This window comes from Ctenopharyngodon idella, chromosome 18 (genome assembly GCF_019924925.1).
Source record: "Ctenopharyngodon idella isolate HZGC_01 chromosome 18, HZGC01, whole genome shotgun sequence".
In the NCBI taxonomy this organism is placed as follows: domain Eukaryota; kingdom Metazoa; phylum Chordata; class Actinopteri; order Cypriniformes; family Xenocyprididae; genus Ctenopharyngodon; species Ctenopharyngodon idella.
This window is the reverse complement of record NC_067237.1, coordinates 12,992,951-13,065,039: the sequence shown is the minus strand read 5'-3', so window position 1 is coordinate 13,065,039 and position 72,089 is coordinate 12,992,951.

Here is a 72,089-nt window from a genome sequence, read left to right as displayed (position 1 = left end):
GCCAGATAAAGGGTGGACCAAACATCAGGCCAGAATTCTGCACGAGTCAGGTAAGTTAAACTACACTGTAAATAAACATTATTAAAACATTATTAAAACATCACTTAAAACGAAATCACTAATACATGACATCCCATGGCCTAATGCTTTCTTGAATTGAGTTAAGATACTTTGTTTCTTTCAGCATCTTTTGACAATATTTCCAAAAAAAGGAAAAAGGCATGCTACACTTCTGACATTTCTGAATCTGAAATTCCTGGAAAAAGAATTCACAAGTAAGTTGTCAATGTTTTCTTTCAGTTGACAAACAGGGCAGTGTTACCTATCTAATCCTGCTTTGTAAAATAATGTAATACCCTGATTTTGCTCTCAGAAGGAAAATATACTCATCAGATGATGAGCCTCATGATACCCCCCACAAAAAGAAAATTAATAGAGAAAAAGTTCCACCTGCACCAAAAGCTCCAGCACCCCCAAAACACTTAAAGACAAAAGGTAAAAATACATTAAATCTAGTTCAATAAATAAATCTAGTAAATAAGTGAATCTAGTTAAATGATTGCTAGACGCAAGTGTATAACTGCTGAGTTCTTTTTTTTCTTCCAGGTCCTGTTGTACGACCTTTGCTTACACCAAGTAGAGCAGGGAAATCTTTCAGCAATTGTGAGTTTAAATTTATAAAACTGATATTTCTGTTAGTTTTAAGCATTTTGTGTCATGTCCAAGAATGCTCCTTACCCAGAGTAAAATGAATGTAACGCACAGGCTCTAGTGCCTTGTTGCTTTACAAAAATGTTTTGCTTTTTCAAATTCACCCAATTGTTATTTTAACAGTTTGGACAGAACTAACATCATTACATTTATAACTCAAGGTTTTACATGCTAAACAAAGCATATCAAACATTTGATTGCTAATTAGAGGCAACGGCACTCTCAAGCTTTAGTAAGCCTTTGTGTAGTACAAAGAAATGGTCTCAGGTTACGCAAATAACCATGGTTCCATGAGAAGGGGAACTCGCACTGCGTCTGAAGACACTTTGGGGAATGCCAAAGTGTATTTGGATGCAGTGCGAGTTCCCATTCGAAAGGAAATTTGTTTTGATGGAGGCAGACATCACACATTCACATACCAATTCTTTCAACAGCATTTGTTAATCACCACCAAAGGGCCATGGAAGAGCCACAGCAGGGCTGCTTTGAGACTCTCCCCAGCTGTCAAGGTAACTGGCTCTACATGAATACTGTAACCACATGTAAAAGTTGTAACCACACAGCATTTATGCCAACTCAAAAGTGAGGCTGACTCCATGACAGGGTGGGTCAAGTTTATGATCACAAAATAAACATAGTTAACATACAGTGCGTGCACAATCATTATGCAAGTCTAATGAGCATTTCGTTGTCCAATGATCACACCTTAATTGTGCAATTTCTAGTATTGCATCTTTTTTATGGGCATTTAATAATTTTTGACTTTCCAGTGTGAGTTAAATCTCTGGCCACGTTCACATGGTCAGTTTTTTAGATTGACAAACTGCATTTACTTTCAGGTGTGAGTCTCGAAATGTCCTGTTCACACAGCAACTCTGGAACACTGTCTGTATGAACGTGCAGCGAGAGTCAAGCCCTTCTCTTACTAGTAACCACAACGACAGTGACCAACGTAATATTAAAGATGGCAACGTCCATATAACTGAAAAGTCTTATTACTTTTGACATGACAAGATACATCAAAAATTCATTAACCAACAGCAGCATGTAAACACACACTAGCCGGAGTCTTTAACCGCTGCGCTCAAGTGTCACTTCCTTTGCGGCATCTCGCGCATGACACAGCATCTGAATTTGGAAAAGAAACACAAAACGGAAGCTGCTCCTATGGAGAACAGTGACTGGATCGAACACCTTCAGGTGACACACAGCACATATCTCACAGAAAACACCTTAAGCCTGGGACACACTGCACGATTTTTGGCTGTCCCAGACGAAAGATTGCCATCGTGAAACAATCGTGGCGATTTCTGTGATCGTGGCTCTTAATCGGTGGGCCTATGTCGTACAGTGAGAGAGGTTCAAAGACGGCCGTTTTCCCGGTCTTGTGACCAAAGATAGCCTACGATAGTTTTCTGACAGTGTCAGAAATTCAGCATGATCAACACACAATGTGTTTGCTGCTACGACCTACGTCTACTGACCAGCCAATAAAAAATGGGACATGAAATCAATGCGACATGGCGCTAAAACTTAAAACTGCTTACCTCAAGCTCTTTTTCATTCTTTCGCCGCTTCCTTTTTATTTTCAGCACATAAAAACTACAACTGCCAAAGTGTGATTCAACATGGTGTTTTGTTTACCACTAGCGCATGCTGATGACGCTTTATTCTTCTATAGAAACTTGCATTGTAGCCTATGCGTCAACAGGTGTCTTCATTGTACAGTCTACATGCATGTCGTACCCAAGTTTAATAGATCCGTGTTGCACAGTGTGATTTGTAATGATCTTATAGGATTGCTAAAATTGTGCAGTGTATCCCAGGCTTTAGAAGAGCGTCTCTCTCGCACTGTATGACGTGACAGACAACTAGTTGTCCAAAACGGTTCCGTTCACATAGCACAGATTTTCTAAGAATGTGGTTGTGAGTCCTGAAAATTTACGGGCGAGTTCAGTTATAGAATGCGGTTGTCACTCCCATAAAAAACCGTACTGTGTGTGAACGTAACCATCTTAAGGACTCAAATACAGGACTGACAACCGTATTCTGCTGCTGTGAGAGCATGGCCTCTTTTTTGAAAAATTGCTTGTAAAAGAAAACCTGCTTAATAATAATGCACACCTGAATATAAGGTATTTTTCCAGCCTTCATTAACAATTATATATCACTTATGAATGATTATACACAAATTAAAAGTAGTTAAGACTGATGTGGTTTGGATTGGTAAAATGTGCTTGAAATAAAGATATGATCAGAATATCAACTTGCATAAAAATTACGCACGCACTGTAGATGTTTAGTCATGCACTTATATTCTGCCTGATGTCAGAAAGTTGCAGGCCTCTATAATGAATGAACCTTCATTAAACCAGCCAATAAAAATGAAAATGTCATGCAAAATTACTTTAGTACATACAACCTTTACCAATTCCACCACTCTCAGCTCCAGATGTACCAGTGAGCTTCTCCCAGGCAGACGAGCAAGATGAACATCAACCTAACATTCAAGGTAAAAGAGCATTAATTAGTGTATGGAGGAAATCAAAAAAACATTAATTGCAAATGAGTCAAAGCCTAACACAAAGTAATACATTTTTTTTCCCCCGGTATAATTAATTAGAGAACACATTCTCTGTCCCGAGACCCTATCAAGACCCAAGACCGTCTACACACCAAGTACAGAAAATGTTTAATTAGCTAATGCGAGGCTCTCTTTTATGTGCAGTGATTGTCCTTCTGATTTCTTTTTCCAAATGCTAATTAATGCTTTTTTACCTTGAATGTTAGGTGTGTGTTCACCCCAAGCATCTTGGGGCTCATCTGCCTGGGAGAAGCTCACTGGTACAACTGGAGCTGAGGAAGGTGAAGTTGGTAAGTTGCATTTGCTACCATGACAGTGGTACACAAAGGCTCTTAAGTTATACCTCAGTAATGGCTAAAATTGACTACTTCTTTTTTTTTTTTTTTACTTACTCTGCATGGAGAATCTTGACACGGAGAACGGAGAACACTCACACACGGACGGACAATCACACGAGGAGAACAGGAGACGCTTACCTGTATTCTACAGGTAAGTAGATCGCTTGGAGTCCTTAAGGTAAGCATACAGGTAAGTGTAGATGCAAACGAGACCGGACATAGAGTGATGTGTGTGAGTGTTCTTTATACTGATGGTGATGAGGTGCTTATGAGGTGCAGGTGCCGGTGATCAGTACTCTGGTGATAGTGTGCGTTGTGATTGTCTGACGGTGGAGCCTGGCGTGTCTGTGACAATGACCTTTTAAAATCCACAGAGCACACCTTTTCTGTCCTGAGACCCAACAGCAACAACAGCAGCAGCTGATAACTCTAACAGTGTCCTAACCAAACACATAGACTTGATGGGTTGTGACTTTAACACTCAGTTTGGAGAGAAAAATTACTTCTTGCTGTAATTTGAACATGATGTGTCTGGTTAGACTACAGGGTGTCAATAGGTTTTCACACTGGCGGTTTAGTCAAAAACAGCATGTTTCACATGAAAAACTAGAGTCCAGAAGTGAAAATGTGGAAGCATTCACATGTATTCTGCTCTGAACTTGCAGAGGAAGTACAGTAACCTGCACATTTTAGCTGATTACTAAATTAAATAGAATACAATTTCAATTCACATTAAATATTGTTATTCTGGCCATAAACAACAGGAGTTACACATTCTGACAAACACAGTCAAGTTCACTTGTGATATAATGCATCCAGAAAGTACTCTCTGCACTTTCCTTTTTCCAAGTTACAGCCTTATTCCAAAAGGGATTAAATTTTTTTTTCCCCCCTCAATTCTACAAACAATACCCCATAGTGACAACGTGAAAGTTTGTTTGAAATCTTTGCAAATTTATTAAAATAAAAAAATAAAAAAATAAATAAAAGTATTCACAGCCTTTGCCATGACACTCAAAATTGAGCTCAGGTGCATCCTGTTTCCACTGATCATCCTTGAGATGTTTCTACAACGTGATCGGAGTCCATCTGTGGTAAATTCAGTTGATTGGACATGATGTGGAAAGACACACACCTGACTATATAAGGTCCCACAGTTAGCAGTGTATGTCAGAGCACAAACCAAGCTATGAAGTCCAAGGAATTGTCTGTAGACCTCCGAGACAGGATTGTATTGAGGCACAGATCTGGGGAAGGGTACAGAAACATTTCTGCAGCATTGGAGGTCCCAATGAGCATCATCCGTAAATAGAAGAAGATTGGAACCACCAGGACTCTTCCTAGACTGGGCCGTCCGGCCAAACTGAACAATCGGAGGAGAAGGGCCTTAGGCCATGTTCACACAGCAGCAGAATACGGTCGTCAGTCCTGTATTTGAGTCCTTAATATGGTTACGTTCACACACAGTACGGTTACTTAGGGGAGTGACAACTGCATTCTATAACCGAACTCACACCCGTAAATTTTCAGGACTCACAACCGCATTCTCGGAATATTCGCGTTGTGTGAACGGAACCGCACTGGACAACTAGTTGTCACGTCATACAGAGCGAGAGAGCCGGTGTTTTGTGTGTGGTTTCCCTTTCGGTAACTTACAGCGACAGATATATGAGCTGTGCGTCATCTTAAGGTGTTAGAGCCAGTCACTGTTCTCCACCGGAGCGGCTCCCATCAGTTTTGTGTTTCTTTTCCAAATTCAAATGCCGTTTCATGCGTGAGACGTCTCAAAGGACGTAACACACGTGTGCGTCGGTTAAAGACACCGGCTAGCGCGTGTTTACATGCTGCTGTTGGTTACTCAAGTTTTGATGGATGAACATGCGCTTCAATTAGTCTCATCATGTCAAAAGTGATAATACTTTTCAGTTTTATGGACGTCGCCATCTTTAATATTACGTTGGTCACTGTCGTTATGGTTACTAGTAAGAGAATATGGGCTTGACTCCCATTGCACGTTCATACAGACAGTGTTCCATTTGATTTGATTTGTTTTCGTTTGTTATTTTTAATAAATTTGCAAAGATTTCAAACAAAATTCTTTCACATTGTCATGGTGGGGTATTGTTTGTACAATTGAGGAAAATACTGAATTTAATCACTTTTGGAATAAGGCTGTAACAAAGTGTGGAAAAAGAAGCACTGTGAATACTTTCTGGATGCACTGCAAGTCGTAATTAGGGATGTCAATTTAGACAAAAACCCATGATTGATCGTCGTTTAAATGAACGATTAATTGATCGATTAATCATTAGCCATAATACTGCAATATGCGTTTACTGCAGTGGCATATAGCCAACAGCATGACAGGGTGTGCACATGGAGCTTTTTAATCTAAATAAAGTGCTAATTGGATTGTAAAATGAGTTGATGTGATTGATCATTTATTAAATCACTTGTTTAATAATCAAATATAACAACTAATACAACGTGTCACGAACACTGCCTCAGATGCGTGCTTGTCAGAATGTGTGCTGAAAACGGCAACTAAACCCAATGAATTCACAATGATTTATTAAAGGGTTAGTTCACCCAAAAATGAAATTTCTGTCATCAAGTAGGCCTACTCACCCTCATGTCAACGAAACCCATAAGACCTTCGTTCATCTTCATAACACAAATTAAGATATTGTTGATGAAATCCAATGGTAGACATCCCACCTTTTGATGTCTGTAGTCAAGGTAGTCAAGACATAGTTAAAATAGTCAACGTGACTACAGTGGTTCAACCTTAATGTTATGAAGCGATGAGAATACTTTTTGTGTGCAAAACAAATAAAAACAGTAGTATTGGCTGAAGCTGTACACGTGAGCACAACGATGGATGCGTGTGATGCTGACACAGGATTCGGCCAATACTGAGCCGGTATGGAAGACTGCACTACATCAACTCCGTATGACAACAGTTCAAATTGTTAAATAAAGTCACTATTTTTGTTTTGGTTTTGCGCACAAAAAGTATTCTTGTCCCTTCATAACATTAAGGTTGAACCACTGTAGTCATATTGACTACAGAATAGGGATGTGTCACGATTTTCGAATATTTGATTAGTTGATTTAATTATAGAATATCAAATAGGTTGTGCGATTTTCATCTTTAAAAAATCCTCATGTTTTCAATGGTGACACGTTCATGTAAACAGGGTGGCGCGTGCTGCCAATAACGCACCTACAAGTTGTCAATCACGTTGCCTTACACACAAACTGTAGACTAGCGTGGCATGTAACAGAGACGTTAAAATCAATGTTCACACAAGTGCCAGCATTCAGGCTGTTCACAATGTTATAACGCGTTTAGGCAGCCTAAAATCATTATGGCTTGAGGTAGGCTTGCTGCGATAGCGGCACCGCCTCCATCGTCGTTTTGATTTTTTTATAGTAATAAAAAGAGACACTACAATTATAAACTGAACGCGACTGCTCAATTCAGCGTGAGCCAAATGAGAGTCGCAGCACACATCAGCAGAAGGAGTCAGATTTTGCCTCACTTTTGACTAACAAGACGACGGCGGTAGATTTGGTTTCAAAGCGAAATGTAAAAGCACCCATTTAAGTGAGTTTGTCATTGTACTGTTTTGTTGTTGTGTTTTTCATTAAGAATAATAATGAACCCACCATTCAGCAATCGCCGCTCCCGTGGAAAGTCCCCACGGTCATTCATAATTGTGCGCGTCCACTGGCTCAGAGCGAGCGTTTTCAGTTAACGTAATTCCTATGGAAGCTCAACATAGGAATTAATTAAAAACGCTCACTCTGCTTTGCACCATTACAAATGGTGCAATGTCTCTCTCTCCCTCTCTCTCTCTATCTCTCTGTGTGTGTGTAGCGTATAGTAGGCCTACGTGCGTGTGCATGCAGGGGAGGGGTGCGATTTTCGAATAATATTCGAATAATTCCCAGCGATCTTCAAATATTATTTTTGCTTGAAATGCCCATCCCTACTACAGAAACCCTCAGATTTCATCAAAAATATCTTAATTGGTGTTGCGAAGATGAACAAAGGACTTACAGGTGTAAATTTCATTTTTGGGTGAAGTAACCCTTTAAAGAGGAAAAGATGATCACGTTCTCTCACACTTTGCGCTGCCTCTTGAAATGTGGCGGCTGAACAGAGATCTGTCATGCCACATCAAGGAGCGTAAAAATGAAAGTTTTTGTTTGAATTTCGAGAATAAAATGGGTACGTTCAGTATGGCATGAGAGTACCCTAGACCAGACCAAAGCTGCAGGGGGTGCCAGGAATAAATCACACTCAAATATGGACTACAACACATCCCCAGTGTGAAAACTACATTAGAGTCCTTAATGTACTCAAAAAAACAAAAAACAAAAAAACACTGATTTACTGACTGGAGATTGTTGGTAATGCCAGTGTAATAATGAATAAATGAACCATACTTTTATTATAAGAAGTGAACCAAAATCTGTGTTATGCTTTTCTGTTACAATTTTAGTGTTTGTTAACTTGTGTTGGTAACAAGCAAATCTTACCTGCTCCACCTTTTTCAGCGACATTGGGCATCTTTCAGGCAGACCATCACGGAGCCGGCTGGGGTGTTGATCCACCTAACACACAAGGTACAAGAGCATTAATTAGGCATGAGGGAATCAAACACATTTAACAATCTAATACTTATAATTACATCTGTTCAATCCATAGAGCACACCTTTTCTGTCCTGAGACCCTCAGGTGACCACCAAGGAAGAGAACAGAGTATGTTACCTACAAAGTATTTTTGAACATATATTGTTTTATGCTGTCATGAAAACCATCAGCCTCAGCTTACTTTAAGTTTTTACTTTCCAACTCCCCCATTTTCAGCTCCAGTGTGTCTCTTAAAGGGTTAGTTCACCCCAAAATGAGATTTGTCATTAAGTACTCACCCTCATGTTGTCCCACACCCGTAAGACCTTCGTTCAGAACACAAATTAAGATATTTTTGATAAAATCTGAGATTTCAGTTCCTCCATTGACTGTCTTTGCAACTGACACTTTAACTCTTCAAAACGATCATAAAGGGCCTGTTTACATCTGGTCACTTCATGCATTTTTACAGATCAGACGATTTCATTTACACTTGGCCACATAAATGTGTCACTGCAAAACGGATATAAATCCGATCTTCAATTCCCACGCTATATGCAAATTTAATGGATTACACGTCAACGAAAGAAACAGATATGAGCTGCATTTTATTGGTCATCAGCTAGCTAATTTCAGAATCAAAGACCGCAATAGGAGAGAGAGCGGCATCACCACTGGTAAGATCAATGATCAATGTTTACATGCGAGTAAAAACCTAAATTAAATCTGTTCATCATATAAAGCAATCAAGTCTTCAGAAAATTTGGACTAAACTGCTAAATTCATATGGATTAGTTTTCTGACCTTTTTATAAACTTTCTGAAGAGTCAAAGTGTTCATTGCAAAGGCAGTATATGAAGCAACTAACATCTCTTAGATTTCATCAAAAATATCTTAATTTGTGTTCTGAAGATGAACAAAGGTCTTACGGGTGTGGACGTCATGAAGGTGAGTAATTGAGGACACATTTTTGGGTGAACTAACCCTTTAACCAAACCAGGTAAAAGAGTGAAACTCAAAAAAAAAAAAAAAAAAAAAAAAAAAAAATTATATGAGTGGGGGTCATTTCATGAAAATGTCACATTATTTAGAGTGAAATGTAACCCAGACATGTTCTTGGTAACATCCACCAAGTCAGATGCACACGTGACAATGAAAACATTGTCACAAAACATTGAAAACCTCACAGTAAATTTTTTTACTTACAGGTACTTCTGGCGTGAGACAGGAAAATCCAGTCTTGCGTCTGGTACCAAATCAATGTACATGTAAGTTATTTATCAACTTTAAAAAAAAAAAAAAAAAAAAAAAAAAAACTGTGAAATGCATTATTTTATGAATCAAAACTACATGCCAAATTAAATGTTCTTCTGTACTGCAGCTGTAGAAAGGGCAATTCTAGAAACTCTAGAGAAAATGGACCTGAAAATAAACCACCTGACTTCACTGGTCCAGTCTCTAGTGGGAAACAGGCGCTTTTTACCCCCAGTGGCAGTGCAAAATGATGAAGAGGATGGCATCTTTCCTCTTACATCCACTGAGGATCTAGACCGGCTGGAACAAAGTTTGTTAGACAGAGGGTTTATGCAGAGAATGGTAAGAAATGGAATTGTCAACCTACAACTACTAATGAAATGTAGTGGGTCATTATACGAAAACGTGCCATTTCCCACTTTTAATGTTTGATTTTCAAAGTACTGTTTTGAAAATCTTTAAGCCCCTTTTTGGATGAAGTAGATCCTTACCTCTCAGGAAAATGTGCCGTGCCATCTCAGGCTATCTTATTTATTTATTTATTTTTCATATAACCAACGTAAATGTGTGTGTTTGGTCAACCCTGTTACCGACATATTAATTACTTTTTGAAAAGGTTTTAAATACATATATAGAACAAATCTGATATACTGTGAAAGATAAACCCCCCCTTGTTACATTAAGAGTGTTTGTGAATTGAGAATATTGAAAGTTTTATTTTTTTTAGTGGATGGATACGTTCATTTCCAAATGACACTCTCCCAGCATCTTCTGTTTTAAGAAAAATGTATGGAAATAAAAATAAAACACCTCAATTCATTTTTGAGTGGATTATTAGCCTCTCTTACTAAACATTTACAATTAGTTGATTACATTTTTATTTTCATTTTTTAAATGATATTAGAATATTATACAAGTAACAGGGTTGACACATCAGTAACAGGGTTGACAACAGTTACCGTATTGGTTATACCGCTTGTTTGAGTTACAGTTATGGTTGTAATGGAGTCTTAATTGGACATTCATAAACCTTTAATTCAACATGACTAATCAGCATATTTTGTAGAAAGCTCTATTGAGATATTTTAGCATAAAAATGATGAAAAATGATGATGATTCTGCGGATGTAAATGTAAACCAATTGTTTTATTAAAACATTAACATTACATTGCAATTAAATGACCAATTGAACATGTTTGGCCTTAACAGAATAGGCAAAAACCACTAACGATCACTTACTAAAGGCCACTATAAAAAAGTATAAAAAACAAAATGCAGATCATCATATAATGATTATGTAGGCATTTGGTGAGTGTGTTGTAACATGGAGGAAGTAAACTGGTGAAAAATCTTATGTCTAGAGAAATTGGGTTTAAAGATTAGACACATATCAACATTTCAGAGTGGCCATTTCCTGATTCTATCCTGAAGGTGAATGGTGATGCAGCGAGTTCTTTTGTTAACCATTCCCGCCCAGCAGACAGTCGTTAGTCCTCAACTACGTCCACAACAACGTTTTAAGTACTGGCGCTCAGGACCGGAGCAAAAGGACTCGGTAAAGGAAAAGCTAACTGTTGAACATGTTTGGCTTTAACAGAATAAACAAAAGTCAATGATCACTAATGATCACTTAATGTAACATTCCTGTCTGCCTACCCAACAAGTTTTGACCAGATGTTCTGGACTTAGAGGTGGCGTCATGCACTGATCTATGATTGCTGCACTTGCTGCTTTGGCTGTTCTGCTTTTCACTTGTGCTGCTCTCCAGTTCTGCCGCTTGGCTCTCCTTTCTCTGTCATTTAGTTCACTAACTGACCGCTTTTTCCCTGTGCTTCTGTCCTTTCTCCATTTTGCTCTCTCTTTTCGTAAATATGCTTCTCGTCTCTCAGGATCAGCATCTCTACGTTGTCTGTATCTGCGCTGTTTCTAAGCTGCAGAAAGAGGCATCCTAACAAAATCAAATCAAATAAAAATACATAAAACACTTTAACAGCAACCTTGTTAATTTATTGACCTCATAATAAAAATAATAATGACTTTTGGTTTATAAAGCACATTTATAAAACCCAATGCACTTGTGTGTATCAGTATAGATCAGTAACCTCAACACATTTTAGCCTACCTATCAGTAGAATAAATAAAAAACATGATTTTTAGGGATGAAAACTGTAAAAACATGTATATTATGTAAATACTATTAGTAAGAAAAGTATGTCTGTTAAAATTCTCAGTCATCCAGGTCATAGTTATCCAAGAAGGGTTGGCTCAGGGGTGACAACCCCACAGAGGTTAAATACCTGGCACTCCCCATCAGTCATTTAGAACTGAAGAAACCCCTTGGATTAGAGGCAATATCTTCAAATATGGAAGTACCAAGTCCAGTTGCCCTTGATTTAACCCTTCTTGGGTATACAACATGGGTAAGACACACAAAAGCATACTTGCGTCAACCCTGTTACCCTGGAATGGTAACAGGGTTGACAGTAACAGGGTTGACGAAAAAGGTTATTGGCGGCCATTACTAGCCATGAGGTATAGGTAATGACACCACATTACGTGCCTTAATGAGAGGCTTAAATGTTGTTATATATGTACATTTTTAAATATGTACAAATAACTTTTTAACGTATGCTTTTCTGGTAACAGGGCTGACACAATGAGCGTGTCCCTGTCTTTCAGACATTACATAAACTCAAAGAAAATTCATTAAAAAGAAGAGAATACTTACTTGTCTTCTACCATCAACTTCATGAAAGGCAGATGATGTCACTTCCTGGAACTGATGCAACTTTTAGAACAGTCCATTATCTTTAAAGAGGTGTTTTCATAAAAAGTAACAGGGTTGACGAGAACCTAGGGACCCGACTAAATTTTGTTTTTTTTCTAAATTTGACACATGTTAAGAATAAAATCCATTCATGACTACTGAACTGACACTTAAGGCTTTATACAAGTATATGTTTTTTTATGATAGTTTGACTTTTTTGGCCTCGATAGCAAGTAGAAGTAGAAAAATCATACTGAGGGACAGGCCATTTTCAACATTTCTGCAAGATGCTTTGCACAAAAATGTGATTAAAATCCTTTAAAAACAAAAGAAACAGAAATTAATTTATTCTTATATTATGAGACATATTATGGAAACTAAATTATAAAGTATTTTATTTGTTTTATGGTTTATTAAGATTTACAGAGCTTTTTTTTTTCTGAGGGACACAAAATGGCACGTTTTCGTATAATGACCCTAGTGTGTATGTTTACACGCTACTTGCCAAAAGTTTGAAATTAAGATTTTGAAAACATTAACAGTTAAAGGAACACTCCACTTTTTTTTTTTTTTGAAAATAGGCTAATTTTCCAACTCCCCTAGAGTTAAAGGGATAGTTCACCCAAAAATGAAAATTTGATGTTTATCTGCTTACCCCCAGCACATCCAAGATGTAGGTGACTTTGTTTCTTCAGTAGAACACAAATGATGATTTTTAATAACAACCGTTGCCGTCTGTCAGGCGTATAATTGGTGTCAATGGGAACTTCTTTTATAAGAGTAAATAAAACTTTCTTAGACAAATCCAAATTAAACATCAGATCCAATGGCGGGAAGTTACAGCGTTAAGTTAAATAAGTACTTGACTAACATGTTCATGAGTCAAACATAATCAAACATGTGGTAATATCAACAGCAAAGTGCCATTTTCAAAAATAATTAGCAAATATAATGTCTTGTTTAACGAAGGTTAACCGATCAGTTGCGACTTTTTTCTAAGAAAGCGCGTTGTGACGAATATAGCGACTTGTTAACCTGATCTAGCTTCCGAGACCCCCTGGTACTATCGCACGAGCGCGAGGTCTTGCTTTTTTGCCGCAGGCGCACCTCTCTGGTTCAGCAGCATTCAGTTGAGGATGTGTTGTCAGAGAACAAATAAAATAGATACTATTGCTTCTAACCTGAGTGATCATTTTACGTGTACATATAGCCAAAATCACAGCAAATGTCTTTATCTTATGTAAATCAGGATTTTAGTACTGGTTTAACATGTCAGGGCTTGAACTTTACTTTCCCGACCGGACAAGGACCTGATTAAAACGTCAAAAAAAAAAAAAAAAAAAAAAAAAAAAAAAAACAACAACTTGGGAATCACCAAAACGCGAGTATGACTGATTTTATTACATTTAGTGTTTGTGGCTATCGATAGTGGATAATAATAGGCTGTATAATGTACTGACGATAACAAGGTTGCGCTGTTGAGGCTCGCGCAACATCTCGAGGAGAAATGGAAACATGAGCGAAGCACACACAAAAAGAAACTCAGTTAAACATACTGCGGTAAAAATTCAAAATGTTGAGTTTTTATAACGTGATACTGGTAAGCAAAACCACACAACCAAGAATGCTGTTTTCCTAAATAGGCTATACCATCACGATTAAAAACGTGACACTGATTTCATACAACAGTTCAATTAACAAGTAGTTAATATCAAGCCACTTACATTTTAGAAGGAACATTGACTGTTTTTGCTCTATTTTATCAGCGAAAATAGTTTCAAACAAAGATCACAGCAGTACCAAAGCGCAACACTCAACCGATTCGTTCAAAACGCTGAATCATTCAGTAATGAAAACAAGGCTGAGTCAAAGATTAAATGACCCATTCATAAACAACTGCTTCATTCTTGAATGAGTCAGCCATTTGAATGAATCGTTTGAATGAATGAATCAGTGACCCACTCATTAAGCGGTTTACTTGCCGCCACCTACTGGTGGTTTAGTTTCATTTTTAAAAGTATCATTTCCCCCCCAACATTTCATATTTGTATTTTCAAAAAATATTTCCCATAACATGAATGCAGTTGTAATCAATCAAAAATATGCAGATTTACATATGTCAAAGCTGCAATATTCTGAAAGGATATTGCTTCAGAACAAATTTATATTTCCACCACCACCACAAAAAAAAAAAAAAAAAAAAAAAAAAAATTTCCAGACAAGCAACTGTTTTACTCGTACAAGTGAATGACCGATTTACGCCTGTCCACATGACAAGGCTTAATGTCGAGCCCTGTATGTAATCTTAATGAGCCGCATTTCAGTCACCATTTCATATTGTCTGACAACAAAAACAGAAAAAATATATAGATGAAACAATTTTATTGGTGTCACAGACACGCCAGGCTCCACAGTCACCCAATCACATCGCACTCCCTCTCCCGAATACTAACAAGCCTCACCTGACGCCAATCCACACTCATCACCACTGCCACATAAAAGACACGCCAGTTCACTCAGTCACTGTCCGGTCTCGTTGACACTAACCTGTGTTCACTTACCTCCTGGACTCCCTTGCTATCTACTTACCTGTCTCCAGCGTCCTCCGTGATTCCCAGTGTCTCCTCGTCTCCTGTGCTTCTCCGGTGTGTCTTCGTTCCCTCGTCTCCTGGTATCCACGCTCCCTAGAGAAACATTCAGACAAGTATCAGTGCCAGCTCATCTGCTCAGCGATCCATTCATCTGCATTCTCTTACCTGCATTCTGATCACGCTCTGCATTACCTTCAATAAACCTGTTAACCCGTATCTGTGTCTCCGTCCCCTTCTGTATGTAACAATTGGGAATTTGGCTGTATTAAAATATATTATGTGAGCAAAAGGGTAGCAGCAGAGAAGCAAACAAATGTAAAGCACTGACACTTGGCAGAATCCGAATACAACAATGACATGATGAATAGTCTAATTACCGTATGTCGTCATCTATCGACATTTAGCGGCATATATATATATATATATATATATGCAGGGTTGGGGAGTAACGGAATACATGTAAGAGCGTTACGTAATCAGGATACAAAAATCCAGTAACTGTAATTCGTTACAGTTACGTCAAAAAACATAATAATCAGATTACAGTTACATTTTGAAAAAAAGGGGGAATACTCTCAAGATTACAATGTTTTCATTTAAAACTAAATTATTCATTATTTTGCCATAATGACACTATATTAAGCGCTGCTTGATCATACAGTATTTCCTGGCTCTGTTGCCAGTGATGACTCACGCGAGCCACCCGCTGGTGCATGCGCAAATAACACCGGTCTACAATCTCCTGAGACACAGATAATTGCTGCTGCTAGTGTAGACGATGCTTCCCGCGGGGATAAACGCTTTCAATTCATGGAAATTTCGCTGCTATTTTGTTTTCAAAGAAGAAAATGCAAACAACATGGTTGTACAGTGCAAACTCTGCCTTCCAGCTACGAAAACACTTTCTTTATCAAAGGACTAAAAAATAATCTGTAATACCATAATGTAGTCACTAGATGTCTGTATAGCCCTTTATATATATATATATATATATATATATATTTTTTTTTTTTTTTTTTTTTTCAGGGCTGTGTATTCCCAAGTTGTGGAAATAAGCCATGATTGCTTAGTTTTAATGGGTTTTAAAAGTAACCAAAATGCTAAACATTAAAATTAAAGCAGAACAAATATGAACAGAAATGTTTGATCTGAGCTTGTTCAGTTTGGTTATGATCTGATGTCACTTTTATATTTTTAAGCTCTAAACAACAACAACAACAATGATAATAATATTGCAATAGATCATTTATCAGATTTTTAAAATATTTTTATTGTTGAGACCCATTCAAAAGTATGGAACATGTGACATTTAAAAACTTTCAGAAATTGAGAAGAAATAATTAAAATTAAATTTAAAAATGCAATTTATCTAGTTCTTTCTTTCTTTATATAGGTCTATGTGACCTTGGAGTAATCCAAAAGTAATCAGATTACATTACTTTTATATTGTGGTACTTGGATTACGTTACTGAATACTTTTTTTATGAAGTAATTTGTAACTGTAACGGAATACATTTTTAAAGTAACCCTCCCAAGCCTGTATTAAAAAATGTAAAAATTGGCATTAAAAAGGCATTAAAAAGCATTAAATTAGATTTGATGAAACCTGTAGAAACCCTGATCTGTAATATTTAATTAATTATGAAAAGATATAATTTCATGGCCTAAATGTTTTACTTCCGTTATATTCACATTAAATATTAATGTAATAATTTATCTTGAATGTATACATTACATTAGCAGGTTCATCCATACAGAGCAATATTTGACTGAAATATTAATTCTTGTTTTTCATTCCTTTTCATTGTGTGTAATCAGATCATTGGTTCTGCTCTGTAAGTATTTGACTCACTCTCTGACACATTCTCAGTTTTTGCATTGTAGATTGCACAATATAACTGTACTTTCATAAACATTTTGCTTGTTATCTGTTAATCTTTTGGGTATCACATTTTTTAAATGAAATGGTCCTCACTTAACAAATGCTGTATCTGACAGTACAGTGGTGTCGTGTCACATTCTCAGATGTCATTGTACATATTCATGAGTAAAAGTTTTAAACTGGATTTATACCATTAAAATGTTGTTTGTCCTCTCTCTTTTCAGTATTCATTGCCATCTAGTCCTGATTACTGACTACAGGTCTTCAGGATGACCAGGAACTACAGGCAGACTGGAGCTACACTCTGCAGGCATTGGTCCTCCATGACCAGGACTGGACACCACTGTTGTAAGTGATTGATCTAGCAGTCATTCTGGATCTCTGAATTGTCATGTTCAGAACATATTGCAGGGGATCTCAGCTCTGGCCCTCGAGAACCTGTCCTGCAGACTTAGCACCAACCCTGGTCCAACACCTGAACAAGCCAATCGAGCTCTTTTGGTTTACTGACTAGAAAGTCACATGCGGTGAGATTGATCAGGTGTGGACATGAACTGTGCAAGACGGTGCACTTCGAGGACCAGAGTTGAGAACTCCTGACATACTGATTAGTCAATAATCACTGATGAAAAATGAATACAGTACATTTTAATTTGTATAGATTTCTGCAATATTTTTTTCTCTCTTTTTCTCCTTTGTGATTTTGTTAACCACAGCTAAATAAACCTAAAGGAGAGCCGCTCAGGCACAGGTCACTGCATCTTTTGCTGTGTAAGTACATTATTGACTGTCAGACACATTCTCAGTATTTGCATTTATTTTAATAAAATTTACATATTCATGCTGCAAGTCATCAATGATTTCTTAATAAAGACATTAAAGGTATAGTTCTTCATGTTGTTCCAAACTTGTATTACTTACTTTTTTCTGGGGAATGCAAAAGAAGATATTTTGAAGAATGTTTCATCTGTTTTGTCCATACAATGAAAACCGCATTGGATGGCATGGCAACCGGGAAAACATCCAAGCTGCTGGAGAGGACAGCATCGACATTTCTCAGTTTTTCTCGTCAGTTTTATAGCAATAAAGTTCAACAACTGCGTCAGATTGGTTAAGTAACATTACCCACAGTCTACTTTAAGTACTTTTGTTAATATTTTTACCTCTGTGATTATATGGTATCTTTCCTTGATCGTCTGAAATATATGTTAGCAAAATGTTATGCTAGCATAGCATATGTTTTTAATGATACTGAGTGCAAAACGTCTTGAATGCTTTTTATTTTATGTTTCGCTGTAGGCTGTTTTTATTTATATTTTGAGTGTATTTTATTATTTTTATTTAGTTTTTTGTTCATGTTCTGTGTGTTTTTCAAAATAAATGAATTGAATTCATTTTGAGTCTGCATTTATCGTTCACAGCTGTTGGAATAGCCTTTACATTCGTTTGGGCGAATGAGGACATAAAGTAGGTTAAACTACTGCATGTCCGCCCATAGAAAACAAATAAATATTAAAGCTGCAAGCAGCGATGAAAGGGCCCTCGCACCCGGGTTCACCGTCACCCGTTGGCCTCAGGAAAACAGTAAACAGTTGGCGACATGCATGTAAGCGAGTAAATACAGGAGAATTATGGGAAAGTCATTTCAAAGTGCCAGACTTCCTGCACAAGCCTTATGATTACACAAACCAAATTTGAAGATGATCGGATTAAAACTGTAGGAGGAGTTCGTTAAAGTACGAGGCCTGAAAATGGCAAAAACTGCAAAAAAATGGCACAGGAAATTCAAAATAGCTGACTTACTGTTGCGTTTAGGACTTAGCTCCAAGAGACTTTTTTGTAGGTAATGGGACGGTACACGTATGTACCGAATGTCGTACATGTATGTCGAACGTAGCCCGAGGCGCACACCGTTGGAATTTTATAGGTGGCGCTATCGAGCCATTTTGCCCCACCCATTTCTGAAACCTATATCAGATGTCAATTTTCGCCAGTCCTGACGCATGTGCAAAGTTTTGTGAGTTTTCGAGCATGTTTAGGCCCTCAAAAATGCGATAATGTTTGGAAAAGAATAATAAATATAGCTGCAAGCAGCGATGACGGGCCCAAGCCCGGTGGCACCGCCACCCCGGTGGCTTCAGAGCAACTGTGCACGGCGGGCAATGGGCATTTTAAACATAAAAGGTCTATGTCAAATTCAGACCACATTTACTGCAGCAGCTGGTGCCAATATGATCACAAACCACAACAGCCTCATGAGATCATTTAAATTTAGATTAATTTCATGTCATAGATTATCATAGGTCAGTTTCAGATGAGTGCAGAATATCATCCTAATCTTCCATGTCTGTGTTTTTCTCAGACAACCTCAAAAAAATTCCAGAGCAAATTACATACTGTTATTTGCGTAAATTCAGCAGTACTCTGAGAAATGTAATCCAGTCTTAATGCGAATGTCTGTGATTGCTGATGTTGTATTATTATTTTCTGCTCACTTATGCAAGTTTATTTTAAACAGCCACTTTTATAATCATGTGAAATTTACTTAAAGAGGTTTTTTTTTTATTATTTGAATTATATCAATAAATAATTAATTTAAAAATAATTTTATTTGAAAAAATAATAATTGTAACTCAAACGACATTTTAAAAATTTGTCCTGTCCAAATAGTGATATAGTATCATGGCTCAATTTCAAATGATTGTGAAGTTATCATTTGCACTTCAAAAATTTTATAAGTTCATCAATCAATGGGTAATCGGTAAAAGGGTTAAAGACCACTAATCAAGATTGTAATACACACACACACACACACACAGAGAGAGACTGAAGGAGTGAGAGGAGAGGGGAGGAGAGGAGAGGAGGAAGGGGGTAGGGGGGTTTGGACAGAGAGAGAGAGAGTATGTGTGTGTGTGTGTGTGTGTGTGTGTGTGTGTGTGTGTGTGTGTGAAAAATCCACATTCAAACCAAAATATTTGTCTTCCTGTTGATCGGAGCTAATGACTGTAAATTAGAAAATTGTCCGGCTTAATGAGATCAATATGATTACTGAGTTTGGTGACTGTAGGTTAAACTAACCCCCCACTTTTGGTGGTGATCGGATTAATCGCCTAGGAGGAGTATATCAAATTCCAGAGCATGCGTTTTTCAAACAACCCATAATAGCTGACTTCCTGTTGAGCTGGCGTATAACTTAGAGCATGAAAGTTGTTAGGCCCGATGAGGTCTATATGTGTACTGAGTTTCATACTAATACATGCAAGCGTGTTTGATATATGGCCAAGTTTTCAGATCCCATTAAAGATGGCGCTGTCGAGCCCCTGTGCCACGCCCGGGTCCCAGCCTCTGCGGCGTCCTAATGGAGTTTTTGAGCACGTTAAGGCCCCCAAAAAGCCCTGGAAGGTTGAAAAAAAAAAAAAAATAATAACAATAATCCTTAGGAGAACAATAGGCCCCTGCGCCTTAGTGGCTTGGGCCATAATAACTAGAACAAAGGAAACATGTGACTGAAGGAAAACAAACCAAAAGTCCATGAAAAAGGCACCAACTGAAGATGTCACAAAACAGACATCACTGAGGCTTTACTCCAACAACTTTCTTCAGAGCTATCTGTTCAAAAGAAAATAATTATCATTAAGTTGTTTATATATTTTTTTCTGGTTTAGCCTATATGTTGTTGCAAAATACATGTGTATAGTTACTGTTGTATATTTCTGTTGTATAAACTGGGGTGTATTTGGGGAAATGTTTATCGCATGTTATAGATTTGGTCTGTGGCTCATTTATTGGCCGTTTTAAGGTAGTACCTGAAATCTGGGCCTTTTTAAATCCAATTCATCATTGTAGAGTATGCTCAGTGTGATCAATTATGTGATTTTATAATGTCCTGTCATCATTGTTAGCAAACTGGCTTGAGTAGACCTATTACTTCCAATGTTATTTCTGTTAAACTTTCACTTTCTCATGAAGACCCTCCCCTTCTGATAAGCTATAAAATGGACAGTGAAGACACATCATTATATTCACCTCCTGATCAAAGATGGATCTGCAAATCTCAGTTTTTCTTCTCTTCATTCTTTTCACTGCAGGTACAAAGACAAATTGCTTGAAGTGTTATTACGTACAGATACAGATCATTCAGATCTCTCTCTCACTGTCTCTGTTTTATTTCTAAAGGACACTCTCTCAGCTGTTATATGTACAAAGGTCTGAACAGTTCTTGTGCAGATCAGAAGGTAGAAACGTGTTACAATGGATCTACTCAGTGCATGAGTTCAACAACAAATATACAAAATGGTAAGTCCAATATGATAATATAGCTGCAAGCAGCGATGACGGGCCCAAGCCCGGTGGCACCGCCACCCCAGTGGCTTCAGGGCAACTGTGCACGGTGGCCAATGGGCATTTAAAATTGTTAAACATAAAAGGTCTATGTCAAATTCAGACCACATTTACTGCAGCAACTGGTGCCTCTATGATCACAAACCACCATCCTAATCTGTCATGTTTGTGCTTTTCTCAGACAACCACTATAAAAATTCCAGAGCAAACTACCTACTGTCATTTGCGCAAACTCAACAGTACTCTGAGAAATCTAATCCAGTGTAATGTGAATTTCTGTGATTGCTGATGTTACATAACCTTAACACTTCTCCATGTGTTTTTTGACCTCCCTGAGCTGTTGTTTGCGCACCAATCTTATGCACCAAAATCATGCTTTCATTTAATTTCAGTTTGGGTGGTATTTGATGTAAAAATAAAAATATTATAAAATTAATAAATAGAGCCAAATCACAGAACTTGCAAAGATGATTTTATCTGTCTCAGGTAAGAGTAAGGTACGTGTCTAGATTTTTCTGCTCACTTACAAGTTTGTTATAAACAGCCACTTTTATAAAATCATGTGAAATTTATGTAAATATGGGTTTTGAATAAATTAGAATTATATAAATAAGTAATAAATTTAAAAACATATGCGTCGTACGTGATGCTCGCAAACACAGCACATGAACTTCTGTAACGACCATGTCTACAAAACACACACTCTCCTTTGTAAAAAAAAAAAAAAAAAAAAAAATTCTAGTCTTGTCTGAATCAATACATGAAATCGCAGTTGTCGGGTAATAAGAATTGTAACTCGTGTCATTTAGAAAAGTAGTCCTGTCCAAATAGTGATATAGTGTCATAGTTCAATTTTAAATGAGTGTGAAGTTATCATTTGCAGTGTGTTTTTATATTTTAATTAACTTAATTATCAAACTAATAATATAATACTATATTGTCAGTGGCCTACAAATAAACTGGCTTGATTAGCTGCTTCAGGTGTGTTTGATTATGGTTGGCACTAAACTCTGAAGGACAGTGAGTCTGCAAGAAAAGGGTTAAAGAACTGATCAACGGTGTAAAACTGACAGACACACACACACACACACACACACACACACACACACACACACACAGATAATAAGTGAGACTGAGGGAGCAAGGGGGAGGGGGAGGACAGAGAGAGAGACAGAGACAGACTGAGAAGATCATTTTAAACAAAAAAAAAAAAATCTAAATTGTGACATAAAGTAGTCTTTGATAAATGTTTAAATATACCTGCACATACAGTATAAAACAAAAAAGAAATCATTGTTCCATGTATCTAAACTACTGCTCTATTGCTTGATTTATCCAACCCTGTTTAAAAATAGGTATATGCTACCCTCTAGTTGTTACTCTATGTATGACAATTATCCATTTTTCAATCAGATGTAATTAATCTGCCTATTTTTAACTCACACATGCTTTTTGAATTAAAAAAAAAAAAAGAATAAAATGTGTTTATTTCAAACATTTGTATTATTCTATATATAAATTAATTGTGTATAGTGTTTTTTTATAGAAAATATGAGTCATTCCATTTCCCTTTTTTGACATTACTTCAATCTATCACCATGGCAACACCGTTCGAGATATCCATTATCCGTTCCCAATTTAACATTTTCAATGTCTTAGCACCATGGTAAAAAATGTTTGGTCTGAATCGAATAAACCCCCTAAAAGTAGTAGTTTAAAATTCAGAGCCCGTTTATTCAAAAAATCCACATTCAAACCAAAATATCTGACTTCCTGTTGGTCGGAGCTAATGACTGTAAATTAGAAAGTTGTCCGGCTTAATGAGACCAATATGTGTACCGAGCTTGGTGACTGTAGGTTAAACTAACCCCCCCACTTTTGTCAAAAGGTGGCACTATAGAGGCCCAGCTCCCCACCCGTTTCTATGGTTTTGCCCATGTCTACTGGTTGACATCTCTGATGTATGTATTGAGTTTCATGCAATTTGAAGCATGTTAAGAGTCTCAAAAGCTTCCAAAACGAATATTAAAGTTTGATGCGTTGCCATGGTAATGGTGTTTGAGATATCACAATTCTTTTCAAAGGTCTACATCTGCCATGTTTTGACATTATTCTGATAAAGTTTGAAGCAAATTGGATAAAAATAAGAGGGTGATCTCAAAGCAAGTTGAAAGTGACACACTTTCTGCTGCCAGTTGGTGGCGCTATAACTTTGATTTACAATAGTCACATCCATGTGATTAGCCTTGTACAACGAACACACAGCTGACGTTTGATCAAAATCAATGTATGCAGATATTATAATACATTTCCTGTTTACCTTTTCTCACCATAAATTTGTTGCCTCGCCATGGCCAAACCGTTTGAGATATCAAAAATCTGCTGGCAATTTTTCATCATCAATGTCTTGACTTCATGCTGACCGAGTTTGGTGGTGATCGGATTAATCGCCTAGGAGGAGTATATCAAATTCTAGAGCATGTGAACAACCCATAATAACTGACTTCCTGTTGAGCTGGCGTATAACTTAGAGCACGAAACTTTATGTGTACTGAGTTTCATACTAATACATGCAAGCGTGTTTGATATATGGCCATGTTTTCGGATCCCATTCAAGGGGGCGCTGTTGAACCCCTGTGCCACGCCCGGGTCCCAGCCTCTGCGGCGTCCTAATGGCCGCAGATTCCAATATGTGTGCCAATTTTCAAGAGTTTTTGAGCACGTTAAGGCCCCCAAAAAGCCCTGGAAGGTTGAAGAAAAAAAAAAGAAAAATAATAATCCTTAGGAGAACAATAGGCCCCTGCGCCTTAGTGGCTTGGGCCCTAAAAATAATAATCCTTAGGAGAACAATAGGCCCCTGCACCTTAGTGGCTTAGGCCCTAATAATAAATATAGCTGCAAGCAGCAATGGCGGGCCCAAACCCGGTGGCACCGCCACCTCGGTGGCTTCAGGGCAACTGTGCACGGCGGGCAATAGGCATTTAAAATGGTTAAACATAAAATGACTATTTCAAAGTCATTTCAATACACCACATTTACTGCAGCAGTTGGTACCCATATGATCACAAGCCACATCCATGAGATCATTTAAAAATAGATGATTTTCATGTCATAGAATATCATAGGTCAGTTTCAAATGACTGCAGAATATCATCCTAATCTGCCATGTTTTTCTCAGAGAACCCTTATAAAAATTCCAGGCAAATTACATACTGTTATTTGTGCAAATTCAACAGTGCTCTTAGAAGTCTAATCCAATCTAATGCGAATGTCTGTGATTGCTGATGTTGTATTATCCTAACACTTCTCTTCATGTGTTTTTTGACCTCCCTGAGCTGTCGTTTGTGCACCAATCTTATGCACCAAAAGCATGCTTTCATTTAATTTCAGTATGTGTGGTATAAGATGAAAAAAATAAATTATAAAATTAATAAACAGAGCCAAATCACAAAACCTGCAAAGATGATTTTAATATCAGTCAATAGAAAGGTACATGTCTAGATTTTTCTGCTCACTTATGCAACTTTATTTTAAACAGCCACTTCTATAATCATGTGAAATTTACTTTAACAGGGGTTTGTAATAAATTTAAAATATATCAATAAATAATTAATTTAAAAATTATAATATTAATTGTAAAAATAATAATTGTAACTCAAACAACTTTTAGAAAACTAGTCCTGTCCAAATAGTGATATAGTGTCATGGCTCAGTTTCAAATGCATGTGAAGTTATAATTTGCAGTTCAAAATTTTTATAAGTTTATCAATAAATGGGCAGGGGCGGATCTACCGGGGTGGCACAGGGTGGCAACTGCCACCCTAAGAAAAAGCTTTGCCACCCCAGAATTATCACAGAAAAAAAATATAAATGTTACAGTGTTACAAGTACAGGCCGATCTCAAATCTCACTTTTCTGTCAAAAATACTAGAAAAGGCAGTATCATCACAACTATGTTCCTTTTTAGAAAGAAATGGTATCTGTGAGGATTTCCAGTCAGGATTTAGACCGTACCATAGTACTGAGACTGCTCTCATTAGAGTTACTAATGATTTGCTCTTATCATCAGATCGTGGTTGTATCTCTCTATTAGTGTTACTGGATCTTAGTGCAGCATTTGACACTATTGATCACAATATTCTTTTAAATAGACTCGAAAATTATGTTGGCATTAGTGGAATTGCATTGTCATGGTTCAAATCATACTTATCTGACCGTTATCAGTTTGTAGTAGTAAATGAAGACATGTCATGTCGATCACAAGTTCAATATGGAGTACCACAAGGCTCAGTACTAGGACCGTTGCTGTTCACTCTGTACATGCTACCCTTAGGAGATATCATTAGGAAGCATGGCGTTAGTTTTCACTGTTACGCTGATGATACTCAGCTCTATATTTCTTCGCGCCCTGACGAAACTTACCAATTCACAAAATTAACGGAATGCATAGCTGATATAAAAAATTGGATGACCAGTAATTTCCTACTACTAAATTCAGAAAAAACAGAGATTCTAATTTTTGGACCAAAAACTTCTTCACGTAATAACCTAGAATACTGTCTAACACTTGATGGATGCTCTGTTAAGTCTTCGTCGTCAGTTAGGAACCTGGGTGTGCTCTTTGATACCAATCTTTCATTTGAAGGCCATGTTACTAGCATCTGTAAAACCGCATTCTTCCATCTTAAAAATATATCTAAACTACGACATATGCTCTCAATGAAAAATGCAGAACAGTTAGTTCATGCGTTCATGACCTCAAGGCTAGATTACTGTAATGCTCTACTGGGTGGTTGTTCTGCTTGCCTGATAAATAAACTACAGCTCGTACAAAATGCAGCAGCTAGAGTTCTTACTAGAACCAGGAAGTATGACCATATTAGCCCAGTTCTGTCAACACTGCATTGGCTTCCTGTTAAACATCGTATAGATTTTAAAATCTTGCTAATTACTTACAAAGCACTAAATGGTTTAGCTCCCCAGTACCTGAGCGAGCTCCTAATTCATTATAGTCCTTCACGTCTATTGCGATCTCAGAATTCAGGCCAGCTGGTAATACCTAGAATATCAAAATCAACTGCAGGTGGTAGATCCTTCTCCTATTTGGCACCTAAACTCTGGAACAATCTTCCTAGCATTGTTCGGGAAGCAGACACACTCTGTCAGTTTAAATCTAGACTAAAAACGCATCTCTTTAACCTGGCATACACATAACACATTACCAATTTATATTTTCAAATCCGTTAAAGGATTATTAGGCTGCACAAATTAGGTCAGCCGGAACCGGGAACACTTCCTATAACACCTGATGTACTCGTTACATCAGAAGAAGAATGGCATCTACGCTAATATTAGTCTTTCTGTTTATCCCGAGGTTCACCGTAGTCAACCGGATCCGGGCCGTATCCAGGTGAGACCAAGGACCTGCACCTTGACACGACCACAACGCAGCCCTGACGTATCAGCAGAGATTGAGTCAACTAGATCATCCACTGTGAGGGCCTCATCGACACGACAGCCACGACACAGTTCCTCAACAACCGTCCATACCGGCGTGATCCTCAATACGATCCTCAATTGGATGGAACTGAAATAAATACTTTTAATGTTGCGATCCTATTGGACTTATGATAGCAACCTGAATTGTAACAAAGCACTGTTGGCCAGAGGAGAACTGGCACCCCGACTAAGCCTGGTTTCTCCCAAGGTTTTTTTCTCCATTTTAACACCAATTTGCCACTTGTCTGCCACCTGATGTCACCTGATGGAGTTTTGGTTCCTTGCCGCTGTTGCCTCTGGCTTGCTTAGTTGGGGACACTTGACTTGACATTTGATATTCAACAGTGTTTTGATCTGCCTGCATTGACACTATTCTTTAAGAGCTGCTGTGCAGCCTAACAATGTACCAGTTATCAATGTAAAGCTGCTTTGACACAATCTACATTGTAAAAAGCGCTATATAAATAAAGGTGACTTGACTTGACTTGACTTGACAAGTACTGCTGTTCAGCAGCGGCGCTTCAATGTGATGACATAAAAAAAGAAAGCACTGGCAAGAAAACACTGTGCATGATCGTTGGCTGCACGTGCACGCAGCATGCCCAGTGTAGTCAGCTTCATTAACAAATGACTCTTATGAACCGGTTCTTTGTGAATAAAAAAAAAAAACACACACACAGCGCAGCCAAGTTCACTTACGAATTGTTTTTCCATTTGTTCGTGAATCAGAAAATGACTGCTTCCCAGCTAACTCAGAAGTCCTCTGAGAAATGTAATCCCATCCGAATATGTCTGAGATTCATTTCGTAATTTTTTGGTGAGCTGATTCTCCGAACGCTCCACTTTCATCATGGATAAAGGTCCTTTTGCCATCCAACGAAACAATAACATGAAATCAATAAAAAGATCCCGATCACAGAAACTAATAGCAGAGTTAGGTAAGAATATAAACGTACTTTATTTTTTTCTCGATTGCTAACACAAGTGATTCAGTTGGCCCAGTTTCCCAAACCATCAGTTCTCCCTCTGAGATGGGAATCCGAGTTCTGAACTATCTCGACGACTGGCTCATACTGGCCCAGTCTCATACCGAGCTAGAACACTACAGATCCGTGCTCCTCAGCCACCTCCAGTGCCTGGGACTCAGGGTCAACTTTGCCAAGAGCTCGCTGCTCCCCAGCCAAAGTGTCACATTCCTGGGCGCAGTTTTCGACTCAGTTCAAATGAGGGCTGTAGTCTCGCCAGAGTGCGCTCTGAAGATTCAGAAGCTCACGGCATCTGCCAGGAACAAAGCCCGTTACCCTCTGAGGTTTTTCCAGAGGATGTTAGGGCTGATGGCTTCCGCCTCCCCGGTACTGCAGCTCGGCCTCCTCCGGATGCGGCCTCTGCAATACTGGCTGAAACTTGGCGGCATGGCCGCTTTTTGGTCAAGGTCAATCAGGCCTGCATCACGGCCCTGAAACCTTGGATGAACCCCAGTTGGTTCAAACGTGGTGTTCCCCTACAGGCGGTGTCCAGAAGGAAGGTGCTCTCGACGGACGCCTCCAACACAGGTTGGGGCGCTGTATTCGAGGGCAGGCCGGCCTTCGGCTCGTGGTCTCACGAGCAGAGCCATCTGCACATCAACTGCCTCGAGATGCTGGCAGTGGAACGAGCCCTCGTCTCGTTCCAAGAGTTCTTGGAGGGGCACCACGTCCTAGTCCAGTCAGACAGCATGACGGTGGTGTCTTATATAAATCGCCAGGGAGGCCTGTCGTCCAGTCACCTTTGCGCCCTGACAAAGCGCCTCCTCGAATGGGCAGCACCCGGGCTGCGGTCGCTGAGAGCGACGCACATACCTGGAAAATCGAACCTGGGAGCAGATATGCTGTCTCGGAGCAACGTCCCCTCAGACGAGTGGATGCTCCATCCCCAGACGGTACTAAAGATATGGGAGATCTTCGGGAAGGCAGAGGTCGACCTCTTCGCCTCAGAAGACAACTCTCACTGCCCAACTTTCTTCTCAAAGGAGATAGATGCGCTGGCCCACGACTGGCCCAGGCTCCTCCTTTATGCCTTTCCCCCGATCGCGATGATACCTTACGTCATCAGACGAATCAGGGAAGACAGACACAGAGTCCTCCTGGTGGCCCCACTCTGGAGAACCCAAATCTGGTCTTCAGAGCTGTTCAGGCTCTCCACAGAAGCCCCATGGCCAATTCCCCTGAGACGGGACCTCCTCTCTCAGGCGAACGGGGCAATCTGGCACCCCCAGCCGGAACTGTGGGCTCTGCACCTCTGGTCCCTCGATGGGAGCCGATAAGCCTCCCCGGGAACATTCTACACACCATCTCTCAGGCTAGAGCTCCGTCTACCAGGCGCCTCTACGCCCAGAAGTGGTCGGTCTTCGTTGACTGGTGCTCAGCATGCAACATTGACCCTGTGGAGAGTGACGGATCTCAGATACTGTCTTTCCTCCAAGAGCGGCTGGACGGAGGTCTCACCCCCTCCATGCTCAAGGTTTACGTAGCAGCCATCGGAGCGTTCCACGCTCCCATTGTGGCCAGACAGTGGGTAGAAACAGCCTTATTGTGTGTTTCTCGAGAGGTGCTAGGCGGCTGAATCCCCCTAGACCACTCACCGTTCCCACATGGGACCTTTCCACAGTCCTTGCAGCCCTCAAGGGTCCTCCCTTTGAACCGCTGCGGTCAGCTGACCTCCGGCCCTTAATGCTTAAAACCGCTCTGCTACTGGCGCTAGCATCGGTCAAACACGTTGGCGACCTGCAGGCCCTCTCGGTAAGCACTGCATGCCTTGAATTTGGGCCCAACGACTCTAAAGTCGTTCTAAAACCCAGGCATGGCTACGTCCCTAAAGTGCTCTTGACTCCGTTCAGAGCACAGATCATTTCCCTCTCGGCGCTACCTCCTTCTTCGGACGAGCGAGAGGTGGAATTGCTCTGCCCTGTCAGGGCGTTGAGAGTTTAGGCAGTCCGACCAGCTCTTCGTCTGCTTTGGCGGCCGCAGCAAGGGGTCCCCGGTCCCAAAGCAACGCCTCTCGCGTTGGATAGTCGACGCGATCGCTCTATGCTACTCCTCTATGGGCCTGGATTGCCCCATAAGAGTAAGAGCACATTCCACTAGAGGTATGGCCTCTTCTTGGGCATGGTCTAGTGGCGTTTCACTCAAAGACATCTGTGAGGCGGCCGGCTGGTCCTTGCCGTCCACTTTTGTCAGGTTCTACAACTTGGATATCCCGACCTTGCATGTTCGGGTCCTCTCTGTGTGAAACGACGGCCTCATGTCGAGCTCCGTCGTCATACCTCTGTCAGGGTATTCTTCCCTGTTCCAGTGTAACACGAAAGGGTTCGACGGTCCTGGCCCCTCACGTATCCACTGGGCCCCTAGGCGCCCAAGATATGTTCTTGTCGTTCCCTGCAGTGGCACGGCGTGATTGTATTCGTTCCCCATATGCAGTATGAGTGAAAGTATCGAAAGGGAACGTACTCGGTTACGTACGTAATCTCGGTTCAATGAGATACGGGAACGAGTACTGCGTTTTATGCCGTGCCACGACACTGCGGCTCAGTGTCGTCGCTTCAGTTGAAATGAACTGATTCCCATGGCGAAACGCCTGCTTATATAGCCATAAGCCACGCCCGTTTTGGCGGGCTTGTTGGCGTGCTGTTTCGCCGTTGGCGTGCTGTTTTGCCATAGGCTCGCGCGACTACGCCGCGCCGTCTATAGTTCAAAGAGTTTCATTCTTTGAGCCAACAGATGTGCAGTTACACTGCGCTATTGAAAAAAGGCTTCAGCAAGGAGGAAAAAAGGAGCTTTTCCCCATACGCAGTACTCGTTTCCGTATCTCAGGGAACCGAGGTTACGTACGTAACCGAGTACGTCTTGTGTGTCATCTGATGCAAAAGTCTGATTTTGTCAGAAGAGAATAGGTTTTTGACAAAACATTTTATTTTGACCTGGAAGTTTGAGGTTTGTGCAAGTTGGTGTATTTTGAGATTGTGTTTATAGTTGTGAGAAAATGAGAATTGTTTCATGAATTGTGCTTTAGCAATCAAGAAAAACAATAAATAGATTGAAAAGTTTGAAAGACAAATTTATGCTGGCTAATTGACATAAAGCCAACTTAAAGTCTTGTTTAAAAAAGTAAATAGTTTGGTGTGTTAGGCCAGAATATATAGATGTTCTGGGTGTTTGCTAAAGTGTTGCTAGGCAGTTGCTGGGGTGTTGCTAGAGTATTTGGCTGATAGGGTGTGTATCTGTGAGCATGTGGTTGACAGGGTGTTCTGGGTGAATACACAGACATTCTGTTAATAACAGAAACTCAAAAATTGTTTGCAAAACTGTGGAAATTCAAAAGTTTTTGTTGTTCTTTAACTTGTACTAAAATGTGATTTATAGCATAGAAGTAGCCTGTGATGTAATATGAATAAAACTGCTCATCTCCTTTTGTGATACAAGCTCAGACTCATTCAGAATCTGTTGAAGTTTTTCATAGTGTCTTGACCTGGTGCCATGAAGGATATTGAAATCTTGTTATTTATTTTTTAATTTTAAACAGTATAGATGAATACTTTCTGGTAATGCAATATGTGTATGTCAGGCTATAAATCTACAAAAACTATGCATGGGCGCTTGCTTTGGTGTTGCCAACCCCTCATAGACCTCATGCCACCCCTTTGCCACCCTATATAAAATTTTCTAGATCCGCCCCTGTACATGGGTAATCAGTAAAAGTGTTAAAGACCACTAATCAAGATTGTAATACACACATACACACACACACACACACACACACACTCACTCACACATACATGACTATATTACTAACGGGACTATCACTCTAAACTGGCCAAGAGGGGACCAGTGTTTCTGGTCATTTTGAAGAAACAAAAATGACATACAAAATTTTCTTTTAAGGTCTTTTTTCATAATATAACTTCAAATAAGCATTTTTTTTATTTTTTAGAAAACATGCCAAGAGGGGACCTGCAACTCTGACCGATGTCTACCTATCCAACAGGGGACCTCCATAGCCTGCAATGGAGCTGTGTGTGTGAACTGGCAGTGAAGTCTTTCTTCGTTATATATATATATATATATATATATATATATAAAATGTTGTTCACACATGGTATAAGAGATCACAATATACATATATAGACATACACAATATACAATAAAAAAGAATGACCAAACCATCAGTTATCAAAAATTTTAATTGAGAAAAGATCATTTCAATCTGTTTTTCATACAACGGAGAAAACAATACCGTCAACCAGATGACAACAGTTCAAAAGCAGAGGCGCAAAGACACCTCTTATCATTCAAAATGTTATTTGCTTTATTTATTTGCCTAACCCTAACCCATGCAGTCCCTAACAATTTACTTGCCATTGTAACCACTTTCCTTACTGTTTTTTTTTTCTCTGTACATATAATCCAGAATGTCATAACACTTATGATGAAAGCACTATAAAACATCAGAAGCATTCTGTTGTGGACATTAAAGGAAAGTAATTTCTTTAAGAAATACATTCTCTGTTGTGGCTTCATACATACAGTATACGATCAGTCCACATATTTCGTTTAAGCTTATTGTCAAGTACACCAAGATTTTTATAATTTGTGCCTGATTGTATTGGCTGCCCATTATTTAAAACATAATTTTTTACTAATTTCTACTTTACTAAAATCAATATGCATTGTCCTTTGTTTTGTTTTCTTTGTTTCTTAGATGCTGCTGTAACATTCAGAGATTGTATGTGAAATTTTGCTAAATTTAAAGGCAACCAAACAGGTGTCACACTTTCCAATCCAAATCCAAAGTGGAGAACCTTTTTGAAGAATTTAAAACTTTTATGTTGACTTGCTGCATTGAAAAATTGTCTGTTGTCTCAATTAAATTATGTGAACTGAATGTCTTTTTACATTGAGAACTCAGATGTTGAACCAGCTGAAGATTTTCAATGCAACAATAAACATAAAACTGAGTTTTGACCCCCAAAATCTTATTTCTGTGTATTTTTTTAAGGCAAAAACTAAGTTTTATCTTTTGAAAACAGGTTTCAAAGTACAAGGCTTTGAAAATGATGCCTTTATCGTCTGCATGTAAACAACAAAACAAGAATTTGTGAAAATTGTGACGTCATGTGCATGCATATAACATGTTCACACTGTGGGATTACAAATTTAAGAATCTGTTTAAGATCTGCTGATCCTACATCCTGACATAACCTCACATGAAATATTAAGGTGAAGTATATTGTATTTAACATTTTGAGGTAAAGATAATGACAATTTAAGGAGATCAAGGCAGGCAGCCCAGGTGTCTGTAACATTAACCTTTCGTCTTCATGCACTTCCTAACCATTTGGCAAGACAAAGCTCAAGATACAGAGGTGCCTTTGTCTCTATGATAATGTAAAGGTATGGGCTATACTGTCAGACTGATTGGATTAGCACCTATGCATTTGAATGACACCGTTATGCTGATTAGATCATGGCTGGGAAATGTAGGGAATGGGCTGATTCCTGCACTGCATTTGCATGCTTTGTTTAGATTGTCTCCACCTCTGCTCTATGTATCCCTCCCCCTTGAATGTATATGAACTACCAAGTACACTGCCTTAGTTGGACTTGGATGACTACAGCGACCCACAGCACGTTTCTCAATAAAGAGTAACTTCTGCTTAAAAGATATCCCAACGTCTCCTGGTCTCTGCTTCGACGAGGAAAAAGTTTCCTACAACACGTGCATATTATGTTTTCGTAGAGTGTTTCTTGACAAAGTGACATCTCCAACTACTGGCATGGCATGCATAATACAGCCTTTTTAGTAATTTTCTCAGATCCTAGTGTACAGGGATAGTTTTGGGATCACGTAAACATACCCTGATTCAATACAATTAATTTTTGTAATGCTCCATAGACAGCTTTACTACTTTTTTCTTTTTCTTTTTTAAATAAAACATGTTTGTAGTGTTTGTTTGTAAACAATTAGTTGTATTCAAATATATTTTACATTTTTACATATTACACACAATTTTGACTGATATGCATAGCATATTACTTTATTCTAAAAATTATTTAAATTACCTTTTTAACTGTTTACTGATAGTAATAATGAGTCAAAATTCTTACTGTCAGTTTACAGGTTAATTTAAGTCTTCCCTAATATGAACTCAAGGTCTTTTAATATTAGCATTTTAATTGAACCAACTTAAGATTTGTAATGCAACAATCAACATAAAATTGAGTTTCAAACCCCACAATCTTTGTACAATGTATTTTATGGCAAGAACCGGTGTTTTAGTGTTATAACATTCCAAGATTGTCAGAATGTGAAATGTTGTTAACTGTTAAGGCAACCAAACAGATGTTGCACTTCACCATCTAACCAGTGTCCTTGTGTGTGGTGAAATCACTATAACATGCACATGCTGCTGCTTCAATTCAGCATGTACACTTATCTTTTGTGGAAATAGGCATGGAATGGTGAAAATGGTCACTAAAAAATGGTAACATTTAAATTAACAGACTTTGTTCAAGTCAAAAATATTATTTGATATCATTGAATCAACCTACATACTCCAATTTATACCAACAAAACTAAGTTTTACGTTTTAAATCGAACAGAAATAGCTCTTTAAGTTAACAATTGCACATTTCTTGTCATCACAAACACATTGTAAAGATTTTGAAGGGCAATCTCAAAATTGTATGTTGACTTGTTGCATTGCTGCAAAATTGTCAGTTGGCTCAACTAAATTATGTGAACTGAATGTTTTTTTAACATTGGCACTTTGGTTGAACCAACTGATGATTTTCAACGCAACAATCAACATAAAACCTCCAAAATTTGATTACAGCGTATTTTAATGAAAATAACTGGTGTTTTAGTGTTATTACAATTATTGCCGTTACATTCAGAGATAGTCTGAATGTGAAATAGTGCTACGTGTAAAGGCAACCAAACAGGTGTCGCACTTTACCACTTAACAGGGGACCAGTATCCTTTTGTGTAGTGAAATCACTATAACATGCACATGCTGCTTCTGTTTAAATTTAACATGTACACTATAAATTGTGTGGAAATGGGCATGGAAAGGTGAAAAAATTGTGACATACAAGTGGTAAATTAAGTGATTTTTTCAAGTAAAAAAATTACTTAACATCAATTAACCAACCTACATACATCAATTTATCCCAACAAATCTAAGTTTTATGGGTTAAATCAAGCAGAAATAGCTCTTTGAGGTAACAATTGCAGGTCATCATTGAATAGTGATTTTGCAAAACAAAATGACTTTGGTGAGATACTTGTTTGGCTGTTTTCTTACCATCACAAACAAAAGGTAATTGGAAGTCAAATCTCAAAATATAAACTGTAATGGAATCAGTATAATATGCACATACCTGGTAATGCTTAAATTTAGCATGTACACTTTAACTTGTGTGAAAATGGGAATGGAATGATGAAAAAACAAAATGACTTCGGTCCCCTGTTAGATGGTAAAGTGTGACACCTGTTTAGTTGCTTTGCCATTTCCTGCCATCCCAATCATACTGTAAAGATTTTGGCAGTCAGACCTAAAAAGTTTATGTTGACTTTCTGCATTGCTGCAACAGTTACAGTTATTTCAGTTAAATTGTGTGAAATGAATGTCGTTTCACATTGATACTTTAGTTGTTGAAACAACTGAATATCTTCAAAGTAATAATCAACATAAAATTGAGTTTTGAACTTCAAATCTTATTACATTGTATTTTTTATGGCAAGAACTGAGTTGTATGGGTTACACCAAACAGAAATAGTACTTTAAGGTAACAATTGCAGGTCAACACTGAATAGTGATTTTGTTAAACCAAATGACTTTGGTCCCCTGTTAGATGGTAAAGAGTGACACTTGTTTGGCTGCTTTGCCATTTCTTAACAGCACAAACACAGTAATATTGGAGGTCAAATCTCAAAATGTAAAGTAGTGAAATCACTATAACATGCACATGCCTGCTGATGCTTAAATTTAACATGTACACTTTAACTTGTGTGAAAATAGCCATGGAATGGGGAAAATTAAGTTAGATGGTAAAGCAACCAAACAGGTGTCGCACTTCACCATATGACAGAGGACCAGTGTCCTTTTGTGTAGTGAAATCACTATAACATGAACATGCTGCTGCTTAAATTTAACATGCACACTTTAACTTGTGTGGAAATGGGCATGGAATGGTGAAAAAATGGTGACATAACTGTAAATTAAGAGATTTTTTCAAGTAAAAAATATTAATTAACATTAATAAACCAACCTACATACGTCAATTTATACAATCTAAACTAAGTTTTATGGGTTAAATCAAGCAGAAATAGTGCTTTAATGTAACAATTGCAGGTCATCACTTTATAAATTGAATAGTGATTTTGCTAATCAAAATGTCTTTGGTCCCCTGTTACATGGTAAAGTGTGACACTTATTTGGCTGCTTTGCCATTTCTAACCATCACAAACACATGGTAATTTTGGAAGCCAAATCTCAAAATGTAAAGTGGAGTGAAATCAATAAAACATGCTCATGCCTGCTAATGTTTAAACTTAACTTGTACAATTTAACTTGTGTGGAAATGGGCATGGAATGATGAAAAACAAAATGATTTTGGTCCCCAGTTAGATGGTAAAGTGTTACACCTGTTTAGTTACTTTGCCATGTCCTGCCATCACAAACACACTGTAAGTATTTTGGAGGTCAGATAAAATATTATGTTGACTTTCTGCATTGCTGCAACATTTTCAATTATCTCAGTTAAATCGTGTTAACTGAATGTCTTTTAACATTGATACTTTAGTTGTTGAACCAACTAAACATCTTCAGTGTAACAATCAACATAAAACTGAGTTTTGACCTCCAAAATCTTATTACATTGTATTTTTTTATGGAAAGAACTAAGTTGTGTGGGTTAAAATAGCCCTTTAAGACAACAATTGCACATCACCACTGAATAGTGGTTTTACTAAACAAAATGACTTTGGTCCCCTGTTAGATGGTAAAATGTGACACTTGTTTGGCTGCTTTGCCATTTCTTACCATCAAGTCAAGTCAAGTCACCTTTATTTATATAGTGCTTTTTAGAATGCAGATTGTGTCAAAGCAGCTTTACAGTGATAACTGGTATATAATTTTGGCTGCACAGCAGCTCTTAAAGAAAATGCTGTCAATGTAGGCAGATGCAAAGCACTGTTGAATATCAAATGTCAAATGTCAAGTGTCCCAAACTAAGCAAGCCAAAGGCGACAGTGGCAAGCAACCCAAACTCCAACAGGTGACATCAGGTGGCAAACAGGTGGCAAATAGGTGTTAAAATGGAGAAAAAAACCTTGGGAGAAACCAGGCTTAGTCGGGGGGCCAGTTCTCCTCTGGCAAACAGTGCTTTGTTACGATTCAGGTAGCTATCATAAGCCCGATAGGATCGCAACATTCAAAGTATTTATTCCAGTTCAATTCAGTTGAGGATCATATTCATCACGCCGGTATGGACGGTTTGTTGAGGAACTGTGCCACTGGCTGTCGTGTCGATGAGGCCTTCACAATGGATGATCTAGTTGACTCAATCTCTGCTGACACTTCAGGGGTGCGTTGTGGTCGTGTCAAGGCGTAGGTCCTCAATCTCACCTGGATACGGCCTGGATCCGGTTGCCTACGGTAAACCTTGGGATAAACAGAAAGACTAATATTAGCATAGATGCCATTCTTCTTCTGATGTAATGAGTACATCTGGTGTTATAGGAAGTGTTCCCGGTTCCGGCTGACCTAATTTATGCAGCCTAATAATCCTTTAACGGATTTGAAAAAATAAATTGATAATGTGTTATGTGTATGCCAGGTTAAAGAGATGCGTTTTCAGTCTAGATTTAAACTGACAGAGTGTGTCTGCTTCCCGAACAATACTAGGAAGATTGTTCCAGAGTTTAGGTGCCAAATAGGAGAAGGATCTACCGCCTGCGGTTGATTTTGATATTCTAGGTATCATCAGCTGGCTCTTAAAATAATGCATTAAGAGCTCACTCAGGTACTGGGGAGCTAAACCATATAGTGCTTTGTAAGTAATTAGTAAGATTTTAAAATCCATACGATGTTTAACAGGAATACATATCACAATATGCATATTGCAATAGCATGTGAAATCTGAATGATTTTAATAATTTACTTCAAAACAATGCAAAAAGTTAAAGTTTTAGGTTGACACATATTACAGAGAATAGATTGGGTAGGAGACTTGCTTGACATTAAAAAGAGTTATTAAGCGCAATAAGCTGTGGAAAACAACTAATTTTAATAACTCACACTGTCAGACACACACCTGAAGCACACGCACAAAGAGCAGCCTTTCATACATTGTGCGATCCCAGGTTCAGTTCTCTTTTGTGGCTCATTGTACTCGAACAAACACACACACAGTTATATCAAAATACCGGTCTTGGCAAGTATTAATGTAAACACAGATGGATATGTCTTAAGTGAAAATTATCAGTTGGCAAAGAAATTGAATGTGTGTATATATTGGTTATATAATTTTCAGTTTTTAAACATATTTAAATATAATTTAAATTGATTAAAACTGTCACGAATGTGGCTCCCTCTGCCCTTCCTCCGAACCGCCGGAGGGAGCCATCACCGGAATACTGATCAGTTCTCATTCGGACTACGTTTCCCATGGGCCCTCATTCCTGGGACTATTTGCACACACACCTGCACCGCATCACACTCACACTATTTAAGACACACTCACACACACACACATCGCGAAGTCTTGATTTGCCTTGGTGATCATTTCTGAGCGGTTTTCTGTGGACTGTTACCTGTTATTGATTGGACTGTTTATTCCCTGCGACCCTTTGCTGCCTACCCTGATCTTTGCCTATTTTCTGGACTGTGATTGTTTTGCTGCCTGCCCTGATCCTTGCCTGTACCCTGATTCTGTTTGTCTGCCGCCTGCCACGACCATTGCCTGTCCCTGTTTATGCCTCTGCCTTTGCCCTGTCTGCTCTGTAAGTCCTTTTAATAAAATAGCTGCAAATGGATCCACATTCTGTCGACCCATCATTACAAAAACAATATCGTATCACATACTACATATTTTTATGACAAGAACTGGTGTATTGTTGTTATGAACATTGCTATTATATTCAGAGATACGAAATATTGCTAAATGTGAAGGCAACCAAACAGGTGTAGCACTTTACCATTTAACAGGGTACCAGTGTCCTTTTGTGTAGTGAAATCACTACAACATGCACATGCTGCTTAACTCTATCATTTACACTTTAACTTGTGTGGAAATGGGCATGGAATGATTAATAAAAATGGTAACATCTAAATTAACTTATTTTGTTCAATAAAAAAATATTACCACTTTATATAGTGAATAGTGATTCTGTTAAACAAAATGACTGTTAGAGTCCCCTGTTAGATGGTAAAGTGCGACACCTGTTTGGTTGCTTTGCCATCCCTTACTATCACAAACACGTTGTTAAGATTTTGGAGGTCAGATCTCAAAATTTTTTATGTTGACTCAATTGAAATATATGAAGTATGGATGTTCATTTTGCATTTTTCCCCCTGACTGACAGGTGATGCTTGTTGCCCAATCATTATCCATTAACAGACAAGATTAGAATGTTATGTTAAAATTAAATTAGAATAGGTAAGTGTCTGTGACTCATTATAGTTTTTAACAATTGCTAAGACACATTTTTCAATATTTATGTCACTTTTTCAAAACTCTTCACTCAGTTCTCCAAACCAACTTTTAGCTTCACAACAGTTAATTTCACATTCAGAATGCACTAAAACCACCAAAACACTTTAATCATGTCATTCTTCCTGAACAGTAGCAAAAATTTCACCCAACAAACAAACTTTGTCACTTATAAAAAAAAACACACACACAAAAAACACTAACAACAGGCAGCATTATACAATATTTTCTGCTGTTTTTTGCTGTTCAGAATTCACTGCAGTTTGTTACATTGTTCATGTTTACATTAGTGTACAAAATTATGTCTGTTTCCCCTTTTGTATAGATGATGAAAATGAAAGACTGATACTTATGTAGGTGTTCAGCTACATCTAATTGTTATGATAGTATTTTTTTTTTTTTAGTTTTGGAATATATTTCAATATGGTACTACTGTAGAAATGCAAATTTCTGTCTGAATAATAACCGTGTGAATAATTTTGAAAAAGTGAATTTTGAAATGTGTCCTAATGATTGTAAAAAAATAAAATAAAATAACTGTAAAAGCAGCTGTAAATGGGCCTTATTTATCATGCAGAATTAGTGTTAAACACATTTACACAAACACATGTAGATGGTCAAAGTATCACTGGCCTATAGGATCGTTCACACCATCATCCTGAGTGACTAAAGAGACAGAATGATAATATTCAGTAAGAATGTCACAGATACTAAAAACTTGATGAGTCAAACAAACTCTTTTTGTTTAAGATATAATTTAAAACTGTGGTCTAAAGATTGAATGATTTGGCCATAACTCATTATTATCCTCAATGTTCTAACATAGGTAATTTCATGTGTATTTAGAATTTAGCTTTCTGCACATCCCCCGTTAGCAATTTACATTTCAATAGGCTTCAAAAACCAGTTCTGTCACAGTTGAGGTACAGGCCAAAAGAGCTTACTAACTACCAATACAGTTACCAGAGAAGAGAAGAGAAGATGCTGGGATTTACCCAAATTAAATTAAAATAATTTTCTTTTACCATCGCTAAGACACATTTCTTAGTATTTAGGAGAACTGAGTGAAGAGTTTTGAAATATGACCTAACCAACTTTCAGCTTCACAGCAGTTAATTTCACATTCAAAAAACTACCAAAAAAACGTATGTCTCAAATCATATCATTTTTCACAAGACTAGCAAAGGTTCCCCCCAACAAACACACTTTGTCACTCATAAAACGAAAGAAACAACAACAAAACAGGAGCATTACACAATGTTTTCTTTTGTAAAACTTCTTTACAAAACAAAAATGACATTATCTACTGTTTATAATTCACAGTAGTTTGTTACATAATCCATATTAAATTAGATGGTTATGAAACAAAGACTAACATTTGCGTAGGTGTTCAGCTTACATCTAATTATTTTGATTGTATTTGTTGTTTTTTAGATTCAGAATATATTTCAATATGGTGTTACTGTAGAAATGTAGCAAATTGAACAGTTTTGTAAAGAGAATGTAAGCATGTGTAAATTGGCCTGTATAGAACATAAAGCTTTGGTGATGTTTGTGTCTTAAGTGAGAAATTAATTGTATGTTACATGACAAAAAAGTTATTTGTCATGTTACACAAACTGCAGTGAATTATAAACAGTCAACAGTGTCATTCTTGTTTTGTAAAGAAATTTTACAAAAGAAAACATTGTGTATTGTTCCTGTTTTTTGACAAAGTGACACAGTGTGTTTGTTGGCGGAAACCTTTTTCTAGTCTTGTGAACAATGACTTGATTTGACACATGAATTAAGTATTTTAGTAGATTTAGTGCATTTTGAATGTTGTGAAGCTGCAAAGTTAGTATGATCATTTTTCAAAACACTTTACTCAGTTCTAAATATTGAGAAATGTATCCTAGCGGTGATAAAAACAGTTTTAATTTAATTTGGGTAAATCCCAGCATCTTGTCTAGTTTATTTGAGAAGTTCCACAGATTCCTAGACATTGGTAACAGTATTGGTAGTTAGTGAGCTCGTTTGTCTGTACTTCACCTGTGAGAAGCCTTCCTGTATTGAAATGTAAATCACCAGTGGGGGTTGTGCAGCAAACACAATCCAAACCCAATCCTGAATACACATGACATTAAAATATCAAGGATAATGAGTTGTGGCCAAACCATTCAATTTTTAAACTACAGTTTTAAATGGTCTCTTAAACAAAAAAAGTTTGTTTGACTCATTAAGTTTTTAGTTTGCATCCAAACCTTGAAGTTGATTTGGAGCTTTTTCAAAAAATATGTATGCTACCATGTCTGCTATTTCATAAAGAAACATTGCTGTCATTTTTGCAGCACTGTAACACTACAGAATTTGTAGTGTCTTATTCACCCAGTTCACCAAACAAACCTTTTAGCTTCATAGCAGTTAATTTCATATTCAAGATGCACTAAAACTACCAAAACACATAATTCATTTCTCAAATCAAGTCATTCTTCCAGAACACTAGTAAAGGTTTCACCCAACAAACACACTTTGTCACTCATAAAACACAGACTTAAAAACACTATCAACAGGCATTATACAATATTTTTTGCTGTTTTCTGCTGTTCAGAATTCACTGCAATTTGTTACATGGTCTATGTCTGTGTTACAGTAAAATTTTCCCTTCTAAGTTTCCCCTTGTGTATAGATGGTAATGAAACTGAAAGATAAATTCATGTGTAGGTGTTCAGCTACATCCAATTGTTTTGATAGTATTTTATTTTTTATTTTTTGGAATATATTTCAATATGGTATTACGGTAGAAATGTTGCAAATTTCTGTCTTATTCAATGTCGTAATAATGTGTTCAATCTTTTAAACTACATGAATACATATTTCCCTTAGACACAACCACTGCCAAAACTATATACAGGGCCTAAAACTAACTTTTTGCCACATCTGCCTATGGCCGGTGACTTAAAGGAACACTCCACTTTTTTTGAAAATAGGCTCATTTTCCAACTCGCTATTTTTTGACATTTTTTAATTAATTTGTCCACTTAAGAGCAAAATGTCATGAAAGACAGCTCAGTTTAATATTTGTGCGCTGTCAAGAGATGCTGATTTCGGGGCATGCACTTGTTTGCGCACACAAAACTTTCCTCACAGCACACAAAATGAGCTCCCTTTTGTGCCTTCTTGCATTTGAATATTTAAATTGTCAAGGCTTAAACTCTCTTGATGATGCAGTGCTGGCCTGTCATCTGTCCCAATCGTTGTTTATGTTTGTTCACGTTCATGCTTTGTTAGAATTCATAAAAATGTTACCAGCCAACTGGCATGTGACACCATTTTTGTACGCTCACCAACACTAATTTTTACTCACATTTGGCGGTTGGCAAGTATTAATTTTAGGCCCTGTCTATACACACATGCTCTTTTCAAAACTGTTCAAATTAAGTTCAAAACCAAACATAACATTACATTAAATAAGACATAAATTTGCTATATTTCTTCAGAAATATATTGAAATATTTTCAGAATCTGATCTATCAAAATACTATCAAAACAATTAGATGTTGCTGAATATCAGTGATAATGTACTCTTGTCCTCAGTGATAATCTGATAATATTTAGTTTATCTAAATTGTAAAAAACAGACAATACATAAAGCCTGCTGTTAGAAGATCAAAATTCAAAGTTTTATGTTGATTATTGCATCTAAACATTAAACAGTTGGCTCAACTTAAATTTAAATTTTAAAGTTAACCTGAAAATAAATGTTAATTAAGCCAAATGACAATTTTGCAGCAATGCAGCAAGTCAACATAAAATTTTGAGATCTGACCTCCCAAATCTTAACAGTGTGTTTGTGATGGAAAGAAATGTCAAAGCAATCAAACAGTTGTCCCACTTAACCATCTAACAGGGGACTCTAACAGAGTCACAATTATTGCGATTGTTACCTTAAAGTGCTATTTCTGCTTGATTTAACCCATAAAACTTTGTTTTGTTGGTATATACTGATGTATGTACATTGGTTTATTGACCATGGTTGGTTTATTGATGTTAAGAAATATTTTTGACTTGAACAAAATAAGTTAATTTACCATTTTAGGTTAGCATTTTTTATTCATCATTCCATGCCCAATTCCACACAAGTTTAAGTGTACATGGTACAGTTCAGAAGCAGAAACATGTGCATGTTATAGTGATTTCACTACACAAAAGGACACTGGTCCACTGTTAGATGGTAAAGTGCAACACCTGTTTGGTTGCCTTTACAACCTTTATAACCTTGCCTTTATTTTGGATCAAAACTGTAATGAAGCGGAGGACTCAGGGAGATCCATTTGCAGCTTTATTAAATACACGTTGTTGTACAGGCAGGGGTCAGATACCAGCAATATCAGTGTCGGAGGCAAGACGTAGTCAGTGACAATACCAGGCAGAGGATCAGGACAGGCGGCAGACAAGACAGGGTTAACCAGTAAACAGGCAGAGATATCACAGTGCAGGCAGCAAACAGGAAACAAGGTGATCAGGCAGTCCAAGGTCATACACAGGAAATAATACACAGGAATAAACGGTATGAAATGTTAGCCAGGGCAAAACAAGACTTCGCAAAGCATTGTGGGGAATGAAGGTCTTTTATAGTCCGGGGAATATGGATCAGGTGGGAGTGTGCAATCAGTCCAGGTACGGGGTGTGGGAAATGTAGTCCATGAACAGTTAATACTCTGGTGAGGGTGCCCTCAGGTGGTGATCGGAGGGAGCCACAGAGACCGAGTTCATGATAAAAACTCAGTTTTATGTTGATTATTTCATTGAAAAGCTTCAGTTGGTTCAATTAAAGTGCCCGTGTTAAAAAAAAAAAAAAAAAAAAAAAATTAGTTCATATTAGGGATGACCTTAATTAAATGACAGTAAGAGTTTTGACCAATTAATACCTGTAGAAAACAATTTAAGTAATTTTAAAAGTAAAGTAATATGCTACACATATCAGTCAAAATTGTGTTTTCGAGAGAAAAAAACAGAGAAGTTGTGTATGTCATATTTTATTTTAACATTCAGAAATGTAAAATATGTATTGTTTACAAATGAACACCAAACATGATATGCTATTTTATAAAATAAAAATAAAAAGTGCTGCTTTATGCTGCTATTTGCACATGTAAAACTAAACCTTTGTGGTATTTTAATGGGTCACAGACACTCAACCATTAATTCTAATATAACCTTCTAATCTTTTCGGTTAACAGATAATGATTGGTTAAAAGGCATCTGCTGTCAGTCAGGAAAAAAAAAACCATCCAAAATGAACTTCCCTACTTCATATATTTCAATTGTCAACAAAAATGTTGAAATCTGAACTCTTTACAGAACATTTGTGATGGCATAAAATGCCAAAGCAACCATCTAACAGGGGAGCAAAGGCATTTTGTTTGATCATATCAATATTAACTGTATAAAGTGGTCACCTGCAATTGTTACATTACGTGTTACATTTCTGTGTGATTTAACCAATAAAATTTGGTTTTGTTGTTATGAATTAATGTATTCAGGTCGGTTCAGTAAGTTTTAATAATTGACTTGAACAAAATTAGTTAATTTGCTAATAACAGGTTACCATAACAGTTACAATAACAGGTTACCATAATTTTTTATTCAACATTCCATGCCCATTTTCACACAAGTTAAAGTATACACGGTAAAGTTAAGCAGCAGCAACATGCTTGTTATAGTGATTTCATTACACAAAAGGACACTGGTCCCCTGTTAGATGGTAATGTTTGACACCTGTTTGGTTGCCTTTACATTTAGCAATATTTTGTAATCTGATTAATAAAATTAAAACACCAGTTCTTGCCATTAAAAAAAAGAAGAAAGATTTTGTAGAAAGTAGAATTTGTACTGTAGAAAGATTTTGAAGGTCAAAACTCAGTTTTATGTTGATTGTTGCATTGAAAAACTTCAGTTGGTTCAAATAACATGCCAGTGTTAAAAGACGTTGTTCGCACAATTTAATAGAAATAATGGACAATTTTGCAGCAATACAGCAAGTCAACATAAAATTGAGATCTGGCCTCCAAAATCTTTGGTAACACTTTAGTATAGGGAACACATATAAACTATCAACTATGACTTTTCCCTCAATAAACTCCTAATTTACTGCTTATTAATAGTTGTTAGGTAGTTGTTAAGTTTAGGTATTGGGTAGGATTAAGAATGTAGAATAAGGTCATGCAGAATAAGGCATTAATATGTGCTTAATAAGTACTAATGAATAGCCAATATTCTAGTAATATGCATGCTAATAAGCAACTAGTTAAAAGACCCTAAAATAAAGTATTACCAAATCTTTACAGCGTGTTTGTGACGGTAAGTAATGGCAAAGCAACCAAACAGATGTCGCAATTTACCATCTAACAGGGGATTAAATACTTTTTTTTAATCAAATCAATATTCACTGTACAAAGTGATGACCTGCAACTGTTACCTTAAATAGCTATTTCTGCTTGATTTAAAACAAAACTTAGTTTTGTTGGTATAAACTGATGTATTTAGTTTGGTTCATTGATGTAAATAATATTTTTGACTTGAACAAAATAAGTTAATTTAGATGTTACCATTTTCAGGTCGGTTCAGTAAGTTTTAATAAGTTTTAATAACTTACCATAACAGTTACAATAACAGGTTACCATAATTATATTCAATATTCAATGCTATAATTGGCCCAGTGGGCATCATTCAGTGCCCAATTCCACACAAGCAAAAGGGTTCACGCTAAAGTTAAGCAGCAGCAGCAACATGTGTATGTGCAAAAGTGATTTCACTACACAAAAGGACACTGGTCCCCTGTTAGATGGTAAAATGCAATTACCAATATTTCATATTCTGAACATCTCTGAATATAGCAGCAATGTAACAGCAGTTCTTGCCCACACACACACACACACACACATATATATATATATATATATATATATATATATATTATGCAGCATTATGTTACATATATATATATTTTTTTTTTCTTTTTTTTTCTTTTTTTCTTTCTTGCAACTCAAAGTTTACTGTTGTACCTCATATAACTAAATATAATGCCATCCATAAATCCCAGACACTTAAAAAGCACTTAAAAGCCTTCTATGTCAAGGTCAAAGTTCAAAATTATGAGTTCGCATAATTTGATTAAGCCAGCTGAACATTTTCAGTGCAGCAAGTAAAATTTTGAATCTTTACCTGATATAGTGATATAGTGTGACACCTGTTCAGTTGCTTTGGGTTTTTTTTCCCCCCTCTATTGATGTCAGTTGTATTTAATTTTATACTAGATGATATATATATATATATTATTCAGATATAGAAAGATGCATAAATGATTTATGGTATATTAAAAAAAACATTTAAATATTTTGTTAATTTATATGGTAATTGTCTTGGAATGTATTTACATTACAGTAAAATAATAATTAAGATAATTAAAAAAAAAAATCTATAATTGGCCTAGTAGTATAAAAAATAAAATAAAAGCTTCCTTAAGTAAGCAGCCTGTTAAACAGCAGCTCACAGTCTCAGAGCCTTTTCTAGGACAGCAAGCCATTCAAACAATAGAGGTGTGTGAACGACGTGTGTTAATGGACCATTGCAGTTCCTGCTCCAGCCTACAGGGGTGCTGCTGAGTATGGGCTTAAACACACACACACCTGTAGGTCTGTGAGTCTGTGTGTGTGTGTGTGTGTGTGTGTGTGTGTGTGAAAAATCCACATTCAAACCAAAATATCTGACTTCCTGTTGGTTGGAGCTAATGACTGTAAATTAGAAAGTTGTCCGGCTGAATGAGACCGATATGTGTACCGAGATTGGTGACTGTAATTTAAACTAATCCCCCACTTTTTGTCAAAAGATGGCGCTATAGAGGCCCTCCTCCCTGCCTGTTTCTATGGTTTTGCCCATGTCTACTGGTTGACATCTTTGATGTTTGTATCGAGTTTCATGCATTTATGAAGCATGCTAAGCGTCATCAAAATTTGATGCGTTGCCATGGCAACAGTGTTTGAGATATCACGATTCTTTTCACAGGTCTATATCTGCTGTGTATTGACATTACACTGATGAAGTTTGAAGCAAATTGGGTAAAAATAAGAGGGTGATCTCAAACCATTTTGAAAGTGACACACTTCCTGCTGCCAGTTGGTGGCGCTATAACTTTGACTCACAATAGTCACATCTATGTGATCAGCCTCCTACAACCAACACACAGCTGAAGTTTCATAAAAATCAATCAATGTTTGCAGATGTTATAACACGTCATGTTTCCCTTTTCTCGCCATAAATCCGTTGCCTCGCCACGGCCAAACTGTTCGCGATATCAAAAATCCGCTGGCAATTTTTCATCATCAATGTCTTGACTTCATGCTGACCGAGTTTGGTGGTGATCGGATTAATCGCCTAGGAGGAGTATATCAAATTCCAGAGCATGCGTTTTTCAAACAGCCCATAATAACTGACTTCCTGTTGAGCTGGCGTATAGCATGAAAGTTGTTAGGCCCGATGAGGTCTTTATGTGTACTGAGTTTCATACTAATACATGCAAGCGTGTTTGATATATGGCCAAGTTTTTGGATCCCATTCAAGGGGGCGCTGTAGAGCCCCCATGCCACGCCCGGGTCCCAGCCTCTGCGGCGTCCTAATGGCCGCAAATTCCAATGTGTGTGCCAATTTTCAAGAGTTTTTGAGCACGTTAAGGCCCCCAAAAAGCCCTGGAAGGTTGAAGAAAAAAATAAAAAAAATAAAAAATAATAATCCTTAGGAGAACAATAGGCCCCTGCGCCTTAGTGGCTTGGGCCCTAAATATAACTGCAAGCCCAGTGGCTTCAGGACAAATGTGCACAGCGGGCAATAGGAATTTAAAATGATTAAACATCAAAGGACTATGTCAAATTCACTCCACATTTACTGCACTATAAGGTGGTGCTATAGAGCCCCTCCTCCCCGCCCGTTTCTAAGGCTTTGCCCATGTCTATTGGGTAACAATCCTGACGTGTGTGTTGCGTTTCATGCAATTTGAAGCATGCTAAGAGTCTCAAAAGCATCCAAAACGAATATTAAAGTTTGATGCGTTGCCAAGGCAACAGTGCTTGAGATATCACAATTCTTTTCAAAGGTCTACATATGCCATGTTTTGAAATTATTCTGATGAAGTTTAAAGCAAATCGGGTAAAAATAAGAGGGTGATCTCAAAGCATGTTGAAAGTGACACACTTCCTGCTGCCAGTTGGTGGCACTATAACTTTGACTCACAATATTGTACAACGAACACACAGCTGAAGTTTCATCAAAATCAATTAATGTATGAAGAAGTTATAACACTTCCTGTTTCCCTTTTCTCGCCATAAATTCGTTGCCTTGCCACGGCCAAAGCGTTCGAGATATCAAAAATCCGCTGGCAATTTTACATCCTCAATGTCTTGACTTCATGCTGACCGAGTTTGGTGGTGATCGGATTAATCGCCTAAGAGGAGTATATCAAATTCCAGAGCATGCATTTTTCAAACAACCCGTAATAGTCGACTTCCTGTTGGGGTGGCGTATAACTTAGAGCACGAAAGTTGTTAGGCCCGATGAGATCTATATGTGTACCAAGTTTCATATTAATACGTGCAAGCGTGTTTAATATATGGACCAAATTTTCGGACTTCATTCAAGGGGGCGCTGTAGAGCCCCCCTGCCACGCCCGGGTACCAGTCTCTGCGGCGTCCTAATGGCCGCAGATTCCAATGTGTGTGCCAATTTTCAAGAGTTTTTGAGCATGTTAAGGCCCCCAAAAAGCCCCAGATGACGAAAAAAAATAAAAAAAAATAATAATCCTTATAAAAAAAAAAAGGGCCCTGTGCCTTAGTGGCTTGGGCCCTAATTAAAGCTGAAAGCAGCGATGAAAGGGCCCTCGCACCCGGGCTCACCGCTACCTGTTGGCCTCAGGAAAACAGTGAACAGTGGGCAACATGCATGTAAGCGAGTAAATACAGGAGAATTATGGCAAAGTCATTTCAAAGTGCCAGACTTTCTGCTGCCAACAGGTGGCGCTTTGAGCATAACTGAATATTGCCATGTTGATGTCTTCAGGCCAGGACTATTATCGAACAGGTGAAGTTTGGAGCAGATCGGACATTGTATGCCTGAGTTATAACAACTTCCTGTTTCGTGTCAATAATCACAAACATTAGCACTCAGCCAAGTGTTGCATGACTTAATGTGTTTCTAGTATGTTTGGAACTTCTTGGCTAATTAAAATGTGTTTCAGGGAGTGAATTACAGTGTAAAGCATGCCATTTCCTGTTACCAGCAGGTGGCGCTATGACTAACTGAATATTGGCATATAGATGTCTTTAGGCTAGGACTCTTATCACACATGTGAAGTTTGGGGCAGATCAGACACTGTATGCTTGAGTTACAATAACTTCCTGTTTCATGACGATAATAACATGCTTTAGCAGTCAGCTAGGTGTTGTTAGCATGATTTAGAATGTTTCTAGCATGTTTAGTAGTCAATTGCATATTTTAGTATGTTGCTAATAGTGCATCATATTGTTAAAAACATCACTTCCTGTTGCCAGTTGGTGGCGCTATAACTATAACTGAATATTGTCATGTAGATGTCTTCAGGGAAGGACTCTTATCAAATGTGTGAAGTTTGGGGTAGATTGGACATTGCATGCCTGAGTTAAAGCAACTTCCTCTTACACTGTATTAATAGCATGCTTTAGCACTTAGCGTGTGTTTTGCTAACATTTTTTCTAGCATGTTGCTAGCCTGTTTAGAACTTGCTGGCACATTTTAATATGCTGTCAGGAGACCATAACAGCACTTCCTGTTGACAGCAGGTGGCGCTATGACTATAACTGAATATGGGCATAGACATGTGTTCAGGACAGGACTTTTATCAAGTGTGTGAAGTTTGGGGCAGATCGGACATTGTTTGCCTTAGTTACAGCAACTTCCTGTTTCATGGCGAAATATCAAAGTTTGGCAGGCTGCCAGGGACACGCCTTTTTACGAAAACTCAAGATCTTCGCAATTTAGCGTCGCACAAGTCTTATGATTACACAAACCAAATTTGAAGATGATCGGATTAAAACTGTAGGAGGAGTTCGTTAAAGTATGAGGCCTGAAAATGGCAAAAACTGCAAAAAAAATTGCACAGGAAATTCAAAATAGCTGACTTCCTGTTGTGTTTAGGACTTAGCTCCAGACCTTTTTGTAGGTAATGGGACGGTACACGTACGCACTGAATTTCGTACATGTACGTCGAACGTAGCCCGAGGCGCACACCGTTGAAGTTTTATAGGTGGCGCTATTGAGCCATTTTGCACCCATTTCTGAAACCTATATCAGATGTCAATTTTCGCAAGTCGTGACGCGTGTGCAAAGTTTCGTGAGTTTTCGAGCATGTTTAGGCCCTCAAAAATGCGATAATGTTTGGAAAAGAATAATAATAATAAATATAGCTGCAAGCAGCAATTATGGGGCCAAGCATAAAAATGGCACAATAAGCCAGCCAACATGGCTGTGAGCATCAGACCAACTGCAACAGTGAGCAATTAAAGACCTATTAAGATCATTTTAGGCAAAAGAGCTGAAAAATGATCAAAAATGAGGATTTACTGGTTTATCACTTTCGACCAATAGGTGGCACTGTGACCAAATTAATGTGGTATGGTCAGAGTGAGGTGACAATGACACTTGCAAACTGAACGGTGATTTTGGCATCATGCCTCTAATTCGTTGCTGCAGTATAGAAAAATGATTATGTCTAACAACATGAAATCCATAAGTTTTTGCCAGAATGGTCTGAAGATGATACGATTCAATTTTGGTGAAAATTGGACCAATGGTCTAGGAGGAGTTAAAAAAAAGTGTGATTTTAAAGAAAATCAAAGTAGTGGAGACTTATTTATGCTGACTACGGCAAAATTGGCATCAATGTTCTCAGCATGACCCACGGAATCTAATAAGACCAGTCTCATTACAATAGGCCACATTTATATAAAGCTATTAGCATTTTTTAAATATTTTGTTATAAAATTTGACTACAAGGAGGCGCTGTCTCAAAACCTATTGTGTACCTTCAGAGCATGATGCTGATGCCACATCCTGAGTTTCATAATGGTACATCAATGCATTCGTATAATATAGCATTTTTTATCATAATACTGTATTGTAGTTAATGTAAATTTCATGTTTTGTTCAATTATAGCACCACCAAGAGGCACAATTCCACCAATTTTTTTAAGTGTCCTCATGGTGACCCCATACATGTGTGTATCAAATTTGGTGCAAATATCTCATTTTGTTTTGGAGTTATAGACATTTACATGTAAGAGATCATAAAAAATGACCCATGGATGACTTTGTTTTGAGTTTTTTGCCACTTCCTATCAAAATTTTGACATTTGGGCTGTGACATTTAGTTAACCAGCTTAGGTTTCGTGTTTCCTACGCTGGTTTCGTCTTGATCGGACTAACGGTTTCAAAGATATTTGCAATCGTTTTTTAAGCGCTAAATCACCACGCCGCACAAACCGTAAGTCAAAACCTAGCATGTTTGGTATCGTTGGACTCGGCAAGGATTCAGGAGTCTAAGGATGTGACTACCATGAAAATTAACCAACCAGATCAAAAGTTATAAGCATATGAAAAAAAAAAAAAAATCTCCACTAGGTGGCGCTGGTCCGAAACTTCTCAGGCTCTTTCAGGGCATTGTCCTGATGACCCATACTGAGTTTCGTAACGATACACTAATGCGTTCGTAAAATACAGCATTTTAGCACAAAATTCAAAATGGCCGACAGCCAAACTGGATATCATTCGACTCGGCATGATGTTCTGGATCCAACGAGAAATTTTGGATTTTTGGACAAACCCATCAGAAGTTATAAGCAAAAATAACAATTTTTCGTATCTCCGGACCAGTAGGTGGCGCTGTGCCGAAACGCTGCATGTTGCCTCTGGTCATGCTTGTGATGACATGTACCAAGTTTGGTCTGAATACGTTAAAGCGTTACGGAGATACAGCCTTATGTCTATTTTCGCAAGCGCTACGTACAATTCTTTCGCGTGTTTTTCAAAAACGGTTTGAGAGTAGTAAATATTCTACGGCACCTGTCAAAATTTGATGGATGACCTTTGACCTTTTATGAAATATCTAATTTTGTTTTGAAGTTAAAGACACTCTCCAATGTCCTCATACCAATGTCCTCATACACCATCATGCCCCCTTGGACCAAGACACTGCATACCAAATTTCAAGTCAATCGGACTAACGGCTGCATAGTTACAGCTGTTTTCATGTTTTTTTCAATTTATAGTGCCACCTAGTGTCCAATCGGCACGATTTTTCTTATCGTGACCAAAGATTGAGCATATACACAAGCGTACCAAGTTTCGTGCAAATATCTCATTTAGTTCTTGAGTTATAGCCATTTTAGTAAAAGTGGCTCCTCCCACAACCTCCATTTTGGCGCCCCTTAGCAACCGCGAATCAAAATTTCAACTTTTTTTTTTTATATAATTATTGATATTCAGACTCCAGAAAACATTTCTGCACTGGTTTGGTTCTGATCAGGCGAAAAACCTAGGACTAGTTCGCAAAAGTAAGTTTTTGACAAAATTCAAAATGCATTTTGCATACCGGAAATGAAATCGGAGATATACCTTTTGTTCGCCAAGGACTCAGCTTTCCAAGGATATAAGACACTTGAGACTGTGACAAATGGTTTAGGAGTTATGAGCCATTTCGCGCTTTTGATCGCTGTAGCGCCACCTATTGGCCGATTTGGGTCATACTTTGTCAACCTCTCCTCGATCATCTGACAAAGTTTCAAGTCTCTAGCACTTACGGTTTGGGCTGCACGATGTGTTTTACGGCAGAAGAAAAATAATAAAAATCTGAGCAATTACAATAGGGTTTCAGCACTTCGTGCTTGAACCCCTAATAAAAATCAGAGCAATTACAATAGGTTTAAAGCACTTCGTGGATTATGTGCCTCTCCTCTCTTCCTCCAGACTCTGGGACCCTGATTTCCAAAGGAAACGCAAAATTTACTTTCATCAGAGAACATAACTTTGGACCACTCAGCAGCAGTCCAGTCCTTTTTGTCTTTAGCCCAGGCGAGACGCTTCTGACGCTGTCTGTTGTTCAAGAGTGGCTTGACACTAGGAATGCGACAGCTGAAACCCATGTCTTGCATACGTCTGTGCGTAGTGGTTCTTGAAGCACTGACTCCAGCTGCAGTCCACTCTTTGTGAATCTAATCCATATTTTTGAATGGGTTCTGTTTCACAATCCTCTCCAGGGTGCGGTTATCCCTATTGCTTGTACACTTTTTTCTACCACATCTTTTCCTTCCCTTCGCCTCTCTATTAATGTGCTTGGACACAGAGCTCTGTGAACAGCCAGCCTCTTTTGCAATGACCTTTTGTGTCTTGCCCTCCTTGTGCAAGGTGTCAATGGTCATCTTTTGGACAACTGTCAAGTCAGCAGTCTTCCCCATGATTGTGTAGCCTACAGAACTAGACTGAGAGACCATTTAAAGGCCTTTGCAGGTGTTTTGAGTTAATTAGCTGATTAGAGTGTGGCACCAGGTGTCTTCAATATTGAACCTTTTCACAATATTCTAATTTTCTGAGATACTGAATTTGGGATTTTCCTTAGTTGTCAGTTATAATCATCAAAATTAAAAGAAATAAACATTTGAAATATATCAGTCTGTGTGTAATGAATGAATATAATATACAAGTTTCACTTTTTGAATGGAATTAGTGAAATAAATCAACTTTTTGATGATATTCTAATTATATGACCAGCACCTGTAAGACACTTGAGTCTGGGACAAACAGTCTAGGAGTTATGAGCCATTTCGCGCATTTGATCGCTGTAGCGCCACCTATTGACCGATTTTGACAATTCCAGGTATCTGAGTAGCGAGCAAGACTACTACCATTTGACAAAGTTTCAAGTCTCTAGGCCTTACGGTTTGGGCTGCCTGATCAGTTTTAGGGAATAAGAAATAAAATAATAAAAATCTGAGCAATTACAATAGGTTTTCTATGGAAGCCCGTTTCCGCCACAATTGAGTAAAAAAATATAATTCTGTAAGTCATAATAATGAGAAACTTTCTCATAATTATGACTTAGTATCTCATTATATTGAGAAAGTTTCTCGTAGGCCCTAATAATGACTTACTATGTCATAATAATGAGAAACTTTCTCGTAATAATGACTTAGTTTCTCATAATAACAAGAAACTTTCTCGTAATAATGAGAAACTTTCTCATAATAATGACTTAGTTTCTCATAACGAGAAACTTTCTCGTAATAATGAGAAACTTTCTCGTAATAATGAGAAACTTTCTCATAATTATGACTTAGTATCTCATAATAATGAGAAACTTTCTCGTAATAATGACTTAGTTTCTCATAATAACGAGAAACTTTTTCATAATAATGAGAACCTTCTACGCATGCGCAGAGCAGCGGAGCAGAAGGGCGTGGCATGCTAGCGACATCCGCTGGTCAAAGTCTCGTAAATGCGAGAACAGCAAACGTGGCACGTTATGCAAAACAGTTGTTTTCGTTAAAGTAATCTACAAAGTGCAGTCTATCTATAGTATCATTAAATAACATCAGTTATTATAAATTATCAGTATATCTTCAATACTTTTCCATGCGCACGAGAAGGTGGAACGCAAAGTGGTTTCTGTGGTAACGGTGGAAACTGTTGCATGAACGCGACGGCTTACAAAACTATCAGATTAACGAAGGAATATGACATGTATTCGTTAAGTTTAAGTGCAACGTCTTCATAAAATGTGTGGGTTTATATGTTAACGTTAACACGTATTTCGTGGATGAGTCTAGGCTATTTGATGTGCAGGACAAGGCGCTGGAAAGCTTTTCTAATATAAACCGGGTCCTAAAGCACTTGCCCAGTCATAAACCTTCATTCCAGTGATATTCCTACAGAAAACACCTTTTAAGATGTTTATGACTCATTAGAATGTATGCAAAAGACAGCTTTCCAGGTGAAGCGTTCTTTAACAGACTTGGATATGTAGGTGTGTGCTGTCTTATCATTCCTCTGTTTGAAATCCATGGATCACCACTCTGTTTCTGCTTGTTCATACACAAAAATACAAATGAATGTTACAAATGAATAAACGACTATATCTCGTCTCATATAGGCTACTGATAATTTATCAATAATGTTATTTATTTAATGATATTATAGATTACACTTTTGCAAAACGTGCCATGGTTGCGGAGTTATCGCATTTGACCAGCGGATGTCGCTAGCGTGTCACTGCTCCGCTGCTTTGCGCATGCGTAGAAGTTTCTCATTATTATGAGAAACTAAGTCATTATTATGAGAAACTAAGTCATTATTACGAGAAAGTTTCTCATTATTATGAGATACTAAGTCATTATTACGAGAAAGTTTCTCAATATAATGAGATACTAAGTCATTATTATGAGAAAGTTTCTCATTATTATGACTTACAGAATTATTTTTTTTACTCAATTGTGGCGGAAACGGGCTTCCATAGTTTTCAGCACTTCATGCTTGAACCCCTAATTAAAGCTGCAAGCAGCATTTACCGGGGTTCAAGCATTTAAGGCCTTTAATAAACACATATGCGTAAAAAGATATAAAGCTTTATTTAGCAAGCATGTCACCACTTAAATCACAGAGGAGCTATCCCAGATAGCACACGCACGTTGTGCAGACATCTGTGCGACGTCCTCATTTTCGTCTGGAAGACGTATATTTTAGGGCGTTTGCTCATCTGCAATATGTCGCCGAGACGTCCCTGCCAGCTGTTAGAACGACGTCTAAGGTATGTCTATAAGACGTTAATAATTTAGAACGTCGGCAATCCGCTCTTTTAAAGTTGTTTATCAGATGTTTATACGTCTGCAAGACATCTGATTTATGTAGCCCAGACATCGTTTTAAGATGATTCCTCCCATTAATAAAATTAACTCACATAAAATCCAGCCATTGCACATCTTCACATGATTAAATAACCACGCTGTTCTGAACCTACAATAAAACACGCATTTGTTGATGATTTTAAAAATATTTATTAGGCAAAAAACGTATTTCTAATTCATTATATTGATTACAACTTTTAATTAATTATAAAAATCCATATTAGCGTAACGCCATAACATATATTCAAACAAAACAATACACTTTATAACATACATTTAATTTAAATAACGAACAATTACACCCTCACTGGAGCCAAGCATAGGAAATCTTTTATATATTTCTCCGCCTCTGCTTCCGTTGGTGACGGCAGGACAGGATTCCTCATGGCTGAAGCTGCATGTAAAAAACAAACAAACAAACAAAAACACTTTATTTTTTTAAAACTAATGAATCTGTCAAAGATAGCCTATCAGCGAGTTCAGGTGCGTCAAACTCTTCCTGCGCGAGTCTACGCTGATGCTGCGTGGAGAAGTTGTGACGAGTTGTGAGGAAACATTTGCTTAAGGTATGTATAAAACAAATATATTTTAATGCTAATTGTGCGGTGTCTGTGATCGGTTATATAATAACCTTGAAATGACGTTATGTTGATTGAGTTGATCATGATAATCACCTGTTAGCTAGCTACTAACGAGCGAGTTGTGCACGTTTCTGTGGACTTAAAATAATTAAAGTAAAGTTGGCCGCATATTCACAGATTCGACCTCTTTTCTATCGTAGTAATGTAGAGAGGCAGCTACAACCCAATTTTCCTCAAAATCAGCTTTCCTCCGCGGTGGACAAAATACACAAGTCTCTATGTGCGGACGACTGAGAGATAGATTCCAAGGGACCGTCTGCAAAGTGCAAAACCCGAAAAGCGAATACTACAAAAACAGTCAATAACTTCACTGTACTGTCACCAAATTCAGCTCACACATCACTGATGTCCTGATAGTTATACTATAACACTTATTTAGGGGAAATGTCTTTTTGTATAATCTTTATGATTTTTTTAATAAGAAAATAATTCCATAACTTGACTATTATGGTAATTAAATTCAGTAACTTCACTGTAATACACTGTACTGTCACCAAATTCACTGCACACATCACTGATGTCCTGATAGTTATACTACAACACTTATTTGGGGGAAATGTCTATTTAGCTCAATGCTCAATGCACAATACCAAGGGATATGTCCGCTCGGTATTTGTGCTTCTGTCATCCCAAGGCATTTTATGTGGAACCATCTTGTGCAGGTTCCACACTGAATCTATAAGTGGGAAAATATGTAAATTATATCTATAAAATATTTGCTTTAGGAATCCTGTAATGCATAAACATATTGAAATATTTAATTACTTTAAATTTATCCATAGATAACTTCAACTTTCAAATTATCCACTACAATGTCTACTCTACAGTTTTAAACATTAATATATACCTATTTCAAATGTCTTGTTATTTATTTATGCTCAATTTTTAAGTTTCTTTTCCACGGTGAATTCACTTCCAAGGCTGTGTATCATTGTGTCAACTGTGGCTTTAAAGTTTTATAGAAAAATGTTGATTTATATATATATTGACACTATTGAAATGGTATAATGATATGTAATTTTTTTTCCCCACCATTATCTTCATGCCCTTTCGAGCCAAATTTTTGTGGTTGACCCCATGCAAGGGTCAAACGAATTGAAGGACTCAAAAAAGGCCTGCTACAAATTTGGGTAATAAAAGATAGATTATGGAAAATAGGTGAAATATATTAATGAGGCAAAAGTAAATAATAAATCACTATAATTTTATATTTTAGAGAGTATTTCAAGATGCGTAGAAACCGACTCGGAAAGGAGGACTGGGTGGACATCAGGTGGAAGCCCGGAAAGATTGTCCACACCTTTCAAAAAGATACCACCAACTGTGGAGTCTTTGTAATGGAGATAATTCTAAGAAATATATTAAAATTAAGATAGATGTGACAACATGCACTGTATTTTTACTGTATAAGAGACAGTACATGTGTTATGCCATCCGTACAGATGGCCAAGAGGACAGTGAAAGAATTCCCAAACATTCCACAAATGTTTGAAATTGACCCGTCACAAGAATCACTTAATAAGCAAAGAAGAGACATGGCTGAAGTCATTCTAAAAGGATCAGGTATTATTGTATTTAAAATTTCTGTATACTTCCTGCAAACTTAACAGGTTGTGCGTGAGCATCTGTGTATATACTGTATATACTACATATACAGTCAAACCCACATTTATTTGGACACCTTATACATTTTATTCATTACAGTTTAAAAAAATGTTAATAAAATATGACAAGATCTCAGAGTTAAACTGTGTCAGAAAAAAAAATATCTTAATTATGTCAGATAACACTAAAGCAAAACATGTTCAGGTTTTTTTTTTTTTTTTTTTTTTTTTTTTTTCAGTTCCAAACACAGATTTAACAATATCTGTAATAGCTCTTATATAAGCAGCAGGATTACATATGTTTGACAAAAGCTGATTTACAGATTGAAGTTTACATCACAGTGAAATGTATATTGTTGTATATTGTTCATAATGCAAACAATAAAAATAATCAAAAAGCAAGGTTTCTCAAAATAAGTGTTGTAGTATAACTATCAGGACATCAGTGATGTGTGAGCTGAATTTGGTGACAGTACAGTGTATTACAGTGAAGTTATTGAATTTCATTTCCATAATAGTCAAGTTATTGATTTTTTTCATTATGAAAAATCATAAAAATTATACAAAAAGACATTTTCCCCAAATAAGTGTTGTAGTATAACTATCAGGACATCAGTGAAGTGTGAGCTGAATTTAGTGACAGTACAGTGTATTACAGTGAAGTTATTGAATTTAATTTCCATAATAGTCAAGTTATGGAATTATTTTCACATTAAAAAAAAATCATAAGTGTGATACAAAAAGACATTTCCCCCAAATAAGTGTTGTAGTGTAACTATCAGGACATCAGTGATGTGTGAGCTGAATTTGGCGACAGTACAGTGTATTACAGTGAAGTTATTGAATTTCATTTCCATAATAGTCAAGTTATGGAATTATTTTTTCATTATGAAAAATCATAAAAATGATACAAAAACACATTTCCCCCAAATAAGTGTTGTAGTATAACTATCAGGACATCAGTGATGTGTGAGCTGAATTTGGTGACAGTACAGTGTATTACAGTGAAGTTACTGAATTTCATTTCCATAATAGTCAAGTTATTTTTTTTTTCATTATGAAAAATCATAAAAATGATACAAAGAGACATTTCTCCCAAATAAGTGTTGTAGTATAACTATCAGGACATCAGTGATGTGTGAGCTGAATTTGGTGACAGTACAGTGTATTACAGTGAAGTTATTGAATTTCATTTCCATAATAGTCGTTATTTTTTTTTTTTTCATTATGAAAAATCATAAAAATGATACAAAAAGACATTTCTCCCAAATAAGTGTTGTAGTATAACTATCAGGACATCAGTGATGTGTGAGCTGAATTTGGTGACAGTACAGTGGTGTTATTTGTGTAGTAACAGCGTTTAGCTCAGGAGTTATTGACTCAGGAAATTCGAATCTGTGAATATGTGGCCAACTTTACTTAAGTGTGTCACTTGTACATTCTCAGATGTTATACATATTCATGAATAAAAGTTTTAAACTGCCTTTATACCATTAAATGTTGTCTGTCCTCTCTCTTTTCGGTATTTATTGCCATCTAGTCCTGTTTGCAGAATTAACTGTGGCTCCAGCCATTAAGCAGATCTGAACCAGTTGATGAAGTTCTTCAGGAACACCAGAAACTACAGGCAGGTGTGTGAGAAAGTTGGAGCTACATACTGTAGGACTTTGGTCCTCCATGACCAGGACTGGACACCACTGTTGTAAGTGATCGATCTAGCAGTCAATCTGGATCTCTGAACAGTCATGTTCAGAACATATCGCAGGGGATCTCAGCTCTGGCCCTCGAGGACCACTGTCACTGTCCTGCAGACTTTAGCACCAAACCTGGTCCAATATACCTGGGGCCGTATTCACAAAATGTTTTATCTTACCACTAAAAGTTCTCCTAAATAGCAGTAAAAATTCTTAGGTAAGAGTTTTCACTTAAAACCTATTCACAAAGCTGCTGAGACCAACTTTTACTAACGGAGAGAAATCTTAAGCAAAGAGAAAGGGTGGGGATGACCTCGTTGCTATGGATGATGTCATCACGCTTCTATGCACTAGGGGTTGAACTGACTAGTCAACATTAATGCTCTGCCGTGACACTTTAAAGTCCCTGTAAAATCAATTCTGAGAATTGTTTCTAAACACATTATAAATGTTACAAATGTATTGTTGCAAAAACATTACAAAGACTATAGAATAACACAAGATGTGTCACTCGTATTGTTTTGAATGGGAGAAAGTGTAACACGCAATATGGCGGAATAAGTCCCGCCTTCTAAATAAGAGCCAGTCACCGCGTCACTGCAGCGGCCGTTAGAAGCACCGGTTTCTATAGAAACAGTCAGACGCGTGCCTTCGAAATGAGACATAAGAGACGCGCATTTAGGTCTGCGCATGCGCATTAGCTTGATCCAGCCTGAAAAATACATTTTTTTTTACCATGATTCGAGCGTTTGGAAAAAAAAATTATGAGACAATTGTTGTCAGATTTCATTGGTGATTTCAAATATGAAATTTAATCGAAAGCTTGGCAAACAGCTTTGGAGAATTTTATGTTTCCCCATTCAAAGAGATAGGAGCTGCACTTGAATGCCTGAGAGGCGTTTCAAAGATGGCTGCTGAGTGAAATGACTTGTCTTAAAGGGACTTTGGTAGTACTGAATTGTGAAGTTAGAGTGTTAAACAGTTTTTCACCAATTCTGTGTTCAGGATTTTTTGGGCAGAGCTAAAATGGGGGCTCGATGACGCACTGGAGCCCCTGAGCATGGCCCCGCCCCTAACACTATATAACTATCGGAGACGCACTAGAGCAACCGAGCATGGCGCCGGCCCTAACACTACAGCAGCTCACCCGCTCAATCTCGAGTGTCATTACCGTTAGTTATACAGCTTACATTTTGCTAGCTAGTAATGCCTTTGTCACACAAATGCATATTACCTGGTTGTGATAATACACAAAACAGCTCGGTCTCCTTATTTAAATTTCCTAAAAACGATGATATGAAGAAGGGGTGGATTAATTTAGTCTCTGCAGTGATAATTTTACACCGGAAAGTTTTACAAACTTTAATGAGAGAGAACTGGGATTCACTGATAATCCGCTGTTATTGGTTAAAGGGTTAGTTCACCCAAAAATGAAAATTCTGTCATTTATTACTCACGCTCATGTCGTTCCAGACCCATAAGACCTTCGTTAATCTTCGGAATGCAAATTGAGATATTTTTGTTTAAATCCGATGGCTCCGTGAGGCCTACATAGGGAGCAATGACATTTCCTCTCTCAAGATCCATAAAGATACTAAAAACATATTTAAATCAGTTCATGTGAGTACAGTGGTTCAATATTAATATTATAAAGCCAAAAAAAAACAAAATAATGAAATATTTAGTGATGGCTGATTTTAAAACACTGCTTCAGGAAGCTTTGGAGCATAATGAATCAGCGTGTCGAATCCGCAGTTCGGAGCGCCAAAGTCACATGATTTCAGCAGTTTGGCGGTTTGACACGCGATCCGAATCATGATTCGACACGCTGATTCATTACGCTCTGAATCTTCCTGAAGCAGTGTTTTGAAATTGGCCATCACTAAATAAGTTATTTACCAAAAATATTCTCGTCACTTTATAATATTAATATTGAACCACTGTACTCACCTGAACTTATTTAAATATGTTTTTAGTATATTAATGGATCTTGAGAGAGGAAATGTCATTGCTCCCTATGAAGGCCTCACGGAGCCATCGGATTTAAACAAAAATATCTTAATTTGTGTTCCGAAGATCAACGACGGTCTCACAGGTGTAAAACGGCACGAGGGTGAGTAATTAATGACAGAATTTTCATTTTTGGGTGAACTAACCCTTTAATGGGACTATCTCCCACCTCGGCCTTCATCCTCCCGTCCCACCGACAACCAATGAAATGGGGCCGAACAGAATCTCTCCCATCCCGGCCTTCATCCTCCCATCTCGCAGCACCGACATCTGTTGACCGAAGTCTGTAGTACGTGCCCACCAATGAGTGTAAGTTGCCTTGTGTGCTTATGTTATAATTAGTAGGTAGTCCACAGTAACGTGATTCTTTTGTTTATATGCATCAGTGTGTTTGACTCATTAGACAAATAAGTTGAGGCGGCAGCTCTCGCGAGTGGGTGTGGTTTCAGCACCGACAGCGGACATGCCCCCAGCGTTTGAGAGCAGAGAATACTGCTTATTTTTTCACGATTTTATAACTTATTTCATTTACTTTTTTTTTTTTTTTTTTTTTTTTTTTTTTTTAAATCATTCAAATTTGGCTGGGTGGTTAATAACACATTTTACTGTGGTGTGACACACTCAGAACACAGACTTTAATATGGCTTTACAGGGACTTTAAGCTTGACGTCGACTAGTTGCTGGTCCTATAGAGGGCGCAACAGCATAAGAAATCTTTGATGTTCACATTTACGCTCCGTTTCCAAAATGACAAATAAATGCATACTCTGAGAGCACTTCACAAAACGTGTGATTGTATCATCTGGATGCTCGAAATTGAACAGGAGAATGCACGTTTTAAACAGCTATACAGTATAGCTTGTAGACTCATTTGTACATCAAGCACAGATCGTGCGCACAGGATCATTCAGTAGAGCAGAAATATATTGTCAACACTGTTGTGTGATTTCTCAATAAAATGGCTTAAAAACTGAAAAGTTCTAGCATATATTTCTTAGTAACTAAAACCCACAGCTTCACTATTAGTAGAGAGATGCCGCCAGGTAGAATTAAAATCGCTCTCTCACTAATGCATTCATATAAATGTAATGTTTATTGTGCTACTTTATCTGTATCTGAATTAGAACAAGCAGAAATCTGTGCAAAATATAATGACCCAAAGACAAGAACTGACAAAAATGAGCTGTTATGTAGGAGCAATAGACATGGTAGGCAGCGCTGTCATATGCCATAGCTGTGCACAAGGCAACACGTTCAAGTCTCAAATATAGGTTTTAAAATAAAAATGTCACCATATTCAAATAAAGATTTGAAAATGTAGGCTAAGTGTCACTAATTAAACATTATGTTCAGCTAATTGTCAGCCTCTTACAAGTCTGCATATCGAGAGATTGCAGAATTCAAGCGCCAAATGATTTTTTATAAACAAAGTTCGGGAGGAGCACATTATCTATCCAATAAAATTATCTATCCAATCAGCTTGAGAGGATTGAGCCATATATATATATATATATATATATATATATATAAATAATGCCACACACACAGCCGACTCAGTTATCTCGACAGTAGCCGCAACATCGGTTACATCACTTGTGATTTGTTCTTAATGACTTACAAAATTAGGACTGACACGGCCATTATTTTTAAGAGTTTACCTTAAATCAGCGAGTTAGGAGCTTTTAGCCTTAAGATGTTTTGTGAATATGGCCCCTGAACAAGCTAATCAAGCTCTCTTAGTTTACTGACTAGAAAGTCACAAGCAGATGAATTTGATCACGTGTGGACATAAACTCTGCAAGGCCATGCACTTCAAGGAACAGAGTTGAGAGCTCCTGACATACTGATTAGTCAATAATCACTGATGAAAAATGAAACCTTTTAATTTGTACAGATTTATGAAATATTTGTTTAATATTCAGTTATCTTCTCTCTTTTCCTTCTTTGTGATTGTGTTTAAACCACAGCTAAATAAACCCAAAGGAAAGCCACTCAGGCACAGGTCACTGCATCTTTTGCTGTGTAAGTACATTAGGGCTGTCATGATTCCTCAATTAAATTCAAGTACTCAATTTTAAAAAATCCTCGATTGCAATTTACCCATGTCGAACCGGCAAAATACCCGAAGTGGCGCATTCTAAAGACGAGAATTCATGAACCCCATTATTAGAGTGTTTTCTAAGGCTGCACAATGTATTAAAACCATTTAAAAACATATAGTGCTACTGTAAATTCACAAAGGCTGCGATTCAATTAAATAAGTATATGCACTGTGTGTTTAATATATATGCGCTTTAATTATTTACATGCCTGTAAGTTACCTGCGTCTCAGACCGGCTCCGTTCACAGTAACTGCTGCTCCACATGAACTGTTATCATTTACATGCGTGGAGCGTCTCAAACTCCATTTCTGCATATGCTGCAAATTTGGATTGCTTATAACGTTCATGCTTTTTATTATGTTCATCATCTTATAGGGTAACTTTTGAGCAGCTTTTTTGTTGAAAGCTTGACCACAATTTTGACACATAAGTTCCTACACTTCTCGAGTGCTTGTGTAGTGTTATTAAAAAATGGATAGTTCTGGTCCTTGATTATAATTGGCTGAATTGCTTTTGAAGCAGCTGTAAAATACTCTAAAACACACACACACACACACATGACCTCATTACATCATTAGCCTCTTTCACATATACAGTCCTTACTGGTAAATTACTGGTGAATTACCGTTAGGAGATCATGTGTGAACAGGACCTTTTCAAAAATACCAGTAAATCCGTTCTGCCAATTTACTAGTAAGGGAAGTTGTAACATTACCAGTAAATTACCAGTATGATGCTGTGTATGAACAAAGAATGAAGATTACCAGTATGATCACGTTACGAGGTCAGAACTCGCTGACGGAAGAAGTCTGCTTTGGGCCAATCAAAGTTCTTATGGAGATGATGCGATTACTGGTGCTGTTTACAGTAAGCTCCACTGCTTTTTAATAGTTTTTCTATGTAAATATGTGCTAGATAGACATCTTTGACCATTGCGCCATGTCTGGCAGTGAGACCCAGCCTTCTTTTCCATTCACTCTCTGCAGTTGGATAGCCTACTATTATGCGTGTGTCCTGTTTTTAAGAGCAAAACCGCATTCTGTTTGATCATCCTCTTATGCCTGTCACTCAAACGTCAAACAATTTTGTCAAATTGAACAGATTTGCAAATTGCAATTGAAGGGCTCCTCCTCATACAGGTGAATGAAGACAATGGCACAGCGTTTAACCCTCTGGGGTCTGAGGATTTTTGGGGCCCTGGAGAAGTTTTGACATGCCCTGACATTTGTGCTTTTTTCAGTTGTTCATAAACATATTAATGACAGCTTCACATTTTGACTCTTAAAAACTTATATTGACCGTAATTTCTTAATATGCTTAAAAAGCATGCACATTTGGAGAAATATTGATGGATTCTCATATGTTTATCAATTTTCTATACAGAGGAGTAATATTTATTCAATATTTATTGTAATCACTGTGAGCTTTGGATACTGTGTTTTCAATTCATACTTGCAGCTGGAGGGCGCTCTGTGCACCTTTAGTCCACAAATATCTCAGTAAAAGAAGAGGTATATCATGTGACATTCCAGGAACTAACAGAGGCTTCCAGAGAGCACTATAACATGCAGATAAACACTTTTCAAGATAATAAACACACGATTGCGACGATGTATATATGTATTGCCTCAGAATATGCGTCTGAATAGCGCTCGCTCCGTGGGCGTGGCCGCATTAGCGGATAATGAGCTGAATCACGGGCGTCTGACATGTGTCTCTTTTCATTCAGATTACATAAACAGAGAATTTTTTAGTTTTCGATTTGACTTACACGATTTAAAACCTGACATTTCAGCATTTCTTTAGACTAAGTCTAATTTTTTTGTGATTAGTATTTACTAAGTTACAGTTCATTTTCTGAGAACTATCAGATTGGACTTCGTTCAGAGGGAGACGACAGATCACGCATCATGTTAGTTTTCTTTATTTTACAAAAAGCACAACATTTTGTTTTTACTCTGAGTGTACACAAATAAAAAGATATTTCACAGATTAAAATGGTGTATAACTCTTAATTGTATGTGCAACATTGACGGAGTATTTTGAGTCTCTTTCATACTAATAAGAAAAAAGCACGGTGGTATCGCCGGCGGGACCAGCCGACCCCTGAGTGTTAAAGATCATTTCCGATAACTGACATCACAGAATTTACCTGTATTTTGGAGCTGATGTGTGAATGGTCTCTTACCGGTAAAAAGCCAGAGTGGTGTTGCTTGTGTGAACAGCACATTTGTGTATTTACCGGTAAAGTCATTCTGGTAATTTTACAGTAATTTACCACGATTGCTGTGTGAAAGGGGCTAATATAGAATGCAACAGTGCCCTCCCAGTTTTTCAGCAGTGTTGGTTATGGAAGTATTTTTTTCATTAATTTCTCCTATATTTAAAAAAAGTCTTTGTTAAAGTGTTATAAGCCATGAATTAGGGCTGGGCGATATGACCAATAAATGATACCTCTGTATTTTTTGGGTTGAATGGCAATTTATGATACAGCGCTTGACCCTTACATTTTTCCCAAGAAGCATGTGTGTTTGCAAGTAGAAAAATTTAGGAGCGCATTAAAAAACTTTAGCCGCAATGCAAATTTTCCAAAGTGTTTTTTTTACCTTAATAAGGGGATATAAGGAAAATACAAAAAGTACACAAGGTTTTAAATATCTTTGCTTCAAACTGTTTTTATAATAATAATTATGAAATTATTTCTATTTATACTTTAAACTGTATATATATATATATATATATATATATATATATAATATATAAAATATAGATATGTGACGGTATCAAATCTTCATATCAAGATACTTGCTGAAGCTATTGTCATGTATTGAATTAGGTTAGAATTATGTGCTGTCTTACTAAACATGTTTAATAACTTTTCTTAAAAAAAAAAAACTGACAACATTTAAAAACAAAACACAACAATACACTGCATAGTCTTCACTGTATAAATTAAATATAGATTAATCCTTATTAAAGTTACAGAAGTGTGGGGCTGCCCTCTAATAGTCAACTAAACGTTAGAGAAGAGGCTTAGGGCTGATTTATACTTCCGCATCGAGTGTACGGCGTAGGCTGTTTGTACCACGCGTAGCCTGACGTGCACCTCTTCAAAAATGTAACAACGCGTCAATTCTACGCGGACCGCAAGCGCTGTGATTGGTCTGCTAGAACCCCTCCCTCAGGCCAAAAAACTGGCGCGGCGCAATAGGTGAACAACCATAGGAATGAAGAAAACCTTCTGTTTCAGGGGACACTTGCAGTCAAACTGAAAAGTTGTTGCCTATTTGCCGCCATCACTGCTGAAGCTTCTCTGACAACATACATGGCAAGCTGCTTCTTCTTCGGCTTTTGCCTTGATGCTCAACATGACCGCAGACACTGCCTACTAGTGGTCTGCATGCACGTTGACGCGGACAACGACGCAGAAGTATAAATGAAAACAGACGCATAGCCTACGGCGCAGAGGCTCCGGCGTACGTCCGAAACAGAAGTATAAATCAGCCTTTAAGGCTGATTTATACGCCGTAGGCTATGCGTCTGTTTTCATTTATACTTCTGCGTCGATGTTGTCATGCCTACCGTCACAGCCCTAGCCCTAGCCAGATAATAAGACAGCTTCCTACCTTGTTTGTTGTTTAGCCAGGGATGTCACCGAAGAATGATTGCTCGCTATTACTCCACCATTAACTGTAGGGAAATTTTACAGTTAAAGACCCAAAAGACCAGATATGATGAATAAAGACCCGGAGTCAGAGTTTTTAAAAAAATAATACATTGAAGAAAATTTTACTGAGGAATAGTTTGCAGTTTCATCAGCAGAAGCCAGCTTCAAGTCTCACAAGGAGTTCGTAAGCCGCTCTGCGTACATTCACATTTCCATAACAATTATACTCTAACAGAGTCAACTAACTACATCATTACTTCAGGTTGAATGATTCTGATTGGCTAAGAAAAAGACAAATTTGGTAATCTTCCACACATGGACAGATAGTCAGAAGCATATCTCCATTCGTCACGATGCTGACGAGGGGACCCTGGATTTAGGTACTGGATGTCCTTTTGGGTTCTTGACATGGCATCTGCTGGTCTCAAGCAGAGTGCCAGTTGTCCACCAATACACAGGACCTGCACAGAACACTTAGCGCACATACACAGATACACATGATTCACAGCTTCGTCAAGGCTGAAGTTGATCTGAGCTCTGCTCTGAGCAGGAAACTTACTGATAACATACTGATAACATGTTCTTTTCTCTCAGTGAGAGGTATAGACAATATTCAAAATTATTTTCTAGTGTTTGAAAAGGAAAATAAATGCTTTAACATACATTGAAGAAGCCATTCAAATAATTTAACAAAGACAAATGTTGATTAATAACTTAAAAGATATATATTGAAGCGGCAGTGGATTCTGGAATCCACTCCTTCATTGTCATCTGATGGAGTTTGGGTTCCTTGCCACTGTCGCCTCTGGCTTGCTTAATTGGGGGCACTTGATATTCAACAATGTTTTTGATCTGCCTGCATTGACACTATTGTATGCGAAGTAAACTGATTTGGACGATGACATCACTGTTTTCTCCAGAGCCGCTGTATAGATAAATGAACTAAAATAATAAGTAATGATTTTTACAACAGAAGTAGTAAATATTCTATGGCACCTGTCAAAATTTGATGGATGACCTTTGACCTTTTATGACGTGACCTTATGAACTTTATGACCTTTGATATTAGCCCTCGGGATATTTCCCCTCCCCCGAGGTTGACCTTTGTCATGGGTTATGAATATGTCTATTGATTCCCGGCATTTTTGAAATACCTATGTTGTTGACCTGCGGGTCATTTGTAGTGTGGAACAAATTGATCATTTTTGAACTTTGACCGTACAAATTGGAAGTCCTGAGGGTAATTTAAAAGGCTGAGGGTCACGCATGTGTTGGACAGATGTGGGGTAGCATCCGCATTCCAGCTCACAGGACACTCTCATCTCATTCTCTCTGTGCAAATGAAATAAATAAGAAGCAGTCAGATCAAAATAACAAAAGAATAAACATGGTATGTTTTATAAAATAGAATACACACACACATACGTGCTCACACGCATTTCAAAAAGTGAAAAACATTTGCATCTCCAAAAGTTTATAACACGCTGAATAACAAAAAATTTAATTTTACTAAATTTAATGAGACTGTTTATTATAGTTAAATAAAAATATAAGAACATGGAAAAAGTTTTCCTCCCAGCAATGATGTCCCTTGGGTTAACAATTGCTTTTAGTTTGAAATATAAATTTTAAAAATGTGGACATGTAAGTAAGACATGCATAAGACATGGCATTTTGCAAAGTTTTGGTAGATAAATATAAAAACATTTTTCTTCTTTAGTTTTGTCACCAGAGGAGTACCTTGACCTGAAGGAAGTGTTCAGTAAGTTCCGGGCTGCTTCTCTTCCTCCGCATCGTCCCTACGACTGTGCCATAGACTTAGTACCAGGGTCTTCTCCGCCTAAAGGCAAGTTATATTCACTTTCTAATCCTGAAAGGGAGGTCATGGAGAAATACATTTCTGATTCTCTGGCAGCTGGGATCATCCGCCCTTCCTCGTCTCCCGCGGGGGCAGGGTTTTTTTTCGTGGTTGAGAAGGACGGGTCGCTGCGGCCGTGCATTGACTACAGAGGATTGAACAACATCACGGTAAAGAATACTTATCCTTTGCCATTGATGTCTTCTGCCTTTGAACGGCTGCAGGGCGCGTCTCTTTTCACGAAATTGGACCTGCGCAACGCTTATCATTTGGTTTGCATTAGGGAGGGGGATGAGTGGAAGATGGCATTTAACACCCCTAGAGGGCACTTTGAATACTTGGTTATGCCTTTCGGCCTTTCCAACTCGCCCGCCGTGTTCCAAGCACTCGTGAATGACGTGTTGAGAGACATGATCGATCAGTTAATTTATGTCTACCTGGACGACATATTGATATTTTCTTCTTCTCTCCAGGAACGTGCAACACGTCAGACAAGTGCTCCAGAGGCTGCTAGAGAATGGGCTTTTTGTCAAGGCGGAGAAGTGCGTTTTTCATGCACAGTCAGTTCCATTTTTAGGGTATATCGTATCGTCTGAGGGGGTGCACATGGATCCTGACAAGGTTAAGGCTGTGGTGGATTGGCCAATCCCAGACCGGCGTTTTATTCGCAATTTCAGCCAACTAGCCGCTCCTCTGACCGCCTTAACCTCCACCACAACGGCGTTCAGGTGGTCTAATGCAGCTGAGGCTGCATTTTCCAATCTGAAAAGCCGCTTTGTTTCGGCTCCCATTCTTGTCGCCCCTGATCCTTCACGTCAGTTTGTGGTGGAGGTTGATGCTTCAGAGGTGGGGGTAGGGGCAGTTCTATCCCAGCGCGCCACCACGGACGATAAGATGCACCCTTGCGCGTTTTTTTCTCATCGCTTATCCGCCGCCGAACGGAATTACGACATTGGTAACAGGGAGCTGCTGGCGGTCAAATTAGCTTTGGAAGAGTGGCGTCACTGGTTGGAGGGGTCGGGGGTACCTTTCATCGTCTGGACCGATCATAAGAATTTAGAATACATCAGATCCGCTAAACGACTAAACTCTAGGCAGGCTCGGTGGGCTCTGTTTTTCGGTCGTTTCGATTTTTCTCTATCATATCGTCCCGGGTCTAAAAACATCAAGCCCGATGCTTTATCTCGTGTTTTTGATCGTTCCGAGCACCCGTCCACTCCCGAGTGTATTTTACCTGAGAGACTCATTGTCTCTTCACTCACATGGGAGGTCGAGTCGAAGGTCCACACGGCCTTAGATGGGGTAACGCCTCCGCCCGGGTGCCCGCCGAGTCGATTATTTGTGCCAGAGGTTACGTTCAGACGTTATCCGATGGGGCCATGATTCCAATCTGGCTTGTCATCCAGGGGTTAGTCATACCATGTTTTTGGTTAAGCAACGATTCTGGTGGCCCTGCATGGCTCGCGACGTTCGCAATTTTGTTTTGGCTTGCTCTGTCTGCGCTCGTGGTAAGATTTCTAATCGTTCCCCAGATGGGCTTCTTCAACCGCTGTCTGTCCCTTCAAGACCCTGGTCCCACATAGCGCTAGATTTCGTAACAGGCCTCCCTCCTTCACAGGGCAATACGGTGATTTTGACCGTAGTGGACCGGTTCTCGAAGGCGGCACATTTCATCCCCTTGCCCAAATTACCCTCTGCCAAGGAGACAGCGGTTACTGTCATTAATCACGTCTTTCGTATTCATGGCCTCCCGGTAGATGTGGTTTCTGACAGGGGATCCCAATTTACCTCCAGATTCTGGAAGGAGTTTTGCAGATTACTGGGAGCGACTGTTAGTTTGTCGTCTGGGTTCCATCCCCAGAGTAACGGGCAAGCTGAGAGAGCCAACCAGGATTTGGGGAGAACGTTGCGATGTCGGGTAGCTCAGAATCCTTCCTCCTGGAGTCAGCAGCTTCCTTGGGTGGAGTACGCGCACAACTCGTTACCAGTGTCGGCTACGGGCCTGTCGCCTTTCCAGTGTAGTCTAGGTTACCAGCCACCTATCTTTCCTAGTCTGGAATCCGAAGTCGCGGTCCCCTCCGCTCACGCCTTCGTCCAGAGGTGTCGTCACACGTGGAGAAGAGCCCGAGAGACTCTTATTCAGGTGGGAGCGCGCACCAAGGCCCAGGCCGATCGCCACCGGCTGAAGCCTCCCGTA